At 39.5% G+C, this 72,089-nt stretch overlaps 3 protein-coding genes, 1 non-coding gene and 3 pseudogenes across 5 annotated transcripts; 5 read left to right on the top strand and 2 right to left on the bottom strand.

The window, feature by feature from the left end:
- The first annotated feature begins 37,701 nt into the window (after nt 1-37,701).
- LOC112195540 lies at nt 37,702-37,824 on the top strand (annotated as a pseudogene).
- A 393-nt stretch (nt 37,825-38,217) lies between these two features.
- Nucleotides 38,218-38,336, top strand: LOC112195541 (annotated as a pseudogene).
- A 396-nt stretch (nt 38,337-38,732) lies between these two features.
- On the top strand, nt 38,733-38,851 carry LOC112195533. Its single transcript, XR_002934595.1, has one exon. It is a non-coding gene; the product is annotated as a 5S ribosomal RNA (ribosomal RNA).
- A 400-nt stretch (nt 38,852-39,251) lies between these two features.
- Nucleotides 39,252-39,369, top strand: LOC112195543 (annotated as a pseudogene).
- Nucleotides 39,370-42,269: 2,900 nt separating this feature from the next.
- LOC112192399 (probable calcium-binding protein CML23) lies at nt 42,270-43,249 on the top strand. Its single transcript, XM_024332112.2, has one exon. The coding sequence runs from the start codon at nt 42,399-42,401 to the stop codon at nt 42,834-42,836; it is 438 nt and encodes a 145-aa protein (XP_024187880.1). The 5' UTR covers nt 42,270-42,398; the 3' UTR covers nt 42,837-43,249.
- A 3,875-nt stretch (nt 43,250-47,124) lies between these two features.
- On the bottom strand, nt 47,125-49,533 carry LOC112192398 (protein OPI10 homolog). Its single transcript, XM_024332111.2, has 2 exons — nt 49,338-49,533; nt 47,125-49,245 (listed from the first exon to the last, which is right to left on the bottom strand). The coding sequence occupies exons 1-2, from the start codon at nt 49,438-49,440 to the stop codon at nt 48,785-48,787; spliced, it is 564 nt and encodes a 187-aa protein (XP_024187879.1). The 5' UTR covers nt 49,441-49,533; the 3' UTR covers nt 47,125-48,784.
- A 3,629-nt stretch (nt 49,534-53,162) lies between these two features.
- Nucleotides 53,163-58,814, bottom strand: LOC112192397 (THO complex subunit 4D). Of its 2 annotated transcripts, XR_005808212.1 has the most exons (8): nt 58,626-58,814; nt 58,098-58,356; nt 57,669-57,812; nt 57,511-57,579; nt 56,259-56,446; nt 55,581-55,646; nt 54,355-54,465; nt 53,475-53,611 (listed from the first exon to the last, which is right to left on the bottom strand). XR_005808212.1 is itself a non-coding variant. In XM_024332109.2 (7 exons), exons 2-7 carry the CDS (start codon nt 58,314-58,316, stop codon nt 53,437-53,439), a joined length of 861 nt encoding a protein of 286 aa, XP_024187877.1. In that variant the 5' UTR covers nt 58,317-58,356; nt 58,626-58,805; the 3' UTR covers nt 53,163-53,436. The 2 variants fall into 2 exon arrangements, 1 of the variants encoding a protein (XP_024187877.1); XM_024332109.2 differs by lacking the exon at nt 54,355-54,465 and having other exon boundaries at nt 53,163-53,611; nt 58,626-58,805.
- Nucleotides 58,815-72,089: the final 13,275 nt, after the last annotated feature.

The following is a 72,089-nucleotide window of genomic DNA, read 5'->3' as shown; positions in this document are numbered from 1 at the left end:
TGTTCTGTTCATCTTAGTTTGATTTTGGTATGGCCTGCTTGCTAATCATTGTTTTGACTTCAGTTGATTGATAATTTTGAAATTATTGACGCTTTGATTTTGTAATGCCCCAGAAATTCGTTATTAATTCCTAATGATTTTTGGAAATTAATAAAGTGTTTTTTAGTATGATTTCGTGGTTCGAGGGTGGAGTGAAATTATTTTCGGGCGAATAATTATTCGAAATGCACATTTTAGGGGGGTTACGAAGTTGAATTTTTATACGTAAGGATTTTGTGGAAACTTCGTTCACGAAAGTTGTAGAGCGCGTCGATATGAGTTCGTGAACATGCGGAACACTAAAATCAGAGTTCGTAGGAAGAAGTTATAAGCTATAGAAAATTGGGAAAATTCTATAAATATAAGAAAATTCCAGATTTTTTCATAAATCCCAAAAGTTTCAAAAATCTCATTTTCCTCCCCAAATTCGCACCGTTCTCTCTCCTCCCTACCCGCGCGACCCGACCCGGTTCTATCTCTTCTGTCCAACGTCCACCGACAACGAGACCACTCAGACGGCTTCGGCTCCTCCTCGCCGTCGTCTCCTTGGTGCTCGATCACGGCACCAGCCACCGGAACTTGGAGATCTGAGTAGCCACAGACCCAAAAACGGATCCGGCAGGATTTCACCTGTTACGGTATCCCCTTGACCGATCCATTCCATTTTTGGGATCGTCTCTCCTTCCTAATCATCACCATATAAGCGTTGAATCACGATTTGAAGTGTAGAGCGAAAGATCAAGCGTTGAAAATTAACGTCCCGTGTTGAATCTGGAAATCTGATCAGAGGGCCGAGATTAATTAAACTTCCAGCATATTAGAGTTCTGGGAAAATCTCCATGCTTGCTTTGCCAGCGTAGCCTGATTGAGAGAGTTATCCCAAACCACCCTGATTTTTGGGAACACAGAATTTGCTCCATTTTAACCAATGCATTCCTTTTGAAGATTTGGAGCCACTCCACCAATAATTACTTGTCAAAGAATCCATCTCATTACAAAAAGTCACAGGAAGCTTGAAAATGCTCATATTGTAAGTTGGGATTGCTTGAGCCACAGATTTTATAAGCACCTTCTTACCTGCTTTTGAGAGTAAATTCTCCTTCCAGCCAACTAATCTGTTCCGTAACTGATCTTTCACATTTTTGAATGCTGCCTTTTTGTTTTTGCCAATCATGCATGGTTGGAAGGCTCAGATATTGGTCATGAAATTCCATCACCTTCATTTGAAGCAGATTGCCCAGATGTGTTTGCTCCACCTCTTCCACATTGGCACTAAAAGACACTGAGGACTTGTCAAAGTTAATTACTTGACCTGATGCATGTTCATAAACATATATGATCTCCTTCAAGTGCTGACATGCTTGGTGTGAACGTGTGATGCTTCCAGAAATAACAAGCTATCATCTGCATAAAAAAGGTGAGTGATTGCCAAAGCGTTTTGTGCCACTTTAACCCCGGTGAGGTGCCCATACAATTCTGCCTGTTGTAATAGATGAGAGAAACCTTCTGCACAAAGCATAAAAAGATAAGGAGATAGAGGGTAGCCTTGGCGAATACCTCTCTCCGGGATAATATTTCCACTAACCTGTCCTTGACAAATAATCGAATAAGTAACAGTGGAAATACAATCTGTTATTAAAGCAATGAACTCCGCAGCAAAACCCAGCCCTGCCATCATTTGCTCAATGAAACAGCATTCGACTCTCATAAGCTTTCACCATATCAAGTTTAAGAGCCATGAACTTCTTCCCATCTGTAGCCTATTTTTTCATGGAAAAAGTGGTCTCAAATGCCACCAGTATGTTATCAGTAATGTGTCTCTTAGGAACAAAGGCACTTTGACTTTCTGAGATTATAAACGGCAGCACCTGTTTTAGCCGATTGGCAATAGTCTTGGATATGACTTTGTAAATAACATTGCATAGCGCTATATATAGGCCTAAATTGGAGGTGGGGAAGCGTACTTCCAGTTCCTATGCTATTCTCACATCGAGGCGGAACCAGATGAACCGAAGGTAGAATCAATCCCATGAATTTTATAAGAAAAGGATGAACGTTCACCACCAGTAAGGTTTGTTCCTACGGCTGTTCTAATACAACTAAACCCCGCCACCCCCCTTCCTCCGGGCTCTTCTTCACTTCAATCTGGCCATTCAAAGAAAGGATGCTGGTTTACCAACAGAAGCATACAGGGAAAAGAATGTAAGAATATTCAGCATGAAGTTCAATTTTCACAAGATGATCGAGTTCAACTCCTGAGATTTTAACTTGGTTAGTAATTGAAGGAAACACACAGCCGAGGTACTAATCATGCTTGTCATGCTTCAGTTCCTTTCAGGGCTTAACCGTGCTCAGATGAGCTCTCCACTTACACGTTTAATTGAATATAATATACCTCACATGCACCATTTCTTTTCTTTGCTCCCTTCTATACCCCAAAACTCAAAAAGGGACAAGATAGTACATGATTTGGAATGAACAACATTATACAGACTCAAGTGAAATCTTGATAATATAACCTCTCATTTAATCTTGGTATATGGTTTGTGAAAATTGAACTTCATGCTGAATGTTCTTACATTCTTTTCCCTGTATGCTTCTGTTGGTAAACCAGCATCCTTTCTTTGAATGGCCAGACTGAAGTGAAGAAGAGCCCGGAGGAAGGGGCGGGTTTAGTTGTATTAGAATAGCCGCAGGAACAAACCTTACTGGTGGTGAACGTTCATCCTTTTCTTATAAAATTCATGGGATTGATTCTACCTTTGGTTCATCTGGTTCCGCCTCGATGTGAGAATAGCATAGGAACTGGAAGTACGCTATGCCACCTCGACCTCAAAACAGGCATTGATCGGCTGCAGTCTTCGGGGCGAAAAGGCTTGCCCGCTCCCTTTGGGCTCCACCACCTTTAATTTCAGAACCTAGGGTAATTTGGCCTCTCCCGTGGGTCCCACCTCACTATGCTCAGTGCCTAAAAATTCTCTGCCAGAATAACAGACTAATAAATTTTACAGAATCAGAAATCATTGAGTGAAACAGCTTCAATGTGAATCTTAGAAGCTCCTGTTTCAGAAGTCAAACCCCTTGAAGATTTGGAAGTGGTTTATATTTGTAGGTATAATTTCACCATTATTGATTTTTGTGAATCTAACACATGGCTAGTGTCTGCCAGCCAGAGACCTCAAAACACCGCCTCCACTCTGAAGCTACTTCATATGCTCTTAACGGAGCATGATCTCATCGGTAAGATCTATACCTCCACTCTCACAAAACTCAAAGCACCAATCCTTGTTTGCTTCAAAAATCAAACCACCGGAGCTGTTTCCGAGTACTTGGCCGGCATAGTCCGGAACCTAGCATTATGAATCTTCAACGCCACTGGCGGAGCATGGACCGATATTCTTTTCCTAGTTCTGAAACGTCTCGGATCTGGAGCTAGTCTTCAAGTGGTGCATGATTTCCTGAAGCAACTGGTTCACCAGTTCAAGAAGTTCAATCTTCCGTTTTTCAGATCAGCGATCTTGCGTAAGTCGCAGAGCGTTGCCATGGATTCCGAGTTTCAGAGCATGGCGTTCGGTTTGTATGCAGTGCTCATTGAGGCCACGGACCACGTAGTCGAGGATAAGGAGCTCCATCACTTCCTTTCGATCATGCTTGGCTCTATGAACGAGTTGATGAGGCGTAGTCGAAACAACGTCGTGTAGAAACGTCTTAACATCTTGCTTCGCATGGCGAAGACCGAAGTCAACCACACGTCAAAGTTCTTTATAGACTCTCACCTTGATTACGTGTATACGTGGATGGTGCAAATTGCAGAGCCGGATGACATGGACGAAAATCCGATGGTTGGCGCTCTCCGTCCTGATCAAGCTTGATACCATGGAAACCGCCAACATGAATGGCGTCTTATGCAGGCTGACCTCCACTACCAAACGCAAGTTCGTGTGATACGCTCAAAATGAGTGCCAATTTAAACCCTGCATTGAATTGTAGTATGAGTAAGCAGGGTATCGTTCTAAACCGGGGATTGGGGCATACTTCCTGTCAAAAACGTTAAACAAATTAGTATTATTCACAAAGTATAAAAGAAAAAAAAAAACAAAGTATAAGTATATACGAAAATTACAAGATAAGGGGGATTTCGAAAGTTATATCTAAATCTAACTACTAAATATTATACAAGTGATCAAACAAATCTGAATCAAAGTAGAAGTAGGGGACGAAAAAGATGCATGATGTAGTCAACCACTATTAACATGAAAACATAACACCAAATAATAATTCATGAATCAAACATGTCATAGAAAGAAATCAATCAAGAACAAATCATGAACGCATGCATAAGTTCTTATTACTTCCCTTAATTAGATTAACTAGATGAACGCACCATAATTAACCCTATTACTCATGCAAAGCTAGTGAGTGATCAATACCCCAACAAAACACAATTAATGCATTAAGAACATGTGGAAGTTTGATTGATTTAAGAAGAACACATAAGTTAGAACGCTAATCAAGCATGCAAATCTCTTTGTTGTTATACCTAAGGAACTATAGGTTTTCCATTTAAGAAATTAAGACCTAGAACGCTAGCAAATCTTAATTTGAATTTAATTACATGCAAACCCTAATTGTTTCGAACCAACTAAGATAAACACATAAAAGGTGGGATTGAAGCACAAAATCAACAAACAATCAATAACACATAGAGAAATCACAAATTAATATATGAAAATCCTAAAACGTTATCATGCTTCATAGTATTCGAAAACTAAACATCAAGACATGCTCTTTATTCTAACAAAAAGTCAAAACATCCAATTAAAACAAAATCCAAGAACGCAAGTGAAATTGTTTACAAAGTTACAAAAACATAAAACTGAAAACAAAAGAATAGAGGTCATGGTTACACTTTTAAAGAAAATTCAAGAACGCAAGAAGGTCTTCAAAGGTGGTGGAGGATGATGAGGCTCATGACAAGGATGTTGAATGGATGATGGAGCTTTGCTTCACGGCTTCAAGTCTTGAACAATTGGAGAGGTATCGAAATTTTGAGAGTAAAGGGGAGGAATTGCATTTTGATTATGGGTTTGATGATATTTTTGAGTTGTGGAAGAGATGAACATGTATGGAGGGAGAGAGATGGCTTAATGGAGTGAAGGAATATTTCAAAAACGTCCAACATAGGTGTGTATATGTAGAGAAGCTCTAGACATCAAACCCTAGCTCTTCATCTTCAATTCTAATTATTCTTTGTGTTGATGTAGACTTCCTTTTGAATTTTATCATTGGTCCACATCATCATGGCTGCAATATATCCTCAAAATCAGATCAAATATGAAGTAGAAACCTTCCCAAACTCGTCCTAAAGATATTCACATTCGAAACTCTCTTTAATCGCACAAAACCGATTTCCGGGCAGACTGACTTTCGTGCACTAAATCGGCCATAAGTTCTTCTAGAAAATTGATATTTATGAACCGTAAAAATCTCTGGAAACTAGACATCCGTAGATTTCCAACCATATATAGATCACAATTTTTCTGAGTTCTGAGATATCGTCAGGGCTCTGTCGAAGTTGACTGATCTGCACAGGCAGATTCCTAAAAACTCTCCCTTTTTGGGATTTCCGAAATCTTCCTGAATATTCTTTATTTTTCACGGCAAAGCCCAATTAGAATTGATTTAGGACTTCTCCAAGACGTCAAGAAGGGTCTAGAAACATGTGCAAGTCACATGCTTCAATCTTTAGGCCAGACTTCTCAATTGGACAATTTCAAAGCCCATTCTTCAATTACCAAAATTTCTTGTGCATTCTAGAACATTCTTGAACTATCTTGAGTCATCTTGAAGCCACAACATCTCCTAGCACTACCAGGACTCCTAGTGTCATCAGGACTCCTACTCCAACTGGGACTCTGTCATTTCTCATTTCCGAACATCATTTTTCCGAAGCTCACTCCTAGTTGCATTAGGATTCCTACTTCAACTGGGATTCCTTCTCCTAGTAGAACTGGGAAAGCTTCATTTCTCCAGTTCTTCTCATTTTTGCGCCACATTTCCTCCTTGCCTTCTTTTCCATCATTTCTAGCTCTTCTTAGCTCATTTCCTGCGTTTCGAGCTCAAATGTACCTAAAAACACAAAACTAGGTTAGAAATGATAATGTTAAGAGAATAACTAAGCAAAATGTAGAGATAAATGCATTAAAAACATAGAAAATATTCGTCCGATCATCGTGTCAAGGCTTGTCAAAAGAAGGGAGTTCTAGTTTCAGTTCAAAACCAACAAAACAAAATAAATAGATTATCAAAAAACAATTAAAGACAAAGAAGGGAGTTCAAACTGAAGGACGAAAAAGCAATCCAAACACAAAGAAGGGAGTTCCAGTTTCAGTTCAAAAACTATCAACAAAACAACAGAAACAGATTGTAGAAAAACAATTAAAGACAACAAACGTAGTAAAAGACAAATAGGGGTTCAGTTTTTTAACTGAAACTGGAACTCCCTTCTTTCATGAGAGGTTGGGACTAAAAAGGGGAGCTCAATTGATTTTAGGGTGCAGCTATTGCCACCCTAGCATTTTCTTTATTCACCCTACAAATATTTGAATTATTGAAAGACTATATTACCCAAATGCAAAATGACTAATAAGTACACTAATTTTCTAAAATTTAAATCTTTAAGGAAAACTAAATACATAACTAATTAAATATAAAACTACTTAATTTCTCTTCTGATAACATTAAGCTTCATCTTCTCCATCCAAATTTCAATTTATTATAATTTTATTTTTTATTTTTTTGTTGCGTCCTCATCGTTAATTCGTTATTCAATTCACAAAACCATTAGTGTTAGCTTCATCAAAATCTTTATAACACTTTTATAAACACCGAAAGTAAAAAATTTAAAACACGAAAAAAAATCATTCTTTCTTTCATTGCTCATACTAGCACTTACTAATTTTTTAATATGGATTGAAAAAAACGAACATTGAAACTGAATGGAAAAAATAAAAAAATGGAAGTAAATCAAATTATGATTTTGTTGCGTCCTCATCGTTAATTCGTTATTCAATTCACAAAACCATTAGTGTTAACTTCATCAAAATCTTTATAATACTTTTATAAACACCGAAAGTAAAAAATTTAAAACACGAAAAAAAAAATCAATCTTTTTTTCATTGCTCATACTAGCACTTACCATTTTTTTTAATATGGATTGAAAAAAACGAACATTGAAACTGAATGGAAAAAATAAAAAAAAGGAAGTAAATCAAATTATGATTTTATTAGGAAACTTTAATATATTTTAGGACATCTTTTTAATTAATATAAATTAAATGAGAAATTTTCGTTAAACAAAATTTCTTTTTTAATTTGATATGTCATATGATGGAGGATATTCCTGGAAAGAGAAATGGGTTGAATAAGTAAATCTAACAATTGAAATTAAAATGTAGGGTGTAATGAGCAAGTAGGGTGAACAAAGAAAATTATAGGGTGACAATAGCCTCACCCTTGATTTTATTTATATGGATTTCGCCACATGGTAACTCTTCTTTAAATATTTTGGTATCTTTTTTTGTTTTCCCTTTGTTTGTTTTATGTTCTGCTACTTGCTCTATAAATCTCTTATGCTAAAAGCTTTTTGATTATTCTTAGTTGACAAAAGATTGTGAAGCTTGGATTAGGCTACCTTTTTTGTCGGTTTCTTCTGTTTTGTAAAACCTGAATGCTTGAGTGTGGTTTCATGAGAGCGTTTTTGTGTGCAGTGAATCTAGTTTTAAATTCCTGATTTGTGGGGGAACTATATACTATTTTATAATCGCTGAAATGAACTTTAGTTATTATAAATGAGGTTTACTGACTAAAAACCTATTGCAGGGTTGACATAGGGGCAGAGAAAAGTTTAGCGCTGAATATATTGGTCTGCCTTACTAAAGCGGGTGAAGAAAAGGGAAGCGGGTGAAGATGTTGATTTGCATCAGTCTTAATTCATGCAAACCACCTTTTGTACTTTTCTTTATCTCATGATTAATTGATTGATGTTGCTAATATGGTTCCTCCAGTTAATTTGTCATGGTGAACTATTTGTTTGGCCTGCTATACTACTTCATAGAAGATTGGATATTATAGATCGATGGATGTGTATCAATTTGGCATTTACTGTTTTCACGAGGTATCTGTAACCCTTAATGCTGAATGCTCATTACATTTTTGGACCTTATGTATTCTTGTATTGTGGATAAATTCTCCATGATAGATATAACTTCTAGTTTTAGTTTAGATCATGTGCAGTTTTGACTATTGCTTTTGTTTCCAACCCCGTATAATTGTTGCTCATTGAGCTGTGGTAGCTCACCTTAAATTCCTTTTTGATTATTATGTGTTACCTTAATATTATCTTGTAAATATTCTGTTGTCTGGTATTAGGACCGAATTGGGACATGGGCATACGCATATGGTTATTTTGCATCGGAAGAAGGTTGTTAGATAAATTCATGAAACCGGGCTGAGGTCCCAAGGAAGGTGGCAACATATTACATGAATTTGCAAGTGATGGATTAAATGGCATATCTCATGTATGGGTCTTCTCAGATGTCATTTCTGTAAATTTTCAGCCAAATTGAAAATTTTCACCAGAAGTCTGCACTTTGGCAATTTGTGCATATGAAGTTACCAATAATTTACCATGTGTTTTGTAATCAGTATAAGCATCCATGATTTAGGTGATATTTTGAATAATCCAAAGTATCGCTATATTCACCATCATTTATAATTTCAACCTTGCAAACTCTCTCATTTATGTAAGGAAACTAATCTGTCATATCTTCTATATTAAAGCTGATTGTCCTAGATGTTAGTTGTACAATAGCTGTAGCTTTCCTTCTATGTAACATAGGTAGTAAACTAGTTCCTGACTTATAGGAACTAATTGTAATCACACTTGTATAAAGGAAACAATTCTATATCAATGAAATTATCACTTCAACCTATTGGTTTCTCATTCTTTCATGGTATCAAAGCAGGACTAGATCCTGACTCTTCTCATCTGCTGCACTCTAACTTCTCGTGTAGCCTAACCTCCATTCCCTCATCATTCCAGCCAACATGGGCAATGACGATGTCCTCTCACCACCACCCAAGGATCACAGCAAATCAAAAGCCGATTCCTCCAATCCTCCTGCATCTGAGATGTCAAAATCTGACCTCTCTAATCCCTTTTTCACTCATCATTCAGATCATCCAGGTCTAGTCCTAAACTCTAAGCCCCTGAATGAAGACAATTATGCGGGATGGAAAAGGGTTATGACCCTAGCTCTGAATTCTAAGAACAAGCTTGGTTTTGTGAATAGCACAATAAAGACTCCCTTAGAAGAGACAGATCCAGAAGGCTATGCGACTTGGTCGCGTTGTAATGATATGGTTCATTCATGGATCATCAACACTGTTGATTCAGAAATCGCCGACAGTGTCATCTACTATCCTACTGCTCACGAAGTATGGGAGATCTTCGTGAGCGATTTTCTCAAGGTAACACTCCACACATTTTCGAAATTTAGCGAGAAATCGCTTGTTTCTGACAAGAGCAATTGTCAGTCTCAGCTTATTATACAAAATTGAAAGGCTTATGGGATGAATTAGCTTCCTATTCAGATACAGCTCGAGGAGCATAGGCAGAACAACAAAGACTTATGCAATTTCTAATGGGGCTGAATGATACTTACAGTTCTGTTCATGGACAGATTCTTCTGATGAGTCCTTTGCCAACAGTCCGTCAGGCATATGCAGTGGTCTCTCAGGACGAGAAACAACGTTCACTTGGCGCCTCTCATCCTGCAGCGAAATCATCTTCAAGTGCTGCAATGGCAGTGCGCAATCCTGGAAGACCCAATTTCAATTCAGGAAGAGGAGGACGCTTTGAGAAGACTGATCGGCATATCCAGGGTCCAGAATGCAATTTTGCGTCCCAGGAAGGACGTCGTCTTGATACTGAATGGCGACAAGGCTCCGACAGGGGGAGACCTCATTGTACCTATTATGGAGATCCAAGCCATTGGGTACAGACTTGCTATCAACTGATTGGGTATCCCCCAGGCCACCCCAAAGCGAGGCAAGGCACAGGTTTTTAGAAGCAATCAAGAGCAGCTCCTTCGGCAAACCAAGTCAGCGAGGCTGTTGAAGATGGTAGTAGGCCAACCGTGACACTCACTGAGGCCCAGTTTAAACAATTTATGACTGCTCTTAGTAATCAGACTTTGAAGCCCAATTCCAATACCAGCTCAAGTTCCAAAGCAAACACCTTCACAAAACCAAGTTTGTCTAAGGTCGTTTCCCGCAATTGGATCATTGACAGCAGTGCGACCGATCACATTACTTCATCTACGCAATTATTACACAAAAATAATAATTGCTCATTACCACCTGTTCTATTGCCTAGGGGAGATCAAATTAATATTGCTGCTAAAGGTTCATTATCTCTCAGTACCATGTTTTATCTTCATGATGTGTTATCTGTGCCCAAATTCAAAGTTGATTTATTGTCGATTAGTCGATTGATCAGAGGATTAAACTGTTCAGTGACTTCTACCCATATTGATGTATTTTGCAGGATCTGGCTACGAGGAGGACGATTGGTTTGGGTAAACAATGCAACGGATTATATTATTTGGTGGCATTAGCGACGGAGAAGTCCATGACCAGTCCTTCCTTTCCCACCAAACGCCCAACTTGTCATCTTACCATCACTTCCACTGACTTATGGCACAACCGCTTAGGACATGTGTCTTCCTCTTGTTTAGGTTTCATTGCTTAGAATTTTTTGCATGTTTCTGTTTCGTCCAATAATGCGTGCCACATATTTCCTTTGGCTAAGCAGAGTCGCCTACCTTTTAATACTAGTACAATTGAAATTATTCATTGTGATATTTGGGTCGATATCGATTTCCTTCTCTTTCTGGTGCTCATTATTTCCTTACCATCATTGTTGATTATACACGTTTTACTTGGATTTTTTTAATGCGCCATAAAGATGAGGCCCAATCACTCATCAAACCCTTTTTTAGCTATGCTATCACTCATTTTGATTCTCGTATTAAAACTTTCCGTAGTGATAATGGTAGTGAATTCCTGTCCCTTCTCTCTTTTTTAATGATAATGGTGTCGTGTTTCAACATTCTTGCGTTTACACGCCTCAACAAAATGGGGTCGTGGAGTGCAAACACCGACTTCAAGTGGCCCGTGCTCTAAAGTTTCAAGCACATCTCCCTTCTCAATTTTGGGGGAGTGTGCCCTTACCGCAGTCCACATCATCAATCGTCTACCTTCTCCCATCCTTTCTTTCACAACTCCTTTCGAACTCCTTTATTTGAAACCTCCTTCCTTCTCACATCTGCGTGTTTTTGGTTGTTTAGCCTATGCTACTAACGTTCACCCCTCTCATAAATTCGATCAACGTGCCATTCCGTCCATCTTTATCGGTTATCCCATCAGCCAAAAAGCCTACAAGCTGTTTGGCTTGTCCAGCAAAAAGGTTTTTACTAGCCGAGATGTAAAATTTCATGAACCCATTTTCCCTTTTTCCACTCAGCCCAGTTCTGTTGCCTCATCCTTGGGCCACCAACCCAGCCCTATTCCCTTGCTCCCTAACCCATTTACTTCACCCTCTGATTTTGACTTTCCTTTCTCTCCACCTGCATCGCATTCTCCCAGTCCCCCCGTTTCGTCGTCCTCCTCTCCATACACCGATTCCTCCAATTTCCCCACCTCATCTCCACCGTCATCTTCGCTACCCCCACCACCTCCACCACCGCCCTCTCTTCGCACTTATTCTCGTCGTCGTTCGACGAAACCTCCGGTTGACGACTCTATCCTTCTCGGTCTGTCCCACTCTCCTTTACCTGTTTCTCATTCTTCTCCGGCGCCGGCCTCTCCCCCAATGCCGCCACTGCTACTCTCGCCGCCTCCTTCCCCATTCCCTCTCCCCACGGCTACCGTGCCCATTCCTGCCCCCGTTGTTGACCCTGACCCTATACCCGATCCCGATCCGGCCGCATTCCTACCTCACCTATCATGTCTACTCCACCATTCCCTCAAACCAATCGTCTTCTTTGTTGCCTGGTCCGACCAAAGGTACCCTCTACCCCTTGGCCAATTATGTTTCCTTTCATCGGTATCTGCCGCAGCACGTCGCTATCACGGCTAAGATCAGCTACTTTATCGAGCCATGCACCTATTCTGAGGCTGCCGTTCATCCTGAATGGCAAGCTGCTATGCTTTCCGAATTACAGTCTCTTCTGATGTCACTTTTGTTGAGCGACCAATTTAACCCTGAAATGTCATTAGTAGTATAAAGTAAATAGGGATCGTTCTATTCCGGGGATTGAGGGTACACCTGTCAATGTAGGACAAACAAACAATTAAAATTAAAACAAAGTATAATATTCACAAAGGTATTTAAAATTATAAACATTATTTACGAAGATAGGGGGATTTTGTTGTTTTTGGTTTTCTTTTTTCGAAAATAAAAGCTAAGCTAACAAAATAATTAAAATGCAAAAACATAAAAATACAAATGAAATGCAAGAACAAAGATCAAACCGAAATATATAATTAAAATCAATTCAAGTTCATCATTGTTCATCATAGTCATGCAAGAGGAGTTGATCATGTGAAACGTTCATAAGCAAACAATTTCCCATATTTTACTTTCAATGCTAATTAACCTAAGTGAAAGCACCTAGATTACTCCTATCAAACATGCAATCAAACCCTAGAAAGCTAGTCAATCAAGTCATGTTTAACGCATTAAGCACCTAGAAAGGCTATCAACTCAAATGTGCAACTTAGTATGAAAAAGTCCACCTAATTGCAATCTTCTTTGATTAAATTCGGTTTTTGTACAAAACCTTTACTACTTATCGATTCAAGAACACAAAACCAAAAAGTTGATCCATGTTCTCAAATTCGTAGCAACATTCACATAAAAACCCTAAATGTTTCGAACCATTCAAGATTATCATACAAAAGATTTCTATCATGCAAATTTAATCAAACACTCACACAAAAGCAACCATAAATCACAATATATGAATCTGAAAATTAACAATTAATCATAAAATTTCAGAAAACAACACTTGTTCATACATATGTGTCAACTAAGGCAAAACCAACGAAAATACAAAGCAAAGGTACAAGGAGAATCGGATTACACCGTGATGAAGATGAGATGAATGAAGTGATGAATGGTCTCTTGAATTTCGAAAGCAATCTTCAAGGATGGTGATGGATGATGTGCACGGCTTGTCTTCTTCTTCCTTGGCCTTGCTTGAACTTCGTGGTTGCCCTAGAGGATGGAGAAGAGCACGGCTAGCTAGAGAGAGTTTTTCTGATTTTTTTCAAAGTGTAAACGTAAAAGTGGGAACTCCTTGACGTTGAGAATGTGTGAGTATATATAGGGGACGGCCCCTAGGTGTCCAAGCCGTCCAAAACCCTAGAGAAGTTCACGGCATGTGCTTGCTTCCTCCACATAATTTCCTCCAATGAATTCTTGCCACATAAGCCCTATGAGGTGGTTCAACCAATCACAAAATTCCATTTAATTCCCTAGAAATATTGCCGAAATTCCTTGAGATTATTTCTGATTTTTCTTGTTTAATTTCGGCCAAACTTCCTTTAGGAATTCTAGGGATGAATCTAGACTTCTTTTGAGCTTTTCTTGGTCTCCACCTTTTTCTCTTTCCTTTTATTTCTCCCTTGAATATCTCCTTGCCGAATTCTCTAGGGTTTCTTCTTTAATTCACGGCAATTCCTTCTTTTCCTCTTGGAATTCCACGGCAATAATATCTCTAGGGTTTATCTCCAAGTATTTTCTTTCCATAAAAATAGCCCTAGAAAATCTCCCTAGAAAATCTCTTCTTATTTTCTGATTTTTAACGCCAACTTCCTTGTTTCTCTCTTGCTTTGGACGGCAAATTCTCCCCTAGGGTTTATTCATGCGTCATAAACCCTACTTGCATGGGCTTAATGGGCCTTTGATCCATTTGCCGAAAATCCACTTCATTCTTGAGAGTTCTTGGGCCTTGTTGCTTCAACTTCAAGCCTTGTCACCTTCCAACGTCATAACACTTCATTTTTCCATTTCTTTTTCATGATAACGTTGGAAACTTCATAGGTAAGCTTTCCTCCTTTTTGCAGGGTTTCCTGGTTGGACCAGGAAAACTTCTTTTCTTCATTTCTGCTCATTTCTGTGGCCCATTGTTCTTCATTTTTACTCCCCTTGACTTTCGCAAGCTCCTCTTTCCATTTGTGAGTTCATTTCCACTTTTTAGCTCGGAGGTCCTGAAAATAGAAACTAATAAGAAAAATAGAAACTTTCCTAAAATGAAAAATGGCAACTTTCCTAAACTGAAAATGGGAAACTTTCTAAAAAATGAAAAATAGAAACTACCGAAAATGGAAACTTACTAAAAATGATAAATAGAAACTACAAAAATAGAAACTTTCTACAAATAGGAACTTTCCCAATCAAAGAATGGAAACTTTCCTAAACAGAGTTTTATTAAGGAAATAACGCAGAAAGTACAGGGAAATGCAGTTAAAACGTCGCATTAAAATGCTCCTATCAAATTCCCCCACACTTAGCTTTTGCTAGTCCCTTAGCAAAATCACACTAAGACTTAACGAAAATTTAAAGACTCTACAAAAACAATGACTCTATTGCCCTTCAACTATTTGTCTCAGCAATCTCTTACTTTCACAACACCAAGATTAGCACTTCACCAAGAATAAATGTTTAGGCATTCGAGAGTTAATTAAAACACATAAGTTACATATACACAAGTAGGACTTGGTTGGAACAATGGTGATGGTTTCTGTTAAGCATGCTTCAAACAAGTATGATTCAAATCCTCACAAGTTATATCCACTCTTTCTTCTCTCAGATCATGGCAATGCTTAAAAGCTTATACACTCAAGTATATGTGAAAGATAGCAAGTATATCACATAATTCAAGAAACGAAAGCACATGTATAATTTTCTTTAAAGATCTCATGAAGGATACCAACTACTTGCACAGATGGACCCAAGCCATAGGTTCAACTCTTGTAACTCATCTCCACATCAAGGGCTGTCCCATCTTAAGGATCAAGAAGGTCTTCTTAAAGGTTGTAATGGGGCCAAGGCTCAAGGTTTTAAGAAATGAAGGGTAAGGATTTATCAAAGTGTCCTGAAAACCTAGCAGAGCACATGTAAATGTAGAGACCACAAGAAATCCACCAATGCATTGCAAAAACGTCACTTCCCCTAGAGGTAACATAAAAGGGGCCTAATGTCTTCATGTTGGGCCCAATCTTCATTGTAAACTTCCCCTGAACTATAGTGAATGGACAAAGGCCAAATTTTTCTTTAGTAGGCCTTCATTTCAAAGTAAACTCCAAAATCACTAAGTATGGGGGACTAAAATCCATAAATATTTCTTTCTTTTCTTTTCTAGCCGTACATTTTTTTTCTTTTCTTTTCATTTTTCACGGCTTTCACATATATATATATTTTTTTCTTTTTTTATGGACAAGTCTACCCCCACACTTGAACTTTCACCTCTTCTCAATTTTCATCCTTAGCACCAAACCCATGTAGTATGTCTCAAAAGATAGCTCCACTAAGTTCTTAGAACAAAGGGTAGGGTTGTAACTATACTAAGCTTCATGGTTAAGGGTTTTAAGGGTGATGAATGAAAAGGCTTGATGTAGGCTCAAAGGGGCTTATCTAGGGGAGTCCCACGACGGGCACAATTGGGGACACAAGTTCATTTGGCAATGGTGGTAATTCCTAGGTTGCCTCTATCCCTTCCAGAATCAGGGCCATGTATTGATATAACGTCTCAACAAGCACAAGAGCGAATTCTAGCATTCTCTAGTCCATCAAACTTAATCTATGGCAAGCAGTCAATCAAATGAAAGAATAATGAGATCATCAAAATATCGCCAAGAAATTAAGAATGTATTTTTCATTTATCACTCCAAGAAAAAGGGACATGGCTCAATTATCTCACATGGGCTTTATGAATCAAAACTTATCTTAACATGCTCATATTCTGTACCAAAATTTCGAAATCCATATCCACTACAAGGCACATATTTTTCATGTATCTCAATTAACCAAAGAATACCATGATTTCAGAGATATAGAATCATCCTAGACAGTTGAAAGGGCATCCTAAGACTCAAAACAAAAACAAAAGCAACGAAAATTTTTTTTTTTTTTTTAATGTTTTGACATTTTTCAATTTTTTTTGTATTTTTCAATATATAACTCAAGATAAAAGTGTAAATCCCTTCCCCCACACTTAAATATTGCATTGTCCTCAATGTAATCAATTAAAAGCATGCAATGAAACACTTAAGCTTATAGGGATGAAATTTACGAAAATAACTATAAAACAAAGAAGAATGTGAGAAGTAAAAGGGAAAGAGAAAGCAAATCTGCGTTGACGACTCCTCCACAGCTACTTCAGAATTGGGTTGCCTCCCAAGCAGCGCTTAATGTTTATAGTCTTTCAGCCTAGACTTGTACCTCCATTTAATCCTCAGGGTTTGGAACGTTTTGGAGGGGTACAACCTCCACTTCATGTTCCACAAATGCCTCATAGTAAGGCTTCAGGCGATGGCCATTCACCTTGAACTCATTACCTGTTTGTTCACTCTTTATCTGCACAGCTCCATGAGGAAACACATGAGTGATAACAAAAGGCCCAATCCAACGAGAACGAAGTTTACCTGGGAAGAGTTTGAGACGAGAATGGAAGAGAAGAACTTTTTGTCCCACAACAAAAGTCTTCCTTCGAATCATTTTATCATGGAATGCCTTCGTCTTGTCCTTGTAAATCTTAGCACTCTCGAAGGCATCATTCCTAATCTCCTCTAACTCTTGCAATTGCAACTTCCTATGAAGCCCAGCTGCATCAATATCCATGTTGAACTGCTTCACAGCCCACCAAGCTCTATGCTCTAACTCCACAGGTAAATGGCAAGGTTTGCCATAGACTATTCGATATGGGGACATACCTATGGGAGTTTTGTATGCAGTTCTGTAGGCCCACAAAGCATCCTCTAGACGCAAGGACCAATCTTTCCTGTTAGGGTTCACAGTCTTCTCCAATATCCCCTTGATCTGACGATTAGAGACCTCCGCCTGCCCACTAGTTTGGGGGTGATAAGGTGTAGAAACCTTATGTGTCACATCATATCTCTTCAAGAGAGCCTCAATCGTCCTATTGCAAAAATGGGATCCACCATCACTAATGAGAACTCTAGGCATTCCAAACCTGCTAAAGATGTTAGACTTGATAAAATCTGCAACAACCTTAGAGTCATTAGTTCTAGTGGCCTTTGCTTCCACCCATTTGGAAACATAGTCCACTGCAAGTAAGATATATATAAACCCAAAAGATGATGGGAAAGGTCCCATGAAATCTATACCCTAGACATGAAAGATTTCAACAGTTATGATATTAGTCAAGGGCATTTGATCTCTAGGACCTAGGTTTCCTGTTCTTTGGCACTTATCACAAGTTAAACAATAGGCATGTGCATCCCTAAACAAAGTTGGCCAATAGAACCCAGATTCTAACACTTTTAATGCAGTTTTCTTTGACCCAAAGTGACCCCCACATGCTTTAGAGTGGCAAACGAAAGTATAGCATTATGTTCATGTTCAGGCACACATCTTCTAATCAATTGATCAGAACAATATTTCCATAGATAAGGTTCATCCCAAACATATTGCTTAACAGTTTTCTTAAGCCTATCTCTATGAGCACGTGACATGGTATCAGGAATCTTCCTAGACACAATATAGTTCACAATATCTGCATACCATGGTTCACTTACCTGAAGTCCAAAGAGTTGCTCATCTGGAAATGTCTCCACCAGAGGGAGATGATCTTCTGCATGCACCAAGCGACTCAAGTGGTCAGCTACCACGTTTTCACTACCCTTCTTGTCCTTGATTTCTACGTCAAATTCTTGCAAGAGTAGGATCCATCTGATGAGCCTTGGTTTCGCCTCCTTCTTGGTCATCAAGTATTTCAAAGCTGCATGGTCAGTAAAGATAGTAACTTTGGTACCAAGTAAGTAAGAGCGAAACTTCTCAAGGGCAAAGACAACTGCAAGGAGCTCTTTCTCTGTGGTTGAATAGTTCATTTGTGCATCATTGAGAGTCCTTGAGGCGTAGTAGATGGCATAGGGTAGCTTGTCCTTCCTTTGCCCTAAAACAGCTCCAACTGCATAGTCAGAGGCATCACACATCAACTCAAAGGGCAAGGACCAGTTTGGAGGTAACATGATGGGGGCAGATGTCAACAACTCCTTAAGCTTGTCAAAAGCTTCTTGACACTCCTTGTCAAAGTGAAATGGCACATCCTTCTGGAGTAGTTGACATAAGGGTCTCGAAATTTTGGAGAAGTCCTTGATGAACCTCCTGTAAAAACCTGCATGGCCAAGGAAAGAACGAATCTCTCTCACAGAAGTGGGAGAGGGTAAGTGACGCACAATATCCACCTTGGCCTTATCAACCTCTATACCCCTAGCAGAGACAATATGTCCTAGGACTATCCCTTGTTGAACCATAAAATGGCATTTTTCCCAATTAAGTACAAGGTTAGTTTCCATGCAACGTTTCAAAATTATCTCCAGATTATTTAGACAATCATCAAAATTCTTTCCAAAAACTGAAAAGTCATCCATGAATACCTCTATGATTTTCTCAATATAATCTGAAAAGATACTTACCATACATCTCTGAAAAGTACCTGGAGCGTTGCAAAGTCCGAAGGGCATACGTCTATAAGCAAACGTTCCAAAGGGGCAAGTGAAGGTTGTCTTCTCTTGATCTTCATTTGCAATTGCAATCTGGTTGTAACCAGAGTATCCATCTAAGAAGCAGTAGTAGTCATGTCCAGCTAGGCGCTCAAGCATCTGATCAATGAATGGCAGAGGAAAGTGGTCTTTCCTTGTAGTTGCGTTGAGCCTCCTATAGTCAATGCAAACTCTGTGGCCTGTGACTGTCCTTTGAGGCACCAGTTCGTTATCAGCATTCTTCACCACAGTGATCCCAGATTTCTTGGGCACGACCTGAACTGGGGAGACCCACTTGGAGTCAGAAATAGGGTAGATTACCCCACAATCAAGGAGTTTGATAACCTCCTTCTTCACAACTTCCATCATTGGAGGGTTGAGACGACGTTGAGCCTCTCTAGTGGGTTTAGACCCCTCCTCCAGAAGTATCCTATGAACGCAAGTTGTAGGGCTGATTCCCTTGATGTCCGCCAATGTCCATCCTATGGCGGTCTTGTGTTGCTTCAACATTTCCACCAACTTCTCTTCTTGTGGAGTCGTCAGTGCAGAGGACACAATCACTGGTAAGGTCTCCTTGTCCCCTAAGTAGACATACTTCAAATGGTCTGGAAGAGTTTTTAGCTCAAGTTCTGGGGCCTGGACCACTGAAGGTAAAGTCTTGTTAGTGGATAACTGAATGGACAAGGGAGAAATAGACTTACCTAGATAGGGAGATGCCTCAAGGAAGGAGACGTTTTCAATGATTTTCTCCTCACAAGTGTCTTTCAACTTGTCCTCTGGAATGGTGATTCCTTCCTTTGTATAGCCTACCCCACTCTCAAGGGTAGTGACTAAGGTATCCTCATGCATAATGTCAAACATTTTCTGCGCAAGTTCATCCAAAATATCAGTAGAAAAACAGTCATGAATCTCTAGGGGATACCTCATGGCTTCAAAAATGTTAAAGCCAATAATGTCACCATCGAACTCCATTGTAAGAGAACCTTCATACACATCAATCTTCGTCCTAGCTGTCCTTAAGAAAGGACGTCCCAAAAGCAATGGAGTTGAACTTACAGGGGAGTCCTCCATTTCCAACACATAGAAATCAGCTGGGAAGATAAGATGGTTAACCTGTACAAGCACATCCTCCAACAAACCTCTAGGGTATGCATTGGATCTGTCAGCTAATTGAATGATAACATTGTCAGATTTAAGTTCCCCTAGACCTAGGGTTTCATAAACAGAGTAGGGCATAACATTAACAGATGCACCTAGGTCTAGCATGGCATTCTTAAATCTAGAGTTACCAATAGTACAAGGAATAGTAAAGCTTCCAGGATCCTTACACTTTGGAGGAATCTTCCTCTGAATCAAGGCAGATACGTTCTCACTTACCTTTACCACCTCCTTTTCACGGTTTACCCTCCTAGTAGTGCAAAGCTCTTTGAGGAACTTGGCATACTTAGGGACTTGCTTGATGGCCTCTAGGAGGGGTAAGTTTACTTGCACCTTCTTGAAAGTTTCCAAGATAGCTTGGTCACTTTCATCCTTCTTAGATTGGGCGAACCTCTGTGGGAAGGGCATGCAAGAAGAAGAAGGGTTAGCAATAACCGAATTTGATAAGTTAGAATTACTACCTTGAATTTCCGGTTTTGCCTTTAATGGTGAGGACGCCTTGGTCTCTTCCTTGGACGTTGCAGGGTCCTTCTCGAAACCCAACTTGGTGGGTTCTTGGTCTTCCTCAATCTCTATGCTCACTTGAGCCTTCTTCGGTTGATCCACAAATGGTCTTCCACTCCTTGTAGTCACAACTGATGCATTCTCCACATTAGGGTTAGGTATTGTATTACTAGGGAGCTTGCTAGTTTCGTGGATCTTGCTCATGAAATCCACAACTTGACCCATTTGCTTCTTGAGCTCTGCAATGTCCTTGGTGTGGGTCTGTTGTCCTTGAATCAAAGCCTGTGTAGAGTTTGTCAAGGCTTGGGTAGAACTAGTCAAGGCCTCCAACGTTTTGTCATAGTGAGACATGGAAGATCCTGAATTCTGTTGAGGAGGAGGCATGTAAGGCCTTTGAAAAGATGACCCTTGGAATGAAGGCCCTTGTGGACGTTGGAAATTCCCTCCAAGAGGATTCTGAACGTTATCATTGTTGGTCCACTTGAAGTTGGGATGGTCCCTCCATCCTGGGTTGTAAGTATTTGAATAAGGGTCATGCCTAGGACGTTGAGGTCCTCCTTGATATCCTCCTTGGTATCCTCCAATAGCATTAGCAGATTCCCATCCTCCATTTTCATTAAGTTGGGGGCACTGATCTGTAACATGCCCTTGCATAAAGCATACCCCACAAGCTATTGTTGCACTTGGTCCCTTGGAACTTACCACTTGGTTCATGAGGAGGGTAAGCTTATTCAGTTGGTCTTCAATGGCAGTGTTCTTGCTCATCTCATGCACCCTACGAGTAGAGTGTCCTACCCCCTCATATTGTTGGGAGTTTAGGGCACGATTAGCTATAAGCTCCTTCCCAATCGCAGGTGACTTATCCACAAAAGCTCCTCCAGCTGCAGCATCAAGCATTTGCCTTTCCAAGGGTAAGAGTCCTTCATAGAAACATGTAAGTAGGGTCTCATCCTTCATCTGATGTTGAGGACACTGTGCAAGTAGGGAGTTGAACCTCTCATAGTACGCAGCATATGACTCATCATGGGCTTGCTCTATTCCACTAAGCTTCTTCCTAAGTGTGATGACCTTTGAAGCTGGGAAGTATTTCTCCAAGAAGGCCTTTCTCATTGTTTCCCATGATGTGATACGTCCTGCAGGAAGTTCATATAGCCAATCCTTGGCTCTATCAGCTAGAGAGAATGGAAATGCTCTCATCTTAAGAAGGTTTTCATCCGCCCCTTGTGGTTGCATGTTTGCACAAACAGATTGGAATTCTCGTACGTGCTTGTTAGCATCCTCCATATTAAGTCCATGGAAGATAGGGAGCTTGTGCAACAATCCACTTTTAAGCTCGAATTCTGCCTGTCTTCCAGCTGCAGGGGCAGGGTATACTATGCCTATAGGGGGTCCTCCTTCAACAGTTGCGGTGGAGAGTTCCCTAATAGATGCCATTCTCTCTTCTTCGACTTCTTCAGGTGGTGGTGAAGGTGGTGTAGAGTTGGACGAAACCATAGGTGAAGGTGAACGTGAAGGCGGAGATGGACTTGGTGTAGGTGATGTAGACTCCTCAGAACAGTAGGTCTGCTTCCCTTGCTCGTTAAATGTGTACTCTTTGTATGTTGAAGGAGAAGGGCTTGTGAACTCGAGGAGCGAAGGACCCTTCAAACGAGCGAGCCTTGCTTCAATTTCCTTTATTGTAGATGGTCTAAAAGGCTCGGTCATTCATAGGATTCCTGAACATCATCAGAATTCAAAGAAGTTAGCAAAGTATAAAGTAAACTAATTACAAATTAGTGATTTATACATCAACGTTACTATTCACGAGTCACTATTCACAAGTTACTATTCACGACTTTACTATTTATGATTTATACAAGTATAAAATAGAGTATAAATTAAAGACTATCCACAATCTTTTCACAAATAAACCACGTAAGAAGTTTATACAAGTATAAAATGTACAAAACAACACAATTTACAAGTGGAGGTTATGTTCAAGTATCTTATAATCTTTACAAAATAAAGTTAATATTTCAATTGATTACAAGTTGTAAGTCGAGCCCAATAGAAACCACTACTATTGGTGAGATACGATCTAGGGATAGTCGCCTAGACATAAGTCACTTTCCTTTGTTTCAGAAGGCTAGATGGCCAGATTAAGAGATAAGTGAGAGGGAGGACTCATTTTGGTGACACTACGGAGGCTACTCCCTCATTGAGGTTTAGGCCCCTATCGGCTACTCCCACATTGTGGTTTACGCACAGTCTATAGTGTCTCTGAGATCCAATTTGAACCCATCACCCAGGGTCTCAACCTAAGACACCACCTATATGCCCCTTACTCAGCTTGAAAAGAACTCATGTGTTAGACAGTTCTCCAAATGTTAATAAAAGCCGCCCACAACCTCATAAGACCTTAGAAAGGTACTAATGAAGGGTTAAGGCCAATATTAACAAAAAGGGCCCTTATCTACTCATACGATTTTACACACTTATAACAATCAAGAATTTAACAATATTTACAATTAATTCTTTAAATTTCTTTTGTTTAACAAAATTTGACACATTGTAAACACAACTTTTACACAACAAAACGTCACACTTTGTACACTTTTTTTTTTTTTTTTTTTTTTTTTTACGAAAATACTTACAAATATTTGTTTTTCTTCCTTTTCTTTACAATTATTTTCAACACTTAGGTACGGGAACAGGGAGTCTCGATGTGCAATGGGACTGAAACAGCTACCCTTTTCAAGACTATGTTTAATCCAATATACCTTAGTGAATCATAATATTTTCATTTGTTATATATACCATTGATTTCAAATTCAATTCCAAGCGGTAAATCAAGAGGACGTGCGGCCCAAGTATAGTCGTCAAGACACTAAGTCCCTCCTACATCCTTTGGGCAACCTTACTGAAATGGCCAGGTAGGGGAGGACGAACACAAGAGGTAGGATCCATTTTGGCATAGGCTACTCCCTCATTGAGGTTTACGCCCATTTGTAAGCACTTCTGAATCCAAGAACCAGTCATGAGCGTTGTCCCCTTCCTAGACACCATCCCACATAGGCTATACTTACTTGGATATAAAAGGTCCTAAGTGTGAAGACAGTTCAATGAATGTTAATAAAGGCCGCCCTCAACCTTAAGGGACCTGAACTAGGTACCAATAAGGGGTTTAGGCCAATATTAATAAACACGACTTCACCTATTCCTTCTTTAATTTACAACTTACAATTAAAATTCGTATTCAATAATATAAATAACAACCTAAGTAATTAATCTACTAATTTTCGACAATTACAAAATAATTAACAAGTAATTTTTTTTCGGTCACAATATACAAAACAAATATTCACAATATGGCAAATGATTTTTCAATCCCCGGCAACGGCGCCAAAAATTGATGTCACTTTTGTTGAGCGACCAATTTAACCCTGAAATGTCATTAGTAGTATAAAGTAAATAGGGATCGTTCTCCGGGGATTGAGGGTACACCTGTCAATGTAGGACAAACAAACAATTAAAATTAAAACAAAGTATAATATTCACAAAGGTATTTACAATTATAAACATTATTTACGAAGATAGGGGGGATTTTGTTGTTTTTGGTTTTCTTTTTTCGAAAATAAAAGCTAAGCTAACAAAATAATTAAAATGCAAAAACATAAAAATACAAATGAAATGCAAGAACAAAGATCAAACCGAAATATATAATTAAAATCAATTCAAGTTCATCATTGTTCATCATAGTCATGCAAGAGGAGTTGATCATGTGAAACGTTCATAAGCAAACAATTTCCCATATTTTACTTTCAATGCTAATTAACCTAAGTGAAAGCACCTAGATTACTCCTATCAAACATGCAATCAAACCCTAGAAAGCTAGTCAATCAAGTCATGTTTAACGCATTAAGCACCCAGAAAGGCTATCAACTCAAATGTGCAACTTAGTATGAAAAAGTCCACCTAATTGCAATCTTCTTTGATTAAATTCGGTTTTTGTACAAAACCTTTACTACTTATCGATTCAAGAAAACAAAACCAAAAAGTTGATCCATGTTCTCAAATTCGTAGCAACATTCACATAAAAACCCTAAATGTTTCGAACCATTCAAGATTATCATACAAAAGATTTCTATCATGCAAATTTAATCAAACACTCACACAAAAGCAACCATAAATCACAATATATGAATCTGAAAATTAACAATTAATCATAAAATTTCAGAAAACAACACTTGTTCATACATATGTGTCAACTAAGGCAAAACCAACGAAAATACAAAGCAAAGGTACAAGGAGAATCGGATTACACCGTGATGAAGATGAGATGAATGAAGTGATGAATGGTCTCTTGAATTTCGAAAGCAATCTTCAAGGATGGTGATGGATGATGTGCACGGCTTGTCTTCTTCTTCCTTGGCCTTGCTTGAACTTCGTGGTTGCCCTAGAGGATGGAGAAGAGCACGGCTAGCTAGAGAGAGTTTTTCTGATTTTTTTCAAAGTGTAAACGTAAAAGTGGGAACTCCTTGACGTTGAGAATGTGTGAGTATATATAGGGGACGGCCCCTAGGTGTCCAAGCCGTCCAAAACCCTAGAGAAGTTCACGGCATGTGCTTGCTTCCTCCACATAATTTCCTCCAATGAATTCTTGCCACATAAGCCCTATGAGGTGGTTCAACCAATCACAAAATTCCATTTAATTCCCTAGAAATATTGCCGAAATTCCTTGAGATTATTTCTGATTTTTCTTGTTTAATTTCGGCCAAACTTCCTTTAGGAATTCTAGGGATGAATCTAGACTTCTTTTGAGCTTTTCTTGGTCTCCACCTTTTTCTCTTTCCTTTTATTTCTCCCTTGAATATCTCCTTGCCGAATTCTCTAGGGTTTCTTCTTTAATTCACGGCAATTCCTTCTTTTCCTCTTGGAATTCCACGGCAATAATATCTCTAGGGTTTATCTCCAAGTATTTTCTTTCCATAAAAATAGCCCTAGAAAATCTCCCTAGAAAATCTCTTCTTATTTTCTGATTTTTAACGCCAACTTCCTTGTTTCTCTCTTGCTTTGGACGGCAAATTCTCCCCTAGGGTTTATTCATGCGTCATAAACCCTACTTGCATGGGCTTAATGGGCCTTTGATCCATTTGCCGAAAATCCACTTCATTCTTGAGAGTTCTTGGGCCTTGTTGCTTCAACTTCAAGCCTTGTCACCTTCCAACGTCATAACACTTCATTTTTCCATTTCTTTTTCATGATAACGTTGGAAACTTCATAGGTAAGCTTTCCTCCTTTTTGCAGGGTTTCCTGGTTGGACCAGGAAAACTTCTTTTCTTCATTTCTGCTCATTTCTGTGGCCCATTGTTCTTCATTTTTACTCCCCTTGACTTTCGCAAGCTCCTCTTTCCATTTGTGAGTTCATTTCCACTTTTTAGCTCGGAGGTCCTGAAAATAGAAACTAATAAGAAAAATAGAAACTTTCCTAAAATGAAAAATGGCAACTTTCCTAAACTGAAAATGGGAAACTTTCTAAAAAATGAAAAATAGAAACTACCGAAAATGGAAACTTACTAAAAATGATAAATAGAAACTACAAAAATAGAAACTTTCTACAAATAGGAACTTTCCCAATCAAAGAATGGAAACTTTCCTAAACAGAGTTTTATTAAGGAAATAACGCAGAAAGTACAGGGAAATGCAGTTAAAACGTCGCATTAAAATGCTCCTATCATCTTCAAGCCAACAGAACTTGGACACTGACTCCACTTCCAGCCGGTAAGGTCCCTATTGGCTATCGTTGGGTTTATAAGGTGAAACACAAAGTCGACGGTTCCGTTGAAAGGTATAAAGTCCACCTGGTTGCTAAGGATTTTACTCAGTTGGAAGGGGTCGATTATCAGGAGACTTTTCCCCTACTGCCAAAATCATTACTATTCGTTGTTTGTTGGCTTTGGCTGCAACTCGTGGTTGGCAATTGTATCAATTGGATGTGAACAATGCGTTCCTCCATGGTGATTTGACGGAAGAAATTTACATGTCTCCTTCGCCTGGTCTTCGGTGACAGGGGGAGGAGCATCTGGTATGTCGATTACACAAGTCTTTATATGGTTTGAAGCAAGCTTCATGTCAGTGGTTTGAGAAATTTTCTGATGTTGTACGGTCAGCCGGGTACGTCCAATCTAAAGCTAATTATTCATTGTTCACTAGAAAGCATGGGGATTCATTTACTGTGCTTTTGATTATGGATGACATATTGATTACCGAGAATGATTTGGAGACTATTGTTGGACTTAAAACTTTTTTACATAGTCAATTTCGTCTCAAAGATCTTGGAGACTTGAAGTATTTTCTTGGTATTGAAGTTTCGACTTCTAAACGTGGAATTTTTATATGTCAACGTATATATGCTCTGGAGATTATTGAAGACGCAGGGTTACTAGGAGCTGCACCTGCAGATACTCCCATGGAGAAAGGTTTAAAGTTGTCTGATCATAGTGATTTGCTCAAAGACCCCGGAAAGTACAGAAGGTTAATTGGCAGGCTTATATATCTCACTGTTTCTCGACCTGACATCACTTATGCAGTCCATGTCCTAAGAAGATTCATGAACCAACCCAGAAAAATGCATTGGGAGGCAGTATTGAGAGTGGTGCGTTATCTAAAAGGTGCTCCTGGACAAGGTTTGTTCTTTTCTTCCATTAATGATCTGAAGTCGAGAGCTTATTGTGACTCTGATTGGGCGGGGTGTCCTGTCACTAGAAGATCTACCACCTGATACTTTGTTTTTCTTGGACCTTCTTTGATTTCTTGGAGGTCAAAGCGTAGAAAAAAAAGTATCTTTGTCTTCAGTAGAGGCGGAATATCGTGCTATGATAGGAACATGTTGCGAGTTGACTTGGTTACGTTATCTGCTTAGAGATCTAGGCCTATCTCTTCGTGAACCAGCCTTGCTGTTTTGTGATAACAAGGCTGCACTACACTTTGCGGCCAATCCCGTATTTCATGAGCGAACTAGGCACATCGAGATGGATTGCCACTACATTAGAGACAAAATTCTAGATGGTTCTGTGGCCACGAGGTATGTGAATTCTGCTTATCAGCTTGCCGATGTTCTTACTAAACTTTTGGGGAAAGATATCGTTGTTCCTATGATTCGCCAGTTGGGAGTGCAAGACATCCACTCTCCAACTTGAGGGGGAGTGTAAGGAAACTAATCTGTCATATCTTCTATATTAAAGTTGATTGTCCTAGATGTTAGTTGTACAATAGCTGTAGCTTTCCTTCTATGTATAACATAGGTAGTAAACTGGTTCTTGACTTGTAGGAACTAATTGTAATCACACTTGTATAAAGGAAACGATTCTGTATCAATGAAATCATCACTTCAGCCTATTGGTTTCTCATTCTTTCAATTTATATTCACCTTCATCTATCTATCTATCTATCTACTAATGATTGTGTGTACTCATGGATGCACTTGTCAGATGCACTTTTTTCATATGTTTTTATATCTTCATAATCAATATATCCTACAATATTGTAGCCAACTGTGTGTGTGTATTCATATACATATATTCAATATGATTATGTTGGTTGGTTTATCACGATTCCAAAAGCTTGAGCCAATACAACATGTTGACAAATTACATGAGCAAATTAATGACACTTTTACCCTGTCTTGCAGTACATCGGCTCTTGGGAAAGGAATGTCAACTAAAGAGAGAAGGAAATTAAACTCAAATATAACGAGATTGAGATAGTGAATTTTCTAATAATTTATTACACCCAATCTGTGGTGTATATAAACAGATTACAATCGTACTACAACTATTGTGTACTACTGTACTACCACATATACAAGGTAAGTATTTACAACGATATATTCCCTTGCAGTCTATTCCTAATAGGGAACGATGACTCACACTAACACTCCCCCTCAAGTTGGCGCATATACATCAACCATGCCCAACTTGCTTAGTGAGTCATAAAATGCCTTCCTGGAAACTCCTTTGGTAAGTACGTCTGCAAGTTGCTCTTCAGTTGGAACAAAAGGAAAGCTAATGATTTTGGCATCTAGCTTCTCCTTTATAAAGTGACGATCAACTTCCACATGCTTAGTACGATCATGCTGTACTGGATTCTGTGATATGTCAATAGCTGCCTTGTTGTCACAATACAACTGCATGGAATTTTTGAGCATGAAACCTAGATCACGTAACAGATTTCTCAGCCACAACAATTCACACACTCCGTGAGCCATACCTCTATACTCCGCCTCAGCACTAGAACGTGCAACAACTTTCTGTTTCTTACTCTTCCATGTAACTAAATTACCTCCCACAAAGGTAAAGTAACCTGATGTCGACCTCCTGTCTGTGATATTTCCAGCCCAATCTGCATCTGTGAAGCCACAAACCTCAAGAATGTCGTTGTGTTTAGAAAATAGTACTCCCCTACCTGGAGCTGACTTCAAGTACTTCAGAATTCGCATAACAGCATCCATGTGACTCTCACTCGGATTATGCATGAACTGACTCACCACGCTCACTGCATACGCAACGTCAGGTCTGGTATGAGCCAAATAAATCAAGCGCCCAACTAACCTCTGATAGCGAGCTCGATCAGTAGGTACCTGATCTGGATACTCAGCTAAACCATGGTTCTGCTCAATAGGAGTATCAATAGGTCTGCAATCTAATAAACCTGTCTCTGTCAGCAAGTCAAGAACATACTTCCTCTGGCACAGATAGATTCCTTCTCTCCCCCTGGCTACCTCAATTCCTAAGAAGTACTTAAGCTCACCCAAGTCCTTCATCTCAAACTCAGAAGCTAGCTGTCTCTGCAGTCTATCCATCTCAATAGTGTCATTACCAGTGATTACCATATCATCCACATAGATAATTAGAGCTGTTACCTTCCCCTGTTGATGCTTGAGAAACAAGGTATGGTCTGAGTTGCTCTGCCTGTAACCAACCTTCCGCATGAACTGTGAAAATCTTCCAAACCAAGCACGAGGTGACTGTTTGAGACCATACAGAGATTTTCTCAATTTGCATACAAACTCACCAGGAGAAGCAACTACATACCCTGGTGGGAGGCACATGTATACTTCCTCAGCTAACTCTCCATGAAGAAATGCATTCTTGACATCAAATTGTCGGAGTGGCCAGTTTAAACTAGCAGCGAACGAGAGCAGAACCCGAATAGTATTCATCTTGGCAACAGGAGCAAAAGTTTCATCATAGTCTATACCATACGTCTGAGTAAATCCCTTTGCTACAAGACGTGCTTTGTATCGATTCACTGATCCATCTGCATTATGCTTCACGGTAAACACCCAACGACAGCCTACAGCCTTCTTGCCTTGTGGTGGAGACACAAGTTGCCAAGTACTGTTCTTCTGCAACGCCTCCATCTCTTCATCCATAGCCTTCCTCCACTTTGGATCCCCCAATGCATCCTGCACTTTGTTAGGTACTGATACAGCAGATATTTGATTCACAAATGATGCATATGACTTAGACAACCTACTAGTGGACATATAGTTGGCTACTGGATATGTTGATTTGGCAGTAAGAGTAGGTTCATATCTTTTGGCTGAGTGACCTCGAGTGGTCCTATGTGGTAACACATATTGCTCAACATTAGACTCACTACTACTAGTATCAGTGGATGGACATACCTCAAATGGATGATCTTCAGTACCAGGAAGCTGTGGGTCAGGGGTAGAAGCGATGGCAGGAGGGGCAGTTGTGTCTTCAACCTCATTCTGAGTGATGGAAACTGGTGCTTCTGCTGCTGGAGGAGGCGAGCTAATAGTTTCAACCGGATCCGTCAAAATACCTCCTGGCTGTGTGCCTTCTCCTTCTCCCTCTGATTCCTCCCCCTCTCCATGATATAGCTCTTCAAAATATGAATTCTGCCCCTGAAGAGCTGTATCTGAAGAGGAGAAATAACTCATGTCTTCAAAGAAAGTAACATCCATAGTGACATAATACTTTCTGGTGGGTGGATGATAACACTTGTACCCCTTCTGATGACCTCCATAGCCAACAAACACACACTTAAGGGCTCGGGCATCTAACTTAGACCTCTGATGTTTTGGTACATGGACAAAGGCAACACAACCAAAAACACGAGCTGGAAGATTGTGAAAAGATGGTAAGGAGACAAGAGAGGCGAGAACCTCAAAAGGAATTTTGCCCTGAAGGACACTAGATGGAAGACGATTGATAAGATGAGAGGAAGCATGTATAGCATCGCCCCAAAGATACTTAGGCATATGAGCACTAAAAAGAAGGGCATGAGCCATATCAAGTAAATGACGGTTTTTCCGTTCGGACACTCCATTCTGTTCTGGTGTTTGTGGACACGTGGTTTGGTGAACAATCCCATGGTTTTGAAAAAATTCTTGGAACACATGATTCACATACTCCCCCCATTGTCAGAACGAAGGACTTTAATGGTGCTATGATATTGTGTCTGAACAAGATTACGAAAGGTTTGAAAAGCGGGGAAGACTTCAGCTTTGGTTTTAAGAAGAGCAACCCATGACAATCTTGTACAATCATCAATAAACAACACAAAATATCGCATACCCGATACAGTAGGCTCTCTAGAAGGACCCCAAACATCAGAATGAATCAACTCAAAGGGAATAACACTTTTATTAGAAATACTAGGAGAATAAGTAGCACGATGACTCTTGGCCAAGACACATGTTTCACAATGTAAAATTGACTCATCCACACCAATAAACAGAGTAGGCATGGTTTTCTTCATAAGACTAAAAGATGGATGCCCTAAACGGCGATGCCACAACCAAATCTCACTTAGCTTATCAGAAGTCGAAGTCAAAGGCTCGGGACGGTGCTCCTGGTTTCTCTCCTGCGTATGTCTGATCCAGATGGAACAACCGGCCCCTCAGATACCCCCGACCGACTATCTCCCTGGTGAGAAGATCCTGAAAAATCACATACATAGGATAAAAGGTTACAGAGCATTTAGACTCAATGTTCAATTGTGGGACAGATATCAAGTGATGAGATAAGTCAGGCACATATAACACATTATGAAGTTCTAAGGTAGGAGTAATACGCACTGACCCTGAACCTAACACAGGAAAAGCCTCACCATTGGCATTGGTGACATAGGACACTGGTGGGGAAGACAACTCAGTAAAATATGATTTATCATAAGTCATATGATCGGAGGCACCAGAATCAATAATCCATGTATCAGAACCAACAAAGTGAGAAACCTTTAAAGCCATACCAATTTTACCTCGACCAGCTATAGAGGCTGTAGGAGTAGCTCCACCTGCTGTATGATGATCTTGGCCAGCTACGCCATAGAAATCTGGTTCTTGGACTAATTGAACAGCAGCTGCTTTCGCCTTAGGACGATAACCTTGCTTTTTCGGTTTCAGGTGAGGGTTCAACTTCCAACAAGTCTCTCGAACATGCCCAAAGTCGTTGCAATAAGAACATTGAGGACGAGCGCGATTGGTGAAGCCTTGTGGGAAACCTTGCTGATGAAGAGGGGCTGAATTCTGCTGCTGAAGGAAAGGGGCCGGTGACTTGGCCTGAATGGCTAGGCTAGAGACTTCAACCTGTGCATGTTTGACACTTTCCTGTTGAGACTCATCCTTGCGGATGTATGTAAAAGCTGTGTTCAAACTAGGAGGGTCTGGCATTCTGAGCAATTCTCCCTTGGCACTACTATGCTTCTCATCAAGTCCTCTCAAGAACACATGAACCCGTTCTAGCTCCTTCTCTTTCTGGTACCACACAAGATCTTCCTGATTCTTGATCTTGCAAGGACGCTTCTGATCAATTTCAGCCCATACATTCTTCAGCTTAGTGAAATACACAGCTACTGGTTGCCCATTCTGTTGCATATTAGCAGCTTTGCACATCAATTCATGAACCTGTATAAAATCAGACTCATTTGTATAGAGATCTCCCAACGTCTTCCATATCGCCTCAGCAGTTTCACACTCCTCTACCATTTGTAGCACATCATCAGTCATGGCTCGAAATAGAATTGACATGACAAACCCATCATCATCTTCCCACTTAGTATAGGCCTCCACATTATCTTCACTAGGAGCCTTGATTGTTCCAGTCACATGCCCCATTTTGTGTATCCCACGGAGATAAACAGACATAATCTTCTTCCATGTTCGGAAATTAGCACCAGTGAGTTTGGTACCCCCAAAAGAACCACCTTCTGAGTTCTTGACAGAGACTTCAACCCTCTGGACCTCATTGGTCTTAGAACTCTGACCTTCACTGTCATCACCACCCATTGCAATAATACACTAGAAAAATATACAAATCCCAAAGTGCGCAGCGGAAATAATAACAAATGTCTCCAAACAAAATAGTAACAATTTTTTTTTTTTTTGAACCTGTTTGACTAAGCTGAATGGGTTGACCGACTCAATCACCGAGTTGACCGAGTTGAGGTGGGTTGATTCACTGAGTTGAGGCGGGTTGACTCACCGAGTTGACCGAGTTGAGATCGATCTGGAATCACCGAGTTGACCGGAGATGGATCTGACTAGTTGAAGATCTGACTGGAATCAATCTGGAATCACCGATCTGTGAACTGGTCGAGCGACAGCGGTCTTGGAGAAGAGCGACAGCGGCCTTGAACACAACGACGAAGCCGGTCGAAGATGAGAGACGGCGGTTCTGGACTGAGGACGAGGCCGAAGTGTTGAGCAGAAACGACGGAGTGCCGGCGACAGCCTGGGGATAGCAGCGGAGTGCGACCAACTCTGGACGACAGCGACGACCTGGGGTGCGACGAACAGGTCGGAACTTCGTCTGATGCCGATATGATGCCTTGGAATGTCAACTCTGATGCTGGATCTGATGCACAGCAACCTGGAGATGACGCCGAAGTCAAAGACAAAGTGATTGTTCTTTGACGGACGCCTAGGATTACAAGTGGAGATGACGGCGCCGAAGTCAAAGTTTTGACGGATGCCGAGGATGCAAACAAACCCTAACAACGGGGTTCTGACTGAATTTAGAAAGAACAAGAGACAAAGTCCTTTCGGATCTTCGCTCTGATACCAACTCAAATATAACGAGATTGAGATAGTGAATTTTCTAATAATTTATTACACCCAATCTGTGGTGTATATAAACAGATTACAATCGTACTACAACTATTGTGTACTACTGTACTACCACATATACAAGGTAAGTATTTACAACGATATATTCCCTTGCAGTCTATTCCTAATAGGGAACGATGACTCACACTAACAATTAAAGCAAGAGCTGCAGTCCCTAAAGATGGAGAACATATCTTCATTTATGGAATCTTTGCCATCTGACTTCCTCACAATATTGCGTACAGAGTAAGCTATGAGCACAACCTCAGCTCTCTTTATAAGATGCTGTGATACTTTTCACATCCTCTACTCTTATATCATTCTCTCTATATTCAGCGGAGCATTGAGGTCTATTGCTAGTAAGTTGGGCGCTTCACAAAGAGTCAGGATACTAGCCTATGCCAAATATGCACTATATGGTCTTTCCCCAAAGTTGAATCCAGAATGTGATAAATTTTGATCTCGGTTACTATAAGTTTCCATAATCTTTTTCTTTTAGCCTGCCCTTTTTAAGGGTACGATGGAAAGTCATTTTTTGACTAGAGAACAGCCTTCTTGTGTAGAAGTATTTCAAAGAACAAAATATTTATTAAATTACAAGTACTGATTCCAACTTAACAAATGCAGCAGAGGTTAATTTTTTGTTAGCAACACTTTATATTTGACGGAAAGGAACCAAGTTTGGGAAATTAGTCGGTGCTGTTTTAGAATGAGCATTCAATTATATTGATTGTTATCACTTCGTACTATACTATCTGAATATTTCCTTAATTCTGATTGTGGTTTCAGACAATGCTACTAAAGTAAAGTTCTCACAATTGACAGCATATGTGAGTTACCTTCAGTTAAGGCTTATTCTTGGTAAGAATGCATATGATCAACCATTTAACAGTAACCATGTTTCAAGAACGGTGACTTCAGTTCTGTTGATGTTTCAGAGGTCCTAGAGCTGCTTTCTTGGATAGCAAAGGTCAAGCAGCTTCTATTTAATTTTTATGAAAAGAAGCCAACACAATGTTGATTTTAAACCCAGTATTCCACTCCGGGATACAACCTCTAGTAATAGGGGCATTGCCTTAGATAACTACTGAAGCCAAAGGAATTCTTTTTTGTAGTGTCACCAGCCTTTTTGCTGATTTTTCTTCCTATCTTAGTTGGTGATTTTCTTCCTATCTTAGTTGGTGATACCATTCCATACCTGATGTGAAAGCAAAGGAAAACAATTTTGTTACTTTGTAATATGAGAGCATAATAATCAACCTCTTCATAACAGTTCAAGAATTTTTGGTACCAGAAGAATCAATTTTCTACTTGTTCCTTCTTTAAAAAGATAAGTAAGGTATTTGAGCACCTGAAGGTGTCAACAACTGAAAATACTCTCTGATTGTCTAAATGCCATTCATGCCATAAATTCCCCAACTGAGGATCTGTCCGAGTTCGCAGCTCTGATCTTTGATATTAAAGGCCTACTGCATGCTCTAGGGGAGGTTACAGTCTGTTTTGCTCCTCGACAGGCCAACGTGGTGGCTCATCGTCTAGCTGGTTTTAGTTTTGATTCCAATATCCATATTGATTGGTTTACTCATGCTCCAGACTTTATACTGGATGCCCTTATATACGATTGTAATCGTATTTAGTTAATAAAGTTGGTTGTTATTTCAAAAAAAAAAAAACTGAAAATACTCTCTTTTACATGTCACCAAGTTCGTTATTATCTTCCAGAGTTTCAAGCTTTGAACATCATTATTAATCATTTTATGTGATGTAATTACCAGAAAAACAAATTAGCAGTTATAAGCTGTTAAAATATATATATATATATATATATATATATATATATATATATAAAAGAGACACAACAGCTCCTGTACAAACTCAACTCAAACATCCCGGGCATTGAACCAAAACTTTGAACTTAATTTGGTAGGATGCCTCAAATCTTGCTGTCTAAGCAGTTCTAATGGTTGTATAGGTTAGTGATCCCTGAAACAAGCATGGGTTCGGGATTGAAATTTTAATATATCAATGGAAGCTGATTAGCTTTCATTTAGGATGCTAGAAAGATCAGCCGAGTGGAAGGCTTGGAATCCTTGATTATTATACCTAGATCCCAAGTAGGATAACTTCATCCATATCTTTAAATCTACACTAAAATAGAGGAATTAAGGTTACACTTTTGTTTGTCCTATATTTTGTCGCAAGGTCGCAACCTCATAAGAAAGATACACACTCGGGAGCGAGGAAACAATACTCGGAATAACTTTACGAGTTCCACACTTGAAAAAATAGTCTTCCTCTTTATCCTTATAAGAAGAAAAATACAACATTAGGTGGTAAGGCTTGTGTGATGTCCGTGGCGATTGTACACAGTAGGTATATATATTAGGGATCTTGACCAAAAGCACTAAAATTTGCCAAAATTAGCCCACTTACCCCAGCAATAAATTTTTATTCTCATTTACCTTGTTTCAAACAAACTGACAGTTTTGCCATTGACATAATTAACAAACTACATTTTATGCCACTCAACTCTCCAACACGACTCTCTCTCTCTCTCTCTCTCTCTCTCTCTCTCTCTCTCTCTCTCTCTCTCTCTCCCCCCCCCCCCGATGGCGTCGAACTTTGGCATCACGACCTTGGACGACATGCGGCGATGGAGCTACCGGAGTCGAACTCAGTCTCTCTCTCTCTCTCCCCAGTCGTTCCCTCCTCGTCGTAGTCGGAAAGACGACACCTCCCCCATCAAGCCAGACTCCCTCGCCAATCCCTGCTCCTCCTCCTCCTCCAGCCACCACTTCTCAGTTGACCATAGCAACGACCACAGCTCCGAATTCAAAGTCAATGACTTCTTCGCCGACAATGACTGCGATTTGCCGAACACCTCGAACTACAGGTCTACCAGTAGCATCCGGGAGCTCGATCTCATCCCCTCCGATGCAGTGATTGACCTCCGCAACATCGCCGACCGGATGATCACCGAGATTGGAGAAGCTTCCGGGGACGCCTTGCCGGAAGCCGAGATTGGCATCTTGGACTGATCGGATATTTGAGGCAGGGAGAGAGAATTTCGATTTGTTGACTTGGGTGACCAAATCAAATTTTTTTTTTTTTTTTTTTTTAAGTAATGGGGCAGAGGGAAAGGAAAAAAAATTTTGAATGTCTATTGAGGGGCAATTGGAGGGCAATAGACGTTTTTAAATTGATATAATCTCTTCTTTTTTTACTTTAATCAAAGTTTTATTTGTCCAATTTTAGGAAGATTAGTTCTCATTCCGGCGACCGAAAATTCTATTAGGGGGCAATAGACGTCTATTAGGAGGCAATAGACTATTGGGGTAATAGACATTTATTGGGGGGCAATAGATGTCTATTGGGGGCAAAAAAACTTTCTGATGAGATTTTCTGAAAATTTCTGTGGACGGCTACCGGTGACATGATTCCGGCGGCCGGTGACAGGAATCCGGCGAAAGTTGGCCTGAATCCGGCGACCGGTGACCGGAATTCAACAGCCGATGACGGGACTCCGGCGGCCGGTGACGGAGCTCCGACAAAGTCTTCTATGGTTTCTCTTTCTTCCATTTTTTTTTCTTTCTCTCTCTCTAAGTAACAAAGGGTGAGGGTAAAATGGTATTAAAAAAAATAAAAAATAAAAAATAAAATCTTAATGGGGTATTAGGGAAGACCTCCTTAGAGTGTTTTGGGTAAGAGGGAATTAAAAAAACTTAATGGGGTAAGTGGGAAAAAAATATCTAAAAATGGGATAAATGGACATAATCCCTATATATTAAGACGTCAAAAAGATTGGCCTTGGGGCTCTTGGGCTCTGTTTGACCAAAGAATTATATACCGACAGCTCACTATTTTTTTTTTATGAATAGTAAACAGTAACAGAACAGGGACAGGACTACCTTAGCCGGGCATGGAGTTGATGGAGATGGTGTAACGTACGAGACCCACCCCTTTGTCATTTTTGTTCAAGCGTTCTAGAGAAGTGAGATGAAGTGTTTATATAAATTGATTCTGCAAACACTAACTAGTGCGATCATACCAGCAATAATGCACCGGATCCCATCAGAACTCCAAAATTAAGCTTGCTTGGGTGAGAGATGTACTTGGATGGGTGACCTCCTGGGAAGTACATCCTCGTTTTGCACCCTTTTTTCCCTTTTTGCTTTTTTATTTAATTATTTTGAATTTCCGCACTTTTTGATTCCAGCTACTTTGCTCGTGTACAAATTCAGTCCAACACTTCGAAGGCTTGTGTGATGTCTGCGGTGATTGTGCACAGTAGGAATATATATTAAGACGTCAAAAGGATTTGCCTTGGGGCTCTTAGGCTCTATTTGACCAAAGAATTATATTCTGACGGCTCACTATTTTTTTTTTATTAATAGTTAACAGTAACAGAACAGGGACGGGGCTACCTTAGTCGAGCATGGAGGTAATGGAGATGGCGTAACGTACAAGACCCACCCCTTTGTCATTTTTGTTCAAGCGCTCTAGAGAAGTGAGATGAAGCCTTTATATAAATTGATTCTGCAAACCCTACCAGGTGCGATCATATCAGCAATAATGCATCGGATCTCATCGGAACATCGAAGTTAAGTGTGCTTGGGCGAGAGCAGTACTAGGATGGGTGACCTCTTGGGAAGTCCTCGTGTTTCACCCTTTTTTTGCCCTTTTTGCTATTGATTTTTTATTTAATTATTATTGATTTCCGCTCTTTTTGATTCCGGCTACTTTGCTCGTGTACTAATTCGGTCCAACTCTTTGAAGGCTTGTGTGATGTCTGTGGCGATTGTACACAATAGGTATATATATTAAGACGTCAAAAAGATTGGCCTTGGGGCTCTTGTGCTCTGTTCGACTAAAGAATTATATTCCGACAGCTCACTATTTTATGTTTTATTAATAGTTAACAGTTACAGAACAGGGACGGGGCTACCTTAGCTGGAGGTGATGGAGATGGTGTAATGTACGAGACCCACCCATTTGTATTTTTTGTTCAAGCGATCTAGAGAAGTGAGATAAAGCCTTTTTTTAAATTGATTCTGCAAATACTACCGGGTGCGATCATACCAGCAATAATGCAACGGATCACATCAGAACATCGAAGCTAAGTTTGCTTGGGCAAGAGCAGTACTAGGATGGGTGACCTCCTGGAAAGTCCTTGTGTTGCACCCTTTTTTTTCCCTTTTTGCTTTTGATTTTTGATTTAATTAGTTTTGATTTCCGCTCTTTTTGATTCCGGCGACTTTGCTCGTGTACTAATTCGGTCCAACTCTTCGAAGGTTTGTGTGATGTCTGTGGCGATTGTCCACAGTAGGTATATATATTAAGACGTCAAAAAGATTGGCCTTGGGGCTGTTGGGCTCTGTTTGACCAAAGAATTATATTCCGACAGCTCACAATTTTTTATTATGAATAGTTAACAGTAACATAACAGGGACGGGGCTACCTTAGCCAGGCATGGAGGTGATGGAGATGGCATAACGTACGAAACCCACCGCTTTGTTGTTTTTGTTCAAGCGTTGTAGAGAAGTGAGGGGAATCCTTTATATAAATTTACTCTGCAAACACTAATGGGTGCGATCATACCAGAATAATGCACCGGATCCCATCAAAACTCCGTAGTTAATCTTGCTTGGGCGAGAGCAGTACTAGGATGTGTGACCTCCTGGGAAGTCCTCTTGTTGCCCCACTTTTTTTCCCTTTTTTCTTTTGATTTTTTATTTAATTATTTTTGATTTCCGCTTTTTTATTCCGGCTACTTTGCTCATGTACTAATTCTGTCCAACTCTTCGAAGGCTTGTGTGATGTTCGTGGCGATTGTACACAGTAGGTATATATATTAAGACATAAAAAAGATTGGCCTTGTGGTTCTTGGGCTCTGTTCGACCAAATAATTATATTCCGACAGCTCACTATTTTTTTTTTATGAATAGTTAACAATAACATAACATGGACGTGGCTATCTTAGCCGGACATGGAGGTGATGGAGATGGCGTAACGTACGAGACCCACTCCTTTATCGTTTTTGTTCAAGCACTCTAGAGAAGTGAGATGAAGCCTTTATATAAATTGATTCTGCAAATACTAACAGGTGCGATCATACCAGCAATAATGCACCGGATCCCATCAGAACTCCGAAGTTAAGCTTGCGAAGTCCTCGTGTTGCACCCCTTTTTTTCCCTTTTTGCTTTTGATTTTTGATTTAATTATTTTGGATTTCCGCTCTTTTTTATTTCGGCTACTTTGCTCGTGTACTAATTCCGTCCAACTCTTCGAAGGTTTGTGTGATGTCCGTGGCGATTGTACACAGTAGGTATATATATTAAGACGTCAAAAAGATTGGCCTTGGGGCTCTTGGGCTCTGTTCGACCAAAGTGTTATATTCCGACAGCTCACTATTTTTTTTTTGAATAGTTAATAGTAACAGAATAGGGACGGGGCTACCTTTGCCGGGCATGGAGGTGATGGAGATGGCGTAACTTACAAGACCCACCCCTTTATCGTTTTTGTTCAAGCGCTCTAGAGAAGTGAGATGAAGCCTTCATATAAATTGAAACTGCAAACACTAATGGGTGCGATCAAACCAGCAATAATACACCGGATCTCATCACTGCTGCGCCAGAATCTCTTACCCAAACCCTTTTCTCCTCTACTCAATCACCATAGTCCCCTTCTCCATTCCTAATCCTCCATCATCGGGATCTTAACTTCGAATTGCTTTGCATTTCCAAGCCCAGATCTAAATTGCCCATGGCTTTGGTGGCAAAGCCATCGTCTCGATCGTCGACGCCTTAAAGCCTTGATGCTGGATTCAACACCACCATCACTCCGGCCAATGAGGCAGTGTTGGTGACCAAGCCAGACATTGAGATGCCAACAGAGTCATTGGGCTGCACGACGTTACCTTCACCTTCTTTTGTGGCACATCGCTGCAATTAGAGCGGGTTTAAAATGGTGGAGATCGAATGAAACAATCTGATCGTTCCAGGACGCGCGACCTAGTTCTTCAACCCAGAAAACAATGATGGCGACCCGACAGTAACTTCTCCGTTCGACGATGATACGGCTGCGCATTGGTGTCGTTCAAATCCTCTCTTCATTATCAATCTCCTGGTGGCCTTGGATCATCCGTACATCGAACGAGGAAGAAGAATCGAAGTACGTCAGATCTACTACACTCTCTTTGCTTCTCTTTCTTACATTCATATCACTCCACTCCATTTTTGTATTGATTTCTTGTGGTTTCGTTGCATAACGATCGTGTCGAAGAGGCGATTGGAGATATGATGAAGAAGATCGATATGGGTTTTTGATTCTCTGTTTCTGAAACTCTTTCATTTGGAGCAATGGTGTTTGGGGATTTGAGTTTGGGGTAATGGTGTTGATGTTTCAATTACTGGTTTTGGGGTTTTGCGCTTTTTGGGTTTTGATTTTGGGGGCATGGTGGTGGTGGAAGAGAGGATTTTGAGAAAATGGTTGTGGTTTTGGTTTAGGGTTCTCGTGATGAAGCTGAGAGAAGCAAAATGATGTTGCTTCTGATAAAGCTGAGAGAGGCCCAGTTGGAAGTAGGAAACCAAGGATTGAATTGCAAAAAAGTGGTAGTGATTTGGGTAAGGATGAAGGAATTGAGAAGAATTTGGGTCATTTGAGAAAGATGAAATCATAGTCAATTAAGGGAAGTGATTCTTTTGGTAATGCAATTCAATTCAATTGAGGAAGGTAAAATATGAATCGAATAGATGAAGAGAGAAACAGAAAAAGAAAAAAGAGGGAAAAAAAACAGAGTGAAAAAAAACCTCTCCAAAAAAAAATATTAATTAATTAAAAAAATGAAGACTGCCTCGTCAGGACTTTAATGGAATTTTTGGACGAAGAATAACGGCAAGGACCTATTGGTTTGAAATTTTGGAGTACATGGACTAAACATGTTAAATTAGAAGAATATGAACTGAAGTGTTTTTTAAGTAAAAATTTAAAGACTACACAGTATTTAGTCCAAAAATCACGATACATCTTTTTCAACATAAGTTTTCTGATAATTTCTTCTTGCAGCAAATACGACACAGAGCCTTTGTTGGAGGACCAAACTACTAAAGAATCTCCAATGATATCATCATGATTAGTTTTTTGTGTACAAGAAAATGTTCATATGACCCAATAGAGATGGAGGAGAGACACATTAATTTACACGAACGTGGGCATGTGAAGAATATTACACTTCTGTTGGGTACGCGCTTTCCCGAACAGAAACTTGTAACCAGATTTAATTTTATTCCAGAATCCACGCGGGAATAGGTGAGACTTGAGAGAGAGTAAAGTATCAATCAATCCATCACTGTCGCAATTTGCACGCAACCAACTGTTTTTTCTAACCTTCCAGATTCGCATTCTCAACTTCCTTCCAAGGCCATTCTTCACCACGCGTCAGCCACACCATCAGCTGTGGACTGCAGCCAATTGAAGCTAAGCTTCGCCACGTGTCGATCGACTACGGCTGACGAAAACTTGGGTTAACGCGTCCAAGACGAGTGAAGCGGGGCCCACGGATATCCCCTATAAAATAAGGCTCACAGCCGTTCCCCACCGGGTTTCACAGAGCGAGTTAGAATTTCAGTTCTCCTCGATCTCTCCTTCTCCTCTTCTCTTCTCCTCTCCTCTCCTCTCTTCTGAAGAAAGAAGAAGAAGAAGAAGAAAGCGAAACCCTAACCCTAACCCTAAGATGTCGTTGAAAGGCGGCGCTGGATCTTCGCGGGAGGAGCTGAAGAAGATCTTCGACAAGTTCGACAAGAACGGCGACGGCAGGATCTGCTGCGACGAGCTCCGGGCGATCTTCCTTGAGCTCGGCTCCGAAACGACGTCGGAGGAGGTCAAGACCATAATGGCCGAGTTCGACAAGGACGGCGACGGCCGCATTGACCTCGACGAGTTCGCAGAGGTTCTGAACGGCGGATCCACCAAGGATCTCCGCGACGCGTTTGACCTCTACGACCTCGACAAGAACGGCCGCATCTCCGCGAAGGAACTGCACGAGGTTCTCAAGCGATTGGGCCAGAAGTGCTCGCTCAAGGACTGCGAGAAGATGATCCGCTCCGTCGACGCCGACGGCGATCGCCACGTCAACTTCGAGGAATTCAAGAAGATGATGAAGAAACCCTAACTGAATCGTAAGGCTCCGTTAAGCAAGTCAATTAGATAGTTGAGATTAGAACAAGTTTGGTTTGAAATTTCATGACGTACTGCTAGTTAATCTGGATTAGGTGTATAAATTGTTTCCGATTAACCTACTTGTTTCTTTATCATTGTTATTTTTCTATGCTTATGGTTGGCTACTTTGGACAATTTCTATTGGCTACTTTTTCTTGTTTGGTGGGGGCACTGCTTCTGGTACGGCATAGACTAAATAGTGTTGATGCGGACCAAGTGGTTCCGTTGCTGACATCAACACGGAATTGGACTTTGAGCAAAAGTCTTTGACTGTCTTTGACTGGCTTTACATGTCTAATCACAGTTGTGTTTATACTTTATATAATGATATATTGAAGAAAAAAAAAAATTGGAGTGTTTTGATAATTGCTATGCTTGGTGTTCTAAATTGGAGTTGCATTAACTTGGCTTTGCCTCAATCTGATGGATTTAGGTTCAAACTCGCTTTGTTTTTCAAGCATAGAATCATACAACCGGTTTGGTCACCATGTCACTCATTATTCATTACTTTTTAGTGTTAATTTTACCATGTGGGTCACGGGCACAGTGTATTTCGTGCCCTTGGTCACCTGGAGTCACTTTCTGAGTCACCATCATGACCTGCAAAGTGACATGGTGACTCAGGTCACCATAAAAACTGTGTCCGTGACCTAGAGAGTGGAAATTAGTACTAAAAAATAGTAAATAGTGGTTGACTTAGTGACCCAACAGGTGAACTTGCTCTAACAAACGATAGAATTTTACCGCACCATGTTTGATCAAACATCATCATAATCTAACGCCTTTCCAAATCCAGGTGTTGTTAAGTTCACATTCAATCCTTCCGAATCTACGTACTCTCCATCAGCAAGTTTCACCAATGACTCAATTTTGCTCTCTAAAAGAATTGGGCCCTAACAAAAAAAAAAAACAAAAAATATGAACTGGACATCAACTCCATATAAAGCTCAGTTTAAACTTTGGTATATTTTGTTCGTATCTATTTAAGAATATGTTTGTTCTCAGCTAAATTATGTTCTACTGATCATGATATAAAGAATATTCAGCCAAACAAAAAGAGTATAACCTATTGAAGTGAATAAAATATTATTGCTTTTAGGTAGTGTTAATGTTTATTTGGGATATGTACTTCCCACTATGAAAAAAATAAAAATAAAAGTAAATCACCCATTACAAGACAATTAATGACATTTTCTGAATCACTTAGCAAGTAAAACAAGATTGTTATATACTTTTTAAAGAATAATCCTTGACTACCCCAATTGAGAGCACTGACAATGAAACTGTGTGAGAACACTAAACATATTCTTGTAGGGCTATTGAATAAGTGAGCATCATTGAAAATGAGAGAGATTATTCAGAACACCGCCGTGCACTTGCACCAACATAAATGAACGGTTAGATTGCATTAAATACACTTTTTGTTTATTAAAAATAAAGTTGATAATAAATATCAAGGGTTGAGATTATTTTATAAGGGTTGGGTCACTTACACCGTCGGTGCATAAAATAATTTTCATGAAAATGAATGATATTAATCTTTCCTAACTTTTAGGGCACAATGTAGAGAAGTATAATTTATGTCGTTCTGGCTATGAAATAAATGAAGTCTCTTCTTCGTGTCAAAAAAATCTCACCCACAAGTCATCCCTTGATGAAATTGAAACAAAATAAAAACAATAAAAGTGAAACAGATTAGTTATAACAAATTACTCATCCCCAAAAACTCCAAGGGCAAACAGAGGGAGACTAGGCGATTGAGTTAGGATTAGGCCATGTCAGGCTTCGGTCGCTTCAATGTACAAATAAATAAACAAATGGGTCCTTGACCAAATGACCAAATTTAGGCAAATATGAACCCACTTAGTCCAATATGACCCCATATAAAAGTAAAAACACTATTTTAGACAAAACTTTTATTATAAAATTAAAAGCATTCCACTCTCTCCCTTCTCCTATCTTTTACGCTAACGATGGTCTCTCTCTCTCTCTCTCTCTCTCTCTCTCTCTCCTCTGTTTCCCGAACCCGTCGCCGAAGGCCTGCATACTCGTCACCGACGCTGGTCCTCCTCATCGTCCCAATCAGCGACAACTCTCCTCCTCCGCCGCAGTCCACGGCTCGGCTTCCCTAGTCACGTTACCTCCTCGTGGTTCGATTGCGGTCGCACTTGACGATCACGAAACCGAAATCGCCGTCGTTGTCATCCTTGTCGTCGAAGTAGTCCAAAGAGGCGCCGCCGCCCAAGTCCTTTGGAGGCTTTTGAGGAGCGAAGGGAGGGAGGAGTCATCGTCATAGACAAATGTGGCGTACGAGTCGGGTTCTTAGTTCGTGGAGCTCTTGAAATTGTCGCGTTGCTACTGTTTCTGGTCTCAGTGGAATTCAGAGTTGGAATCATCGTCACCGTGGATAACTACGGTGGAGTGGAGGTCGGGTTTTGGCGAGATACTTCAGGTCCGGCAAGTAGTGCCAGTTGGAGTTGGTAAAAGGAGAAAGTGTGTGAGTTAGATGTTAAAGAAGAAGAAGAAGGTTATTAGCTACGAGTGTGCTAAGTTGAAGCTAGCTGTAGAGCACGATGATGATGATACATGTTACATATTAGTGTATTACTGGGCTCTGCAAATTTTGGATGGATGAATACGGTGGAGTTGGAGATTCACAAAGAAGAAAACCCAGTGGGCCATTGAGTCATTAAAATATGTAGTAGAAGATCATTGGTGCTATGTTTCTCTAATATATAAATACTTGTTATATGCTTGGTTTGGTAATTTTTGACTTGCCCAACAAACTTTTTTAAAATTGACTTGGCAATTATGATTTCAGTTGGTATAAAAGTATAAGCAAATAATTACATCTAATGTTTTGAGTGGGGTAGTTCAATGTTTGCTGGAATGGACACTAATCACTATAATTTTACATGATTATTGCCCCCTAATAAAAGTTTTATTGAGCCTCAATAAAAAATTTATTGGAGGGCAATAAACTTTTTATTAAGGGGTAATAAATATTTTATTGGGGGCCAATAAATTTTTAGGGGGTAATAAACATTTCATTGGGGGGGCAGTAAACTTTTTATGAGTCTTATTGGGAGGCAATAATATTCCCCACTGATTTATGAGATCTCCGGCGACCGATGACGAGTGTCTTGCGGCCAGCGACCGGAGTCCCGCAATCGATGAAGTTTTAGATGATTTCTCTCTCTAAGTGACAAAATGAGGGAGGGCAAAATTATCCCAAAAATAAACAAAAAACAATAAAAAAAAATACTTAATGGGGTATTAGGGCAAAAAATGTGTAATTTGTTGGATAAGTGGGCAATCTTATAAGATGTTTGGGTAGGTGGGATTAGTGTAGCTCAAATTTAGATAAATAAACATTTTCCCTAAACAAATACTGATCCTGACATCTTTCTGAGACAACAAATAGTTCATATTAGACAAAACAAAACTGCATAGGTTCTCCAAGTATATATCACAGTCAAGTTACTAGGAGTTATCTTCAGACCACGGCACCCAAAATGTATAAGCTTTCATTTTGACAAAAGAATTTACAACAATAGAATATATATACACACACACACACACACACACACAACTGGATTCTGGAATAGACGTCCGCACTTTAGAGAAGTGTGAACGTCAATGCTTCTGCAGCATTTGCGGCGGCGGAGCGGAGCTTGCCAGACGGGCATCCCAGACTGCTTCTGGGCAGCAATCGATGTCGGAGGAGATCGAGGTTGAAGGATTCTGGGTAGCAACCCCACCTGCAACTGTAAGGTTCTGGGCAGCGCTGCAACCTCGTCGCCGGCAACTCCACCCAACTGCAGACTGGTCTGTCCAACCCCTGGCCTCTGTCCTGCAACAGGCGCAGCGCCGTCGCAGCCTGAGCAGAGCTGAAATAGGTGCAGCGCCGACTGGTCTGTCCGACCCCTGGCCTCTGTCCTACAACAGGCGCAGCGCCATTGCAGCCTGAGCAGAGCTGAAGCGTCGACGTCCGCACTTTACCGACAGTGCAAACGTCCACTTCAGAACATTTTCGTGTGTGTGTGTCTTTTTTCCCGTACGATGAGACAAGAGCCCGACAAAAAGAACAAGAAAACTACATAGCCATTGTGGCTTCTATAAACTTCAAGAACAACTTCAAATACCCAAGATATCATCAAGAAGAACTTCAACTACCATACCAGGAGGGGCAGTGACAGTGCAAACACATGCGAAGTGATGAACGCTATTTATAACATTAGAAATTGATGTGCAGTTTACAATGGTTTTTTTTTTTTTTTTTTTCCATCAAAAGGAATTACAGAGTAAGAAAATCCAAAGTTCAATTAGATGTTTGAAGGAAAAAAATGAATGATTTGACAACTGTTCTCTACTGGAGAGAATTGTTAATAGAAGATACATCTAACGTTCAGTTAAACCATCTAAACTATAGGCAGATCCAAATCCCTCATTTCAATCCACTCAATACAGTTAGATCATGAGAATATCAAACTTAACTTAATAGAGAACCTCTCAGACGTGTGTTTTTTATTCAGGCATATCAAAAACTGCTCATCTCCAGGTACTAGAACATAGGATGCAAGATCTAAACAATCTGTAAGTTTAATTTAATTCCGGTTCTCATCAAGTCCGCCACTACTTGCTAACAAAAAGGAAAATAAAGAATGAGTTAACTACGAAAAGATACGAATCTACTAGCATGAGACTGTAAGAATTGCAGATATATATCAAGAGACAGCTAGGGCAGATTGAACAACACCACCCAAAACAAACAAGTTTCGCTTCTTTTTTTTATATAGGAAAGTAACATTAAATAAGAACAGAAACAATAGTACAAGGTACAAGAAGTCCCTCTGAAAACTAGCAAACTGTAAATGTATGAGATACCTAAAACGGCAGCAAAAAGAACAGACAAAAACACTACAGCATTCCAATCATGGAAAGAATGATCCCTACAGTCATATATAATCCTGCCCCAAATCATATCACAAGTACTAATCCTTCCCCAAGCTCTAATACAAGTCAACACCTTCAGATTGGGGCACAATTTTGACACAAGAGGGGCCAAGAAGAAAAAGAGAAGGATTGTCAAAATTTTGCATCCATAAGAGACATTTAAGATAGTTAGAGTCTTCTTATCCACGCATTTGATAGGGTATAGCCACCTATCTCTATCACGTTTTTGCATGTTTGTTCTTTCCTAAAAAGGAGCTACTTTAAAATTTTAAAAACAGAATATGAGGGATTAAAAATTGTACTTGAAGAACATGTATTGGTCTTATAAGTAAGAAGCAATAGCGCAGCAGGCTAGCAAATCTTCACCAATTGAACCAAAGTCGAGAAACCATGCATATCATCAGAGAATGCCAACTAACGCTCATCAGCATCCTAATGTCCTAGATTTGTTACTCACCTCAACTTACAAAGGTAAAGGTTAATCAAGGAGATTAATGGATTACTAAAGCAATTCCGTGCATCTTCTGGTATATATATATTCCGAGAGACGTTAATGTTAGCACATCAGGTAGCTAAATCTGCCATTAGCTTTTCTAATGCTCATATGAAGTGGAGGAATGAGATTCCGAATTGGCCTGTTTCTCATATTCCATTGCCTCTTTCTCTGCATCATGCTGTTATATCCCGTGGTTTTTTTTCCGAATCTTCATTGTTTATTATGAAAATAAATGGTTTTGAATCAATGTAACAAGATAGATGTCATTCATAGAAGATTAAACAATTCACACACGGATCCCCAAATTTGGGGGTTTCTCACTGTCAGATTGAAAGAAGCAAAGTCCTAACAAGTGAAAATTCTACAGAAGATTGAGTGGAAAGGATTCAGAGTTTACAGAAAGGTCGATAGAGTTAAAAGAAAAAAGTGAACAAGCAAGACTTACAGAATTACAAAACGAAGCCCTTCAAGTACTCGGGGTCTCGCTTAGCCCTCTCCTGGAACTTCTTGAACCACCGATCCAATATATCCATGGGCACCACCAGCTTGGAGCCATCGACGCCACAGAACGACTGCATAAAATTGAAGAGATTCTCCCCAACCTTCATCGCCAAACGCTCGATTCGCTTCTCGGCGGTGACATCCAGAGACGGCAGCGTGGCCAGGTCCTCGACCGAGACCCCGATCTTGGCGGAGAGTGGGGCGGCGTCGGCGGTGAGCTGGAGCTGGCCACCGGGCTCCGGCCAGGGGAGGGCGAGCACCGCCGAGGGGCGAGCGACGGTGACGGCGCCGCAGAAGAGGAAGGCGGAGCCGGGAGACTGGATGTAAACGGCTAGGGCTTTGTCCGCCGGCAGCTGGAAGCCGTTTAAAAGGAATATGCACATTTCACGAACCTGATCGTACGCCTCACCTGTGATCGGAATCGAGAGGAGGAGCTTGCTTAGTGTGATTGATGCAAACCAAAATTGAAAAGCAGAGAAGATTGATTGATTGATTAATTACCTACGAAGGTGTTCATGTCGAGGACCCAATGGAAAGTGTCGATTTGGGAGAAGGAGGAGATGTCCATTGGGAAGCTACGGTTGGGGAAAACAACCCCAAACATCTTCTTCTTCTTCTTTCTGTGGAGTAGAGTTTAGGGTTTTAGGGTTTTGTTTAGCAGAAGAGAGAGTGTGAGTGTAACGGTGAGGGAGGACAGGAGAGCAAATGTAAAGGAGATGTGAGAAGCCTCCGGTATAGTCTAGAATTGTCATCTTCCTTTTTGGGTCGTCTATCTAGACTAGTCGAGGACTTCTAGCAACAATGTGACAACCACCGTCAGATCAAAATCGAACGGTAAATATTTTTAAATACACTAGCGTATTTCGATCATATGTCGAGTCGATTTTGATAACAAGCCTATCGATACAACAATATAGTAGAATGCTTAATAAATGGAGTGCAATCAAAACAAATCAAACTGAATCATTTGATCTAATGGTATAACTCTCATCTTTGTAAGTGAGAAGTCGTGAGTTTGACTCACCGAAAACATTGTAATTAATGAGTTGTTGATGTGATCAAAGAAAAAGAACAAATGAACTTGAACTTTCTAGATCCCTCTAGAGCCACTGTGACACTCACGATGTGGGTCATATAACTTACTAACTTGCACTTACAAAACAAACCTTACCCAAAGACCTTGAAAATTAATAGTAAACTAGACATCCAAAAATACTTCATGTATTAATTACATGTCAAAACTCAAAACAAGGTCGAAAACTCATTCAAAGAATTTTTGAAGTCCGCCCACCATTACTGCTAGAAAATAGAACCATACATGCAAAAAAATTGTTCTAAAAAAAATTCTTCGAGCTTTAAGAGAATGCGCCTCACACTCTTCTCTCTTTTTCCAAAAAATAATATGTTGGCCCTCATTGACTTTGCTTCTCCCTACGATTGACGGATTGACCTTCATTATTTCCGCCCCGACAATCTGACACTGGTCTTCACGTTCTCTGCCCTTTCACTGGGAGGTGGAGGTGATGCATCTACTTCATAAATCCAACGCAAATGGATTCGAAATGGTTACTAAATTGAGTTCGGAACTTGAACATTTTTGCAAATCCCTATCGAATGCTTCAAAACTTATATTGCAGCTGAGATTGGAAGAACTATTAGTAATGTGCTAAAGATGGATCAACAAGCTCTTGCACAATCTAAGAGTAAATTTGCTAGAGTATGTATAGAGGTTGATCTTGCTAAACCATGAAGGCCTTTTGTTGAAGTGGAAGATGTTGCCTATGGGTAATTTAGAAAAAAGAATTTTCATCATTTTCTTTGAGTATGGATGTTAAATTAATTGCAAAACGACTGTGATGGCGAGGATCAGCGCGCGCAACAGCACAGTGAAGAAGCTAATAGTTTAGCCTATGGCGGCTAGGGTTTGGGATAGCAGATATGAGAAGAAATATTAAAACTAAAAATACCTAATAAGTAAATGGGATCTCTATTATTTTATTTTATTTTATTTTCCAATTCTACTAAGGCACTAATCATTTTGTTGCTCTTGGAATAATAAATTCAATATATTTTTTTTCTCTATCTTCACTTTCTCTAAATTAGAGATAAGTATAGGGAAGCTTTTGAAGTAAAAAAACGCTTTTTTTTCTCTAAAATAAAATAGAATAAAATAATAAATAATAAATCTGTTAGAAATACTCTTATGCAAAGAAAATAGTCTATAATATGATTCTTCCTGAATTCAAATAACTATTGGTTCCTATCTTGCAAGTTGGTTAGTTCATCATCCTCTCACTTTACAGACATCAGTTTATAGACATTTACTTAACAGTATTGTTTCTGTTTTGCTGTGAAAGTACTGAACTTTTTGTGCTTCCTATATTGCAAATGTAATGGATTGATTGTAAATGCTTTTGTGTTTTGAATTAGAAATATTATCGCTATACAAAAATAAAATAAAAAATCGTATTTTTATTTTGTATTCGTTTTTTTTAAAAATAAAAAATATTTGCCCCCGTGTATAATGTATTTCTCGTTCGCCACTGGGTTTGGAGATCATATTTTCACATTGATGTTGTTGGGGGCTCATATTTAACACAAGGAGGCCATGAGAGAGATAGACTTACTGGATAGATGGATGGATATTGACAATCGAGGAGGGGGGTCTCTGTCTAAAAGACTTTTCCCCCAAACTCACACCAGCAAGACCAACCAAAGCCATCAATCGCCTCAGAGTAAAAGAAAACAGTTTTTATGGGCAAGTGATAAATTGGCTAAATTTTATCCAGTGCAAAGGGAAATAATCTAGGTATATAAATATATATATATATATTTTTTTTTTTTCCGTAACTAATCACTACCTCAAGCAGGTCTCTAGAGAGATTGGCCAAACCCTCCTCATCCTCTCTGCTGTCGACCGGCACCGGCAAGCATCATTTAGAACTTTCAAAAATGATACAGGTTACCTTAAGAGCAATCATCAATTCCAACCATTCCAACCATTTCATCAAACAACCTTGTGGCTTCACCCCATTGTTGTGGCATGTGCAATACATCACAATGCGGTGAAGCCACAAGGTTGTTTTCAATGAGGTGAAGCCACAAGGTTGTTTTATGAAATGGTTGGTTTGGGCATACTACCTGATATGATAACTTTGACAGCGCTTTTTGATGCTCTCTGCAAAGAAGGGATGACAGAAGAGAGGCTCGCAAAGCAGTTGAGGCAACATTTCAAGATGAAGCTTTTGATGGCATTGTTGATTTCTAAGTAGCAAATTAGTTGTCAAGATTTGGCAGCTTATGATTCTGAGGATCCAAACACATTGGAACATCAAGAATTGATAGAACAGCTGACAATGGAGCTCAAAAAAGTCAGAAATGTGAGTAACTGTAGGAAAGCTTGTCAACCTATGGAATTATGGCCATCACTTCCTCTTTTTCCTCCTGGTTGAAACAAACATTACTAGCTGCCCAATCTTCAATCTGAGGTGTTACAACTTACTTATCTTTGCTGCAGCTTGAAGCTTCTTCAAGCTGAGGAGGTGTGTTAAGGCACCATTAGCTTTTCAATCCTGTTACTGCTCCTAGTTCGGTAAAATTCCCTCTGTGCAAGTACTTGTTGGTTAGTCTTGTAATGCTTTACATCTATCTGCCACGTGTTGATCATCTGAAGCTCGTGAGTTTAGCATGATAGAGCAGCTCTTAGTCATTTTGCGATGGTACGTTCTAAAACTTGTCTCAGTTTTTCTTGCTTTTTTGGCAAGACCAGGTACGGTTAGGATGGCAAGACTGAAGAATGTATGTTTTTTTAAAAAAAATTTGAACATGTTATATAATGGTGTTGCTTCTGCAAAAGGTTGAAGGTATGGAAGTTGGTATGTTGAAAGCCAAATTATCACCATATTGAAACCAGATTGGCCGGAAGTTTGTTAGCAATAATGGAAATCAGTGGTACTGTAACTAGCATTGCTGCTTCTAAATTGGTTTCCCTTTAAGCTGGCAGATTAGTTGTATTTGTTGAGGCTTTGTTCTTCTCGCTGCTACTATAATAAATTTGAGTACATTGCCAAGCCTCTCTATTCTTTTTTTTTTTTTTTTTTTGAAACGATAGGCCTCTCTACTCTTAACCTCCCAAGTTGAGACAACTCTGTCACTTGGCGCAGCTAAAAGGGAAAAGCTGGGTGTCCGTCAGTCACATCCGCACAAAAGACTGATCATGGCAAACTCCACAAATACAATACAAGTTGCACATTCAAACTTGAAAAATTCAACGGTACATTTATATACCAATACATCAAGTCAACTAAATTTAATATAAAGGTAGACTGACTCTATGAATAAGTAGACTAAACGGCTTTAAAGGAAAACAACACAAACCGGGTTTATTCATGAAGCAAATAGATTTCAGAACAAAACCAGAGTTTCAAAATCAACCAACAGCTTAAAGCCTTCAACTCCTCTAAATTTACTTGCCTAGAATTCAAAGCATGGCGAAATCGAGCAGAATTAGTTAGTATTCCCAAAATTACAATTGGCCACTTTTGTACAGATAGCATAGCTACTATTGATTAATACTGGCAACTTCCACAGCTTCATTTAACTAAGTTTGCATGGCTTCTGCATGATAGCTATCAAGTTCCTTGTCAAGTTCATCAACTGACTTGTCAACAGGTTTCTTCCTCTCAGGTCCTTGTCCATGCCCACGCCCACGCCCACGACCACGACCACGACCACGTGGAATTCCACGGCCATTCCTGATCCCTCCACGAGTGCTCCTATAAACACAGTAACAAATATAAGCACACATTGAAATGCAGCAACTACTGAAATACAACTTTTTATGCATATATACTGATTCCTGATCCCTCCATGACTGCTCCTACTATAAAACCCAGCAGCAACAAACATAAGCACACTTCCAAATGCAGTAGCTAATACTGAAATCAAGCATATACTAAGTGGCTATGCCAAGCATCTTCTCAAAAAAAAAAAAATTATGATCACTAGATAAAAGATGATCTTTGGCTACTATGAATTCTCTTTTTACTTTACCCCATGAATTCAAACACAGAGTTTGACATAACTAGGACCAATAACATCTTATTACATTTAAGTTCTCACTAATGGAGAACCAAATTATGTGACCATACAGAGACTATATCAACCATGAAACAAGCACAAAAGACATCAGCCGTTAAGCGGACTGTAGAGGACTAATGGAGAACTAAATTATGTGACCATACATAGACTCTCAACCATAAAACAAGCACAAAAGACATCAGCCATTAAGCAGCCTGAGTGTGCCTGTATTATGACCCAACACATGTCCAGATACTGCATTTGACTTGAGGGTCTGATTGTGATTCTATTATGCTAAAGGTCAGACTACATCTATAAAACAGTATTTTCTAAAACTGTCCCTGAATAAAAAACAGAGGTGGTGATTTAGGTTTTTGTACAACACATTCTTTATTGTGTACATTTTCAGATTGCACAAAAGCTTGAACAAAGAACTCACCTGGACAGGTTCCTTTCCCTTTTCTTTAAAAGTTCGACAAAACAAAGACTAGGGTTTGTACTTTACTTCCCCATCCATATCTTACTCCATACATATCTCAGTATCCTGCATCTGTAGTTAAGAATTGTTATGCTTATGTACGCATGACCTAACTTGTGAGTTCCTCACTAAGCCCATCAAGATTAGAGTACCATGGCCTGGAAAGTTGGTGACAACTGGATAGGAGTGGTGGGGAGGGAGCACAAACTATACTAATTTTCTGTTTGGAAATGGTGGGTAAGTAGGACCATAAGCTGCTATAGAAGGGAGAGGTGGAAATTTCAAGAGTCTAGCTCATTAGTTCTTATTCTGAGGAATTCACTAAACTATCCTCTTCCATCCGATTTCAACCTTTTATTTCCATCCTAACTCAATTCAATATTTTTTTGTATCAGTCTCTTCCAGACTACTTAATGCCTGGTGACTGAAGTAGGTAACCAGCAGTTACCCACAATTTCAAAATGCCCTCTCACAAGTCAAACTGAACAAGAACAGATATAAGCTTAAAAATAACACACCCAGAACCCAGAAAACATGCACATATTGAGCCATGCAAACAAAAACAAGAAAATCAGAAGCCCACATCAGAGCTTGGTAATATCTGTCAAGACCACTATACCACATGAGTGCAAATGAGAGCTTTTAAATTTAAGTATTGAAGTGCTATTTCAATTTTATAGATATTATTCAATAAAGTTTAACATCTATTAGGCAAATTACGAGTTATCCTTACCCGTCAGTATGTTAAATTTCATTTTCACAAGGCACTTACCATGTTCAATGACATTGGATGAACATTTAAAGTACTTGCAGGCTCTACATAAGGCTAGATTATTACCAAACTATAAACATGGCAAGTGCCCTTGTTACAGTAATAGACTAAGTGTTCATATCTCAACAGTCTTACCGTAGAATGCAATCTACTCATAATTAATTACCTTATTGGTTCATGGGTGCATATCTTAACATATTTACTTATTAATTGTTAGCCATTTATTTTTGGCTCATGGATCATCTGAAAATAGACTAAGAGACATTGACCTAACACCGGAGATGGGTTATTCATGAAAATCTTTCAAACATGTAAATCAAGCAAGCATATTGAAAATAACATACATTGTTTTTTTTTTTTTTTCAAGTTCAAATACAAAATGTCATATTAACAATATCAACAGATAAGAACTCACCTAGAAGGGCCAGGACCACGATTAACCGCAGGCAAAGCATAGCCACCAGCATGACCAGGTCTGGGCCTGTATTTAAAGCAAGTTTGAGTCAAGTACAGATAGTAATGAAAGATTCTTTTTTTTTTCTTTTGTTTTTTTTTTGCAAGATACAAATTCACCAGAGTAGCAGATAAAAATTGTTCGCTTTTATAGAGCTGATAGGGCAATAACTACATGACCAGAGACAACCAAAATATTTCCAGTGTAAGCATCACTTGTGAGTTGGATAACTTTAGGATCTAACAAAACAATGATCAGAATGCTTGTTCTTAACATTTAAAAAGATATCAGATAATGCAAATGTGAGAAGATCCACAATTATAATTATACTTTCTACCCAGCCTAGAGATTTCTCCAATGTTCCAGTAAAATTGTTAAGTAAATACGAAAAAGCAAAATTACAGTTAGGGAATTCTACTGGTGACCTACCTACTTGAATTGTACAATTTTTTATCCGGATCAATGATTTGCAAACTAAAAGAATAGGTATACATTAAGCCATATGTGACTAATGAAACAATTAACCGAGGCCATCATCAACTATCCATGTTCTTTTTAAGCAGAATATGATGATCCATCAGCTTTATGCAACAAATGATAACAATAAAAAAGAGTAGAAACAGAGGGTGTAGATCATACGTCATTACAACTGTCCTCTTCTTTCTTCCTTGTACTCCTGTCACATTGACACGTGCAGAAATTGGCATTCCCTCATTGGCACCAACAATCTCGATCTTCATAGGCTTCCCATCCAATAGGACATTATTATAGCGTTTCAATGCTGCAAATGCATCACTTCTTCTGGTATAAACCACTTCAGCTGAGCCCTGTGACAAAACAAAACAGATTATTCTCTGCTTGAAACTTCAATATCAGATAGTAGTAAATTATATCCAACGGCAGATATAAATGAATAACACAGCATCATAGAATCCTATGGCAGATAGAGAACCACAACATATCCAAAACTACAAAGAATCCTGAATGGATGTATGGGACTATGGAAGATGCATAATAAAAAGTAATAACCCATGTCAAAATACACATCAAGATCTACAGTGATGCATATGCTGATGATAACAGACTATCTAACAAAACATATAGCACAATACCACTTTCGGGTGGCTTTTCTTAGAACCTACCAGCCAAAAACTTGTACTTGCACAAAACAAAATGATGACACAAACATGAAGACAAATGCCTCTTAAAAAGGTGGGAAGGTATTTAACTTGTAGGTGCTTTTATACTTTCAAAATTCTTTTGGACATGTAACTTAACATAGTTGAACCAAGTACACTGCAATATTCTGGAGGATGGTACTAATCATTGTTTGGTAAATCATGGGGACCACACTAACTAGCTTCAGTGAGCAAGTAACTGTGTGTGGTCTGTAACAAAGACAATTGCTTCGTAGTTTTTATATATACACGAACCTCACAAGACTAAATGCTTGCTACCACGGTATAATCAATAAAGTCAACATATGCTAAAAAAGCCAAGTGCCTAATCTAATACCAATATCAGAAATTTGACAAGACTAAACGGATGCTAAAAGTCAACATCTGAGTCCTTCATCATCAAAAACTCCCACATTATGAGAAACTTTATACTAATGGATCCGAACAGCTAAAATGTTCTGAAGAAATTAGTCTCTGATTCTAACAACGGAAATCTCCCACTCAATAACAATTGTCTGGGCTCTGGGCTGAGGCAGTAGATATTTGCATATTGTTGTTTGTTGCTCCAATCAAGAAAGTTGAAATTATAATTAATCCTGGTATCGCAAAATAAATCCCAACAAGGCAGAAAAAGAAGAAAAAAGAAAAAAGGAACAACAACAAACAAAGAAGAACAAGACAGAGAATGAAAGGAAGAGTTCAAAAAAGCTCACACTTGGTCGTCCATTTTTATCAAAATGAACTGCATATCGCTTCAGCTCTCCGATCTCAGAGAAGAGTTCCTGAGTTGCAACTCGATGTTTCAACAGATCGATACATGAAATTTGTTATTGAAAGCGCTTAAGTTGAAAGTATATGGCTCAAGTTGTACCCTTATATCCTCATTTGTCACTCCATAGTGCAAGTTCGACACATATAATTTTGTGCCGATTTCAATCCCTGAAATCCCTGCAGCTCTAAGGCTTTCTTCAAACAAATCTGGCTGCCACGGAAAACGCTTGGTTCTGCGGAAGGACTGATGAAAGCATGCAGAAAAAGATCCAGATGGGATAAAGAAATGTCAGGTTATGAATGAATAACAAGATAATTCGCCATTCCTCAAAGTCCCCAGAAAATTAACCCAAATAACCAACAAGAACAGACAAATCTTGAAGACAAGGGGGGTGGGGCGACGGTAGTGGTTTGGAGGATGAGCCAAAATGAGTATCTCCATGAACAACAGTCGCTACAGATCCTCTCTAAACCGTTTTAAAATCATATTCTCAAGCATATCATAAAACATCTACAGTTTTTAGCTTGCCTTGGCAATGGTGTGGGCAGATGGTCGAGTATTTATTGCGGGGGGAGGACCTCTCCGAACTGCCCCTGTCATTCTTCCACCCATAAAAGACCCACGGGACCCACGGCCGCCACGGCCACGACCACCGCGAGGAGCCCTGCCACGTTCTCTGTTTCTATCACGATTACCCCTTTTGCTCTTAATCATATCATCAAGGGACATATCCAAAGTAGTAGTCATCGAAATCAGATTACAAGTCGGATGCTGGAGCGCTCTAGATCTGCAATCCAAATCTCCAACTCATCAATCACAACTTTCGCCAAGAATTACATATTTCAAATCATATTTCAACTTTCCAATACTAAAATTCAGAACAGCCGAGCGTAAGGAAAATCGAACAAGAAGCAATCAGATCTAAGAAAACCTACATCAAACGAGATCTTTTCACACACAAAACAAAGAGAAAACCACAAATCTGAAGCGAAATTGAATCAGAAACCCTAGACAACGCAAGGTAATAAAGAATTAGAGATATAAAGATTTACATACCAGGAGACGATTAGATCCGAAGAGTTGCGAGAGAGATAAGCGAAGGGAGACCAGAGAGGGGATACGGGGTTTTAGGGTTTTCTGGATACGCGTGGGCTTTCTTTTCAGGGGCTACTTGGTTATTAAGGATCAGAAGCTGCTTGCATACGCGGTTGGGACACCGACCGATTTTTACACCCGTAGTCAATTTTCCTGTTTATTTCGATTGGTGTTTGCGTGGGGCTACGTGAAAATTGGAGACGGTCTTGCCCTTACTCTCTCGTGTGATCTGACTGTTTTTTCTCCCCTTATGAAAGGACGATTATGCCACTATTTTTTTTTCTTTCTTTTTTGCCTTATTTAAAGGACATTCTCGCCGGTTTTTCGAGCTCTGGCTTTAGGACGGTTCTCTCGCTCTCTCTCATTCCCGCTATCTTTTTCTCTACATGTTGGTTGATCCGTCTCCGATTTGCTGCTGTTGTTTTTGTCACGCCCTGATTTTTAAACAAAAATAAAAATCGATATATAACTCCATAATTATATATGCGTGATGGTTCAACCATCAATACAGAATACTTAGAAATTTTTTTCCTTTTAAACCAAGTAAAACTAATGCCCTGAACCCACTATATCAATACAAACTCAGTCCGCAAAGTCAAATATTACACACATTTACAAATTAAATTGCTACAACAAAATAATAAGTAAATGCTCCTCAGAGCTACTACAACAAAAGTCTTTTCAACAATAAAGTCACAAAATTTGCTTCCTACCGTGTAGCTGTAAGCACGCGATCTCAGCTTCAGCCACGATTGTTCTGACATGCAGGATTAACCCATACAACATTGAATAGTGCACCAGATTGCCATACAACAAACCCGGTAAGCTTATGAAAGCTCGTATGAGTAAACTCAAAACCACAAAGCAGACACACATTCTTAAGTCACCTCAACCTAACAAGATAAGCACATAACTCACAACTACAACCATCTGTTTCATAACCTTCCATAACATGCTTACATAGGTCAAGCCCTATGCTCCAACTCAACTGGTAGATGACATGCTTTTCCATAGACAAGGCAGTAAGGAGACATACCAATGGGTGTCTTGAAGGCGGTCCTATAAGCCCATAAAGCATCATCAAGCTTCATTGCCCAATCTTTTCTTGTGGTAGACACTACTTTCTCCAAGACGTTTTTTATCTCTCGGCTGGAGATCTCAACTTGGCCGCTTGTTTGGGGATGATATGGGGTGGATACTTTGTGTTTAACCCATATTTCTTTAGTAAGGCCACAAAGAGTTTATTGATGAAGTGTGAGCCTCAATCACTAATAATGCTCCTTGCGGTGCCAAACCTTGTGAAATTGTGCTCCTTGAGAAACTTGAGCACAACATTATGGTCATTTGTCTCGGTAGCTACGGCTTCCACCCATTTACTCACGTAGTCAACCGCCACAAGGATGTATAGATAACCATATGAGCTTGGGAATGGCCCTATAAAATTGATCCCCCAAACATCAAAAAGCTCCACCTCAAAGATAGTATTCAAGGGCATTTGATCTCTTGAAGAAATGTTGCATACTCTTTAACACCGGTCACAAGAAGACACAAAAGAGTGAGCATCCTTAAAGAGACTAGGCCACCAAAACCCACAAGCAAGAACTTTTTGAGCCGTCCTTTTTCCTCCATGATGACCACCACATGCATGATCATGGCAAAATGATAAGACACTTAGTATTTCTTCCTTCAGTATGCACCTTCTAACAAGTTGATCTTTGCATTGTTTAAACAAATATGGATCCTCCCAAAAGTAGTGTTGGGCCTCCTTCATCAATCTTCTTCTAACATGGAAATTAAAGGACTTCGGAAAAATCATTTCCCCACTTGCCAAGTAGTTGACTATGTGTGCGAACCAAGGAAGTGACTGTTCTAGCAAAGAGAACAATCGCTCATCGGGGAAAGAGTCATGCAAACGCACCTTATTATCTTCACTCTCACAAGTAAGCCGAGATAGGTAATCGACCACTAAATTAACCTTCCCCAGTTTGTCAACAATCTCTAAGTCAAATTCTTGAAGGAGTAAGATCCACCTTAAAAGTCTTGGCTTGACATCACTCTTAGACAACAAGTACTTGAGAGCACTATGGTCCATGTGAACGATAACCTTTGACCCCAACAAATAGCTCTAAAACTTCTCTAATGCAAACACCACCGCTAACAACTCCTTTTCAATAGTTGTATAATTCACTTGAGCATCATTCATGGTTTTGCTTGCATAATAGATGGCATGTAAGAGCTTCTCCTTCCGTTGGCCCAACACGGCCCCCAATGCATAGTCGCTCGCATCACACATGATTTCAAAAGGAAGCGACCAATCTGGTGAGCAAATAATAGGAGCATTAGTAAGTAGCTCTTTCAGCTTCTCAAAGGCCAGATGACAAGTATCATCAAGGAGCATCTTTAGCTAGTAAGTCGCAAAGGGGTTTGGCAATCTTAAAGAAGTCTTTTATGAATCTTCGGTAAAACCCTGCATGCCCTAGAAAGGTTTTTACACCCTTGACATTAGTAGGAGACGTTAACTTCTCAATTACTTCAATCTTGGCCTTGTCAACTTCAATGCCCTCGGATGAGATCATGTGGCCACGAACAATCCCCTTTTGCACCATTAGATGGCACTTTTCCCAATTAAGCACAATGTTACTCTCTTCACACCTCATCAAGACACGAGAAAGATCGTCAAGGCACTCTTCAAAACTATCACCAAACACGGAGAAGTCATCCATGAATACTTCCAAAAACTTTTCTACCATGTCGGAAAAAATTGTCATCATACATCGTTGGAAAATTGCGGGTACATTACAAAGGCCAAATGGCATCCGCCGATATGCATAAGTGCCATATGTACATGTAAATGTGGTATTCTCTTGGTCATCGAGAGCAATTGGGACTTGATTGTAACCACTATAACTGTCCAAGAAGCAATAATATGAATGTCCTGCAAGTCTCTCAAGCATTTGGTCCATGAAAGGTAATGGGAAATGATCTTTGCGAGTGGCGGCATTCAACTTTCTATAATCAACACATACCCTCCATGTATCGGCCACTCTTTGCGGAACCAATTCACCCCTTTCATTCTCAACCACGGTCATACCATCTTTCTTAGGAATAACTTGAATAGGAGGTACCCACTTTGAGTCTGAGATTGGGTAAATGGCACCACAATCTAAGAGCTTAAGGATTTCTTTCTTGACAACCTCTTCCATATTTGGATTGAGTCTTCTTTGTAGCTCCCTTCTAGGTCTAGTTTCATCTTCCATGTAGATATGATGCATACAAATGGTAGGATTCAACCTTTTTATGTCACTAATCTTCCACCCAAAAGCACCCTTATGCCTCGTAAGGACATCAAGAAGCATGGACTTTTGCTCGTGTGATAGACTTGAAGAGATTATGAGAGGCAAAGTACGTACATCATCAATATAGACATACTTCAAATGTGAAGGAAGGAACTTCAACTCAATAGAAGTAGAACTTGTAATTGGAGGAGTGGAATCAATGGAGAGAGAAGTGTTAGAGTCATGCACCTTATTAGCCTCATGCCTTGTGTACTAACCATCCTCAAGTGTCGATTTACCCATAGGAAGATAAGAATCAAGTTGCTCCACCGCCTCTATAGTACTTTCTTCATAAAAATTCATCCCAAAGTGTGTTAATGCCACTTCGAAGGCATCACAAGTGTGTTCCACCAAGTCATCAATCTTGTCCTCTACTTCAATAGAATAGACTTTTTGGAGTCTCATGGGCTTCCTCAATTCATCGAATATCTTAAAGCCGATTGTTGTATCTTACACCGTCATGGTAAGCAAGCCCAACTTCACATCAATTTATGTCCCCGTCGTGGCCATAAAAGCTCTACCAAAGATGATAGGGAGATCATCTTGGTAGACTTCTTCCATGTCAAGAATAACGAAATCGACCGGTATGACCAATTCATCGACTTACACTAAGACATCCTCCACAACTCCCTCTTGGATACACCACACTTCTATAAGCTAGTTGGAGAGAAATTTGGATAGGCTTGATATTGCTTAACCCAAGTTCCTTGTAAACTCCTTAAGGCATCAAATTAATACTAGCCCCCAAATCCGTAAGTGCCTTCTTAAATGGCCTCTCACCAATCTTGGAAGGAATAGTAAAAGATCCCGGATCCTTGAGCTTGGGAGGTAACTTCCTTTGAAGTACTGCATTAATTCTCTCATTCAAGCACACTTTATCATCATTCTTCAATTTATTCTTATACCGCTTGTGAGTGCACAAGTCATTGAGAAATTTAGCATATGTAGGAATGGTATTGATTGCATTAAGAATAAGAATATTGACTCCACCTTCTTGAATACATCAAAACACTACATGATTTCTTCTCCTTTTTGCTCAAGGCTTTCTCTTGATACACCGTTTGTGGAAAAGGAAGTGACACTTCTTTTTGCACGTCCTCAACACTTGGCTTAGACCCACTTACTCCCACATCATTATTCACGGTCTTGGTCTTGTCTTTGCTCTTTAAATATTCATCACTATACCCCAAAATCACTCCATCATCCCCCAAATTATCCTTCACACTCTTAGACTTCTTATCAAACCCGGGAGTTACTCTTGGCACTTTGGTAGTCAACAAAGGTTCCCTTGAGGCATCCATCTCCACATCATCATCATTAAGAGTAACCTTGTTGTCGTATGCCTTCCCACTTCTCAATGTTGTGATTGCCTTGGCTTGTTTGACTCGTGGGTTCTTCTAGGTCATGGAAGGCAACTCTCTCTTGCTTCCTTTCTCTCATCTCACTAGCCAATTGCCCCACTTGTGCTTCAAGCTTATGCAAACCTTAGGTAATGGATGCCACCTCATTTCGAACACTTTGAATGATCTCATTTTGATTTTCTAGCACTTTAGCAAGAATCTCCTCTAGGCTAGACTTCAGTGCTTCCCTTTGAGGTGGAGGAATAGGTGATTGTACTTGAGGAATAAGAGCTTGGAAGGGAGTCCTTGCTTGATAAGGTGGCTTAGGATAAGCACCACCACCAAGTACACCTTTATTGCCTTGAAACCCTTGGTTTCCACTAGCCCCTCCATAATTACCGCCACCATAATCTACTCCTTCTGTGCCTCCTTGATTGCCACCCCATGAAAAGCTAGGGTGGTTTCTTCACCCGACATTATATGTGTTGGAGTGTGGATCATTTTTAGGCCTTTGGTACCCTATTTGTTTGCACTATTCGATAATATCTATTCTTAGGCCTTTGGTACCCCATTTGTTTGCATTATTCAATAATCTCTGGGAAGCAATCTTCATGTGGACAAGAGATAGTATTGTGCTTCACCCCCTCACAAATCAAGCATACTTGTGGCCCTTGAACCTCATTGACTTGCTCACAGACCCCTTGCTTGCCTTGCTTCAAAAGCATATCAAACTTCCTGTTAAGACCATCTTTCAACCTCTTGAACTCATTATGTACATCCAAACTTGATGCTTTGATTTCATACACGCCACCAGTTTTTTGTTGAGTCGCTTCCCTTAGAGACACATGTGAGGCAGAAGGCTTGCGACCTTGTGGGTTATTGTCCCACAATTGAGATCTCTCGGCTAGTTTCCCTAACACTTGATGTGCTTCTCTTGAGGTCATATCCATGAAGTCACTGCCACTTGCATTATCAACCTTCCTTCTAGTTTCCGAAGACAATCATTGATAGAAAAGGCTCATCAACATGTCTTGACTTTGACCATGGTTAGGGAAACCAAGCTCAAGGTCCTTAAACCTCTCCCCTGCTTCGTGAAATAACTCATCTTGATCTTCTCTAAAAGTCATCAAAGCAGTCCTCCTCTCATTTGCTTTTCCGAGTGGAAAGTACTTGGTGATAAATTTCCTTTACATTTCTTCCCAAGAGTGGATACTATTCGAAGGCAACTTGTTGAGCCACATCTTTGCTTTCTCTTTCAAGGAACATGGAAACAACTGAAGCTTCAAAGCATCCTCCGTCATTCCATTGAGCTTAATGTTTGTACAAGCCTCTCAAACTCTAGTAGATGGTGATATGGATTATTATTTGGCAATCCATAAAAGGTTGGAAGTGTTTGCAAGAAGCTTGGCTTGATCTCAAATGAAGAGGCACACGGTGGCAAGTGATAAGAGCATTTTAATGCGACATTTTAACTGTTATTTCCCTATATTTTCTGCATTATTTCCTTAATAAAACTCTGTTTAGGAAAGTTTCCATTCTTCGAATGGGAAAGTTCCTAATTGTAGAAAGTTTCCGTTTTGTAGTTTCTATTTTCCATTTTTAGAAAGTTTCCATTTTAGTTTAAGAAAGTTTCCATTTCTTATTTTAGAAAGCTTCTATTTTCAGGTTTTTGGAATAAATAAGCAGAATTAAGTTCATAAATGGAACGAGAAGTTTCATGAAGATGACATGGCAAGGAGAGAATCAAGGAAGAGTTTTTTTAAAAAAAGGAAAATATATTTTCCTTGGGGATTAAATTTGTCGTGTAATACTTAAAGAAAAACAAGGTGACAACGTGGGAATTGAAGATGATTGATTGAGGATTTCAAGGAGAGATTTTCTTGGGAGACTTTTATGGAAAGAAATATTGTTGGAGGAATAATTTGGTGTGATTGCCAACGTGAAAATCAGAAATAATCAAGGAGATGACGCCAAGAGAGATTCAAGGGAGGTATTTATGGAAGGAAAATATGTGTGCACCAAGGAAAAGCTAAAAAGGCGTATAGATTCATCCCTAAATTCCCTAAAGGAATGTTGGCCGAAATTCATGAAGAAAATCAGAATAATTTCAAGGAAATTCGGCAATTAAATATTAGGGAGGTATTTTAGAGAATTATGATTGGTTGGAACACATCACAAGGCTTACTTGGCATTCTATGATTGGTTGGACCACATCACAAGCTTACTTGGCGAATTATCATTGGTTGAAGCTATGTGGAAAATTCTGATTGCTTTGTGAACCCTAGCCATGCTCCTATATAAAACTCCCCCTTTCTCAACGTCAAGGGTTCCTCTCCCCCATACAATTTACACTTTAGAAAAAAAATCAGAAAATCTTCTTAGCATAGCCGTGAGTTTCTCCATCCTCTAGTCATCTCCACGAGTTCAAGCAAGGCCAAGGGAGAAGAAGCATAGCCGTGAGCATCCATCATCCATCTCCAACCTTGAAGCTTGCTTTCGAGATTCAAGAGACCACCACATCAATCGTTCATCACCATCTCCATCTCACGGTGTAATCCGATTCTCCTTTGTAACCTTTGCTTTGAATTTCGTTGGTTATGAACTAGTTGACATATGTGTTTGAACAAATATTAATTTCTGGAATTTTTATGATTAATTGAGAATTTTCAGATTCAAATTATTGTTCTTCGAGAGTTGCTTATGTGGGTTTGTTTAATTAAATTTGCGTTATAGATAACTTTTGTATTTTAATCTTATGTGGTTGCAAACACTTAGGGTTTCGATATAATTGGTGCTAGGTTTAAGAACATGAAATCGACTTTTCGTTTTGTGTAAACTTGAATCAAAGTAGTAAAGATTTTGTACAAAGATCGAATTTAATTAACGAGGATTGCAATTAGGTGGACTTTTCCATACTAAGTTGTACACTTGAGTTGATAGCCTTTCTCTATGTGTAATGCGTTAAACATGACATGATTGACTAGCTTTCTAGGGTTTGATTGCATGTTTGATAGGATTAATCTAGGTGCTTTCGCTTAGGTTAATTAGCATTGAAAAGTAAAAAATGGGAATTCATTTGCTTTCGAATGTTTCACATGATCAACTCTTTTCTCATGACTTAGATAAACAATATTAGGGTTTGAGTCAATTTTAATCATATGTTTCGGTTTTGATCTTTGTTCTCTCATTCCATCTGTATTTTTATGTTTTTTTGCATTTTAATTGTTTTGTTAACTTAGTTTTATTTTCGAAAAACCAAAAACAAAATCCCCCCTTTTCGTAAATATGTATATATTTTGTTATATCTTTGTAAATATTATACTTTGTTTTAATTTTAATTGTTTAATTGTTTGATAATGACAGGTGTACCCTCAATCCCCGGAATAGAACGATCCCTATTTGCTTATACTACTAACGATATTTTCAGGGTTAAATTATGCGCTTGCTTTAGGTGCATCAGCAAGATAATGCATCTTGAATGTATAGACAATGATGGTAAGACACAATCCCTGTCGCGCCCCGATTTTCAAACACAATTACTTATCAGAGTAAATACACAGGGCGTGATGGTTCAGACATCAATACTAAACACTAGGAAAAATTTTCTTTAAAGAACAACAAGTAAAGATGTCCTGAACCCAAACTGTCAATACAGACCCGTTCTCTAGAGTCACAGATTACATTATAAATAGTTTACATATTAAAATGAATGACAATTCAATAAGTAAACACACCCACCACAACTCACTACACAGCGGAAGACTTAAAACTAAGATTACCCTTCGACGTTCACGCTACCGAACGTACCCCTCAGCTTCGACGACGATTAATCGATATTCTAACCTGCACAATAAACCCTACACCATAGAATAGTGCACCGGGTTGAACAAAACAATCCCGGTAAGCTTTTTAAGCTCGTATGAGTAAACTCAAATGAAATGACTCACGTCACTCATGCTTATAATTCCTCAATTAGTGAGACAATTAAAGCATCAACATTAAATTCCACAAAATACATGCTTTCACCCTTTTAGTCTAACAAAGTCAATAAACAATTATCACAACAACTAACGTCGAATTCATATCAATCAATATCATACTCAATAATTGCAACCAAACTAAAACCCACATGCTTTGTCTCTCAATTCATTTTATCTCTATTCCCACAAACTCCAATTACACAATTAACTCCAAATATGTTAAACACTCTACACCCCCACAATCTATCAGATCACCAATCATTTGCCTCAACAGAACAACCACAAAATCACACTCACTTCCCTCAACATAAAGCGTTTGAAAAATCATGACATCTCAACTCTTTTCACGATCGCTACAGATCACAACCCACAACCGTACACACAATAAGAATTAAACAAAATCAGTAATCCCTGCATAGAACTTAGTTCAGGAGATCACATTCAAACAATCAATAAAAATCATAGTATTACCCTACATAGAAACTTAGTTCAGAAGATCACATTAAACAAACAAAAGAAATCATAGTAATCCCTGCATAGAAACTTAGTTCAGGAGATCACATTAAACAAACAAAAGAAATCATAATAATCCCTGCATATAGTTTAGTTCAGGAGTTACATTAAAATCAAACAAATGAAATGAAAAAAAAAGTAGACAAAAAATCACACGATAGAAATGAAAAAGAAATATATATAAATAAACCAACCAACTCACCGAAAATCAAGAATTCACCCTTCAACTCCGCATACACAATCTCACAAAATAACGCGTTTCAATTGTAGCCCGTCACCACCCAGGGTTATGGCATTCAATATAAACACCTCAATCATAGCTCGTCATCCACCCAGGATTAGGGCGTCCGATCCCACTTACTCAATCGTAGCCCGTCATCCACTCAGGATTATGGCGTCCGATCCCACTTACTCAATCGTAGCCCGTCATCCACTTAGGATTATGGCGTCCGATCCCATACCCTCACACTAGTCACCACACATGTATTCACACAAATCACCGCACATGTACACACACAGATCGTCACATAATATGGTTTCCTCATCTCCCACAACCTCAACAAATAGCAAAACCAATTCCAAATAATATGTTCTCGTCTCCAAGCCATCATCAAAATCGAATCCCACATGCTTAATAATTTCCCCAAATCATGAATCAATCAAGTCATGCAAATCGACACCACAATCGATAATGATTCAAATCTCTCATGGACAATAAATGAAAGGTTCACACTTTACTCAATTACTCTTTATCAACATCAACTCAACAATATATGATAATTTATATCTTCAAGAGAAATGCTCGGAATGATAAATCAATCAATCAAATCAATACTTCACCCAAAGCCATACCATCCAATATAAATATTCCACGTAAATATATATATACGTAGTCACCCACATAGGAATGACTACTAATACTAACTATAGTTCACACATAGTAAAAACTGAGAAATTCATTTTTATATACTTAAAAACTCATTGTCTTAAAATCATTTTTCAAACATAACAATTAAATGTAATTAATGAAATTCCGTTCGTAAATGAACCATGTGAGATTTACTCACCTCTCACTCCCGCTGCGTCTTATATCAACCAAATCCCAATATCTCAATCGTTCGTCCACTCAAACCGTCAAGTACCTAATCAAGTGCGGTCTTAACTTAGCAAACAATTCATAAAATGCACTTGTACAAAGATCTAACGGTCGGATCTTCACCCGTGAACACACTAGGTCATCTAGACAGTCCTACGATCTTTATAGCAAAACTATAAGTCCATTGGACGGTCCGATCTTCACAGATCACAAATTGAAAGATCGGAATCGATCGAAATCGTAAAATTCATAACTTAATCATACAATCTCCAAAATTTACATGCTATTCATCGAAATGATCGTAATAACATGTAGAACATTAAAATGGGCAGAAACTGCCCTTGAGACCCCCAAAAGTGGCCGGAAAAGGCCGCCGGAGTTAGAGGCAGAGCCGCAGCCGACCACCGCCAACGGCATCGGGAATAGGCTACTCCTCTTCGTTTCATCGATCTGAGAAACTTTCATAACTAGCACGAAGTCAGAAAATGAGTGGAAGTGATTGAAAATTACCAAAACATTCGAAGTGGCCGAATTTTTTGCAGAAACCGGTGAGATCTCCGACGAGCGTGAAAACGTTCACCTCCGGTCCGGGTCTTTTGGAATCTTGATCAGAAACTCAATGGGAGTTCAACAAACTAAGAATCTCGAAGATTGGTGACCTAGAACTCGGGATATTCCCTTCGGCCCCCAAGTCGGGCGGAAAGGAAAAACATGCTGCCGCCACTGCCACAAGACGGCGCAAGCACAGGCAGCTGCGCAAGGTTGAGGCAAAGCCAAAGGAAGTGGTTTGGTGTGGTTTGGTGGCCGGAGCTGCGAGATATCGGCCGGCAAAGTGATGCCCTGTTTTGGGCTCGGGAGAGAGGAGAGATAAAGGAAATAGGGCCGGCTGCCAAAAATGGAAACTGATATTTTTTGGAAAATTTCCAAAAATAGTTAGGTATTTATACCTGAAATGGAAGCTTTTCCAAACGCGATAACTTCTTCATACGAACTCCGATTCTTGTGTTCCGCATATGCACTAACTCGTATCGACGCGCTCTACAACTTTCGTGAAGGAAGTTTTCACAGAATCCTAACGTATAAAAAGTCAACCCTTAGATCAAAGCTTTTTGGGCGAATAATTGCTCGAACTAATTTCTGCTCCACTCTCGAACCACGAAATCGTACTAACGAACACTTTATTAATTCAAGGAAATTCCAAGACATTAATAACGAATTTCTGGGGTCTTACAATCCCTTATTGTCCTTTGCTCTCCCATTTACTCTCTTTCCTCTTCGCCAGCCATCACAATATGGTACTTTCTCGGTCCAAGGCTTGGATTTGCAACCCTTGCTTGTTGATCTAGCTCAAATAATCTTTCCAAGGTGGCTAAATTGTTAACAATTAGAACGGGACTCTCTTTCTCCATTCAACATCCTTATCATGACCACCATTTATTCCACCACCTTTGAAGCTTCTTGCGTTCTTGAAGATTTAAAAGTGTAACCATGAATACCTCTTTTTGTTTTCGGTTTTCTTTCTTGAGTAAAACAATTTCGATTTTGGTTTTTGTTTTAATGAATTGGAGTTTGCAATTTCATGTTAGATTGAAGTGTTGAATTTAGATATTTAGTTTCGAATACTATGAAGCATGTTTTAGGTTTTAGGTTTTCAAGGTGTAAATTGCGATTTCATTGTGTTATATATGTTTCTTGATTTTGTGCTTCAATCCCAGTGGCGTAGCTAGAAATTTCATTTAGGAGGGTCAAAACATAAATAGCTATTACATTAAAAAAAAATTTGTTTGATAACATAATTGCACATGTAAAATCTTTATTTAGTTGACCTATACCTAGCTTTATAAATTACCTTATTAGATTGATTTATGGAAAAAATATCGATTATGATTTCCTCTTTATTAATAGAAATTGAAAAAGTAATGCATCAAACATTAAAACCAAGGTTCGAAAAATCTCTAGGTGCTAGTCGGGCAGTGGCCAGAGGACTAGCGCCCTGGCACCTAGGCGGCCTCCTAGACGCCGCCAAGGCAGTTTTGTATTTTTTTAATTTTAATTTTATAATATTTATTTATATAACTAAAAATATATAAAGACTTAAAAGAGTAATAAATTTTAATCTAGAATATTCAATAGTCCTAAAAAATCGTAACATGCAAATTGGAACCATTGTTGCCCCTGTGAATATGTAGATGGAACTATGTAAACTGATTCATCACTGTCAATATGTAAATGCATCATTGTGATTATGTAAACTATGTAAATGAGCTACTGTCCTAACTTTCTAACATAACGAATAAACATGAAACATGTTACTTTCTTCCATCCCTTCATTGCTTATTAACAATACCTGTATATTCAACGAAGGCTCAGTGGCTTTAAACTAATATGATATTCAACGAACATATTAAAAGCCCAGAATTAGAAGCAGTTTACCAAATTTTCTCCAAATTTCCATAAATGAAAACAACAATCCCAGATTATCAATACTTCAGTCGGCAGTGATTTAGACAAGAACTGAAGAAGACAAATTTCATATTCAACCAAATTTCCAAATTTCCATAAACAAATCAACTATTTTTTTTTTTTCAATATAAAGCATAGATTGTCAGTACTTCAACAACTGTGATTTAAACAAGAGCTGAAGAAGAGAGAATGGAAATTTGGATTCCATTTCAATTCAAATTCCAAAGAACTGAAGAAGAGAAAAGAGAGAAGCCCAATTCAAATTCCAGTAACTTACGTTCAGTTGCTGGTTGTGGGAGAGAGAAAAGAAGGCTGAAGTCGATTGGACGTCGGAGAGTCGCGGTGGTCGTCTGGTTGTGGGAGATTGAGGCAAAAAGAATGGGCGACCCGGTGGAGAGAGAGCAACGAAGGACAAGGAGAGAACAACAATTGATATTGGGGCTCGTCTATGTTCTAAGAAATCTATGTGCTTTATCTCGCAAAATCCTTAAGAAAAATATAGCTCTTTCCACCCAGCGCCTACCGCAGACCACCTAGACGCCTGCGTAGGCCGCCTAGACGCCTGCGTAGGCCGCCTACAAGCCTGCTCAGGCCACCTAAGCATCCGCTCAATTCCAAAATGCCCAGAGCCACCGATTATGCATTAGTCGAGGCAGAGAGTCACTGCCCAGCGCCTAGGCGGCCGAGTTTTAGAACAC

This window comes from Rosa chinensis, chromosome 3 (assembly GCF_002994745.2).
Source record: "Rosa chinensis cultivar Old Blush chromosome 3, RchiOBHm-V2, whole genome shotgun sequence".
NCBI lineage: Eukaryota > Viridiplantae > Streptophyta > Magnoliopsida > Rosales > Rosaceae > Rosa > Rosa chinensis.
The sequence above is the reverse complement of the archived record's forward strand: the minus strand, read 5'-3'. Positions and strand labels throughout refer to the sequence as shown.

Excerpts from the sequence above, each read along its gene's own strand:
- LOC112192399 (XM_024332112.2), top strand. The coding sequence starts at position 42,399 with ATGTCGTTGAAAGGCGGCGCTGGATCTTCGCGGGAGGAGCTGAAGAAG.
- LOC112192398 (XM_024332111.2), bottom strand. The coding sequence starts at position 49,440 with ATGTTTGGGGTTGTTTTCCCCAACCGTAGCTTCCCAATGGACATCTCC. Across the intron at positions 49,246-49,337 it reads CGACATGAACACCTTCGTAG|GTGAGGCGTACGATCAGGTT; the intron begins GTAATTAATCAA and ends TTCCGATCACAG.
- LOC112192397 (XM_024332109.2), bottom strand. The coding sequence starts at position 58,316 with ATGACTACTACTTTGGATATGTCCCTTGATGATATGATTAAGAGCAAA. Across the intron at positions 57,813-58,097 it reads CTGCCCACACCATTGCCAAG|TCCTTCCGCAGAACCAAGCG; the intron begins GCAAGCTAAAAA and ends TGCTTTCATCAG. Across the intron at positions 56,447-57,510 it reads ATAAAAATGGACGACCAAGT|GGCTCAGCTGAAGTGGTTTA; the intron begins GTGAGCTTTTTT and ends GTTTTGTCACAG.